The 72,089-nt window shown below is 40.6% G+C and overlaps 2 protein-coding genes across 2 annotated transcripts; both read right to left on the reverse strand.

The window, feature by feature from the left end:
* Positions 1-12,030: 12,030 nt before the first annotated feature.
* kcnj2a (potassium inwardly rectifying channel subfamily J member 2a) lies at positions 12,031-17,884 on the reverse strand. Its single transcript, XM_022206360.2, has 2 exons — positions 17,714-17,884; positions 12,031-15,519 (listed from the first exon to the last, which is right to left on the reverse strand). The coding sequence occupies exon 2, from the start codon at positions 15,289-15,291 to the stop codon at positions 14,008-14,010; it is 1,284 nt and encodes a 427-aa protein (XP_022062052.1). The 5' UTR covers positions 15,292-15,519; positions 17,714-17,884; the 3' UTR covers positions 12,031-14,007.
* Positions 17,885-27,911: 10,027 nt separating this feature from the next.
* Positions 27,912-29,171, reverse strand: kcnj16a (potassium inwardly rectifying channel subfamily J member 16a). Its single transcript, XM_051940000.1, has one exon. It carries the CDS (start codon positions 29,169-29,171, stop codon positions 27,912-27,914), a length of 1,260 nt encoding a protein of 419 aa, XP_051795960.1.
* Positions 29,172-72,089: the final 42,918 nt, after the last annotated feature.

Raw genomic sequence — 72,089 nt, forward strand, 5'->3', positions numbered from 1 at the left:
AATGATACTGGATCAATAAATAAATGCAGCATGGCTGAGAAACGGTGAACAGAGGAACAAGTTGTTGAAGATACAGTCAGCATGGTGAAACATCTTTCTACTGATGAGTTTACAGTGAGTCTTTCATTCTGTATAAAGACATTTCAACGTTCTCTTTCCTTCTATCCACGGTTCTGTTGTTTTCTGAGAAGTGCAGCACTTTATATGTAGTAAAAATGAGGAAAAGATAAGTTTTACCCTCTCAAATGTGAGGATTTTATTCTTTTCTTTGTCAGATATGAGTAAATGGACCCAACTGAACATCTAAAGGGATTATAACAGGCAGTGTTCTATACAGATGGGATGTTTTAGAGGAAATAACGTGAAGACAAAGCTGGCCCTCCAGAAGGTCTACTCCAGTAATGATTAAGTATAATAATTTGTCTTTTGGTTTCTTGATTTTATTGTTCTGTGTGTCATTTTTGTCTTGGTTTTTTTTGTCTGACTTTTGTTGTTTGTCTCATGTTTTTGTCGTTTTGCGTTTCCCTTTTGTCTCGCTTGTGTTTTTTTGTCTTTTTTTTGTCATTTTGTGTTTTGCTTTTTTTGTTGTTTTGAGCATTGTTTTTGTCATTTTGTGTTTTTTTTGTCTTGCCTGTGGTGTTTGTGTATTTTTTTTGTAGTTTCGTGTCATTTGTCTAATTTTTTGTCATTTTGTTTCTCGCTCTTGCCGTTTTGTGTCTCATTTTTGTAATAAATGAGTTTGACACCGCTGGTTTAAGCCGAGCTTCTGAAGGAAGAATCGATGCAGCTGCAGAGGAACTGCCAGTTTTCCTGCCACCATCCTACCAGTGTTGTAAAATGTGAGATTCTCTGGTTTCTGAGCAGATGCAGGAAATGGAGACACGTCTTTTGGGGATATGATTCATAAGTGAGATCTTACTTTACCGTAAACGAGGCAGAAGAGAATCAGGAATGCTCATGAATTATTGAAGATTAACATATTGTTTACTAGCTGTCTGTTTAACCTGTTTGGAATCAGAAATCTGCTTCTCAGCTCCCCGTCTGCTCAGGTTTTATTTTAGAAACCAGGACACAGGAGGAGTGTGGTGTTGTGTTGTTGGTGGAGGGATCCTCAGGGAGCTTCCTTTGACATTGGCTGTGACCTGTTTGTCGACACCGTTGACCAGAGCGGTAACAAAGCACCGACCTGCAACCCCGCTGCTCCGGATTCTGCCAAGTAATGCCACCAATGCAGCCGGACCTCGACAGCACGCCAGTAACCCAGAACCAGGGCGGGGGCCTCCTGACGAAAATTTCAGCAATGAGGAGAAAAATTCAGCGGATGCCGAGCAGGTTACGATTCAGGAGAAAACGATTACGAGTCGGATGACGGCAGACAGGTCTGTCTCTCATGGGGACGGCGTTTGGCATCCATTCACAGACTGCAGCTGGCAGGTCTTCAAAGTGAAGCTCTTGTGAAGGGCAGCGAAGCATTTTCTGGACCGTCAGCTCCTTGGAAAATTCCACTGAGTGTCCTCAGTCTGGGATTTACCGTTATCTGCTGCATTATTGTTAATATCACCCCTCTGAGCCTCTTTTGTTGTTATTGCCACATTTTTCCCCAGTGTGGGCTCATTTTTCACTGGAATAGAAAGTCCTGAATTTCTGTGGAAACAGAACAACCATGAAGAAGCAGAGAGAACTCAGAAAATGACACATTTATACTGGCATAAATCAGAAAAAATACTAAATACGTTGAATTTCTTGAGCTATTTATTTGACAAAACTGTAACAACATGTAGAAAAAAATTCTTCAGTGCCAACTGGTGTTTTCAATTCTGGAAAACTATATATCCACACTGCCTGCAGTTCAACTGAAAACTGTCCCAACTTGTGAGTGGTGCCGAGGAGGTTTTTTCAGGGCTCATACAAATCATAAAGTTATACTTTTTTTTAAATTCAGAAATGTAAGAAATGTTTAAAAAAAAACAGACTGGGAGGGTCCCTACAGCGCGACGTAACAAGATTTTCACCGTAAGTTGGATCTCGCATACTGTGATGTCTGTGGTGTACAACCAGCAAATGTAAACAAAGATGTCTTCCTCGTATAGCGCCGTGTGATGATGTATTTGTCTGCTCTGCTCGCCAATTAGTTTGAAATTTGTTTTAACGTTGCAAACGTCATACATACAGACTTTCTGAAAAAAATGTATGGAAGATGGCAACATAACCAAGTCGAGGACACTGGAAACCAAGGACGCTGTAAACCGAGGACCTCCTTTAATCTGTGATTTTGTTGTTGTTTTTTGTAATTAATACTAGGGCTGCAACAACGAATCGATAAAATCGATAATAATCGATTATTAAAAGCATTGGCAACAAATTGCATTATCGATTTCTTCATGCGTCACTCGTCACGTTGCGGAGCCGTTTACTTCACCTGCAGAGTGAGTTGAACAGAGCGAGGTGGAGGCAGAGCAGAGCAGGTATTTTCAAAGGGAAGTAAATTCAACAAATGAAACATGACCAGCACGGAGAAAACAGTTTGACCGAAGTCCTCAAAAGTATGGGAGCTTTTCACGCTTCACAAAACAAAGACATGCTGCGTGTCCACTACATGCGAATGCACGCATCTGAAAATCGCACTGATGCTGGACGGTCACGAGCGGGCCACTACGTGGTCACATGACCGCGCTTTCAGCTTGACGGTCCGGTAGATGAGTCTGATAAACACAGCGGCTGGGCCGCAAACTTTCTCTATTATTTCGAAAACACTTCAGGGAAAAGTATTTCTAAAAGCATTCGAGGCGAGAAATAATCTGGGCAGCAGCTGAACCTGTCCTGGTTTTAGTTCACCGACGGCTAGTTTAGATGTTGAAGGACAGTCGAAGTCAAGTCTACTTTATAAAAATGAGCTGCTGGTAAACACACCGGATCACAGCTGGAAATGCATCAACCGGCCACATGCGATGTGTCGCATCTCGTGGACATGCACCTTAAGTCACTGCATTATTCTACATTTGTTCCGTTTTAAAGTGAGGAAACGTAATATCAGTCTCTCTGGTAGCTTGTCTGATGCTAGGGTTAGCTTATTAACTGATTAATGACAGAGAATGACACACTATCTCTCACAGTCACCTGTGTGACTGTGAGAGAGTTTTACAGTGCCTTGTGAAAGTATTCAGCCCCCTTGAACTTTTCAACCTTTCGCCACATTTCAGGCTTCAAACATAAAGATATAAAATTTTAATTTTTAGTCAAGAATCAACAACAAGTGGGACACAATTGTGAAGTAGAATGAAATTTATTGGATATTTTATACTTTTTTAACAAATACAAAACTGAAAAGTGGGGTGTGCAATATTATTCGGCCCCTTAACTTTCAGTGCAGCAAACTCACTCCAGAAGTTCAGCGAGGATCTCTGAATGATCCAATGTTGTCCTAAATGACTGATGATGATAAATAGAATCCACCTGTGTGTAATCAAGTCTCCGTATAAATGCACCTGCTCTGTGATAGTCTCAGGGTTCTGTTTAAAGTGCAGAGAGCATCATGAAGACCAAGGAACACACCAGGCAGGTCCGAGATACTGTTGTGGAGAAGTTTAAAGCCGGATTTGGATACAAAAAGATTTCCCAAGCTTTAAACATCTCAAGGAGCACTGTGCAAGCAATCATATTAAAATGGAAGGAGTATCAGACCACTGCAAATCTACCAAGACCCGGCCGTCCCTCTAAACTTTCACCTGGAACAAGGAGAAGACTGATCAGAGATGCAGCCAAGAGGCCCATGATCACTCTGGATGAACTGCAGACATCTACAGCTGAGGTGGGAGAGTCTGTCCATAGGACAACAATCAGTCGTACACTGCACAAATCTGGCCTTTATGGAAGAGTGGCAAGAAGAAAGCCATTTCTCAAAGATATCCATAAAAAGTCTCGTTTAAAGTTTGCCACAAGCCACCTGGGAGACACACCAAACATGTGGAAGAAGGTGCTCTGGTCAGATGAAACAAAAATGGAACTTTTTGGCCACAATGCAAAACGATATGTTTGGCGTAAAAGCAACACAGCTCATCACCCTGAACACACCATCCCCACTGTCAAACATGGTGGTGGCAGCCTCATGGTTTGGGCCTGCTTTTCTTCAGCAGGGACAGGGAAGATGGTTAAAATTGATGGGAAGATGAATGGAGCCAAATACAGGAGCATTCTGGAAGAAAAGCTGTTGGAGTCTGCAAAAGACCTGAGACTGGGACGGAGATTTATCTTCCAACAGGACAATGATCCAAAACATAAAGCCAAATCTACAATGGAATGGTTGACAAATAAACATATCCAGGTGTTAGAATGGCCAAGTCAAAGTCCAGACCTGAATCCAATCGAGAATCTGTGGGCAGAGCTGAAGACTGCTGTTCACAAACGCTCTCCATCCAACCTCACTGAGCTCGAGCTGTTTTGCAAGGAAGAATGGGCAAGAATTTCAGTCTCTCGATGTGCGAAACTGATAGAGATATACCCCAAGCGACTTGCAGCTGTAATTGCAGCAAAAGGTGGCGCTACAAAGCATTAATGCAAGGGGGCCGAACAATATTGCACGCCCCACTTTTCAGGTTTTTATTTGTTAAAAAAGTTTAAAATATCCAATAAATTTCGTTCCACTTCACGATTGTGTCCCACTTGTTGTTGATTCTTGACAAAAAATTAAAATTTTATATCTTTATGTTTGAAGCCTGAAATGTGGCGAAAGGTTGAAAAGTTCAAGGGGGCCAAATACTTTCACAAGGCACTGTATTTCACTTTTTTCAGCTAAAGCATGGTTTGAATATGCATTACAAATGAACGTAACTTGCACACTATAGTAGTAATAATTTGAAGATTAAGCCTCAAGTTTTAATTTTCTGACATCATCTTAGTGAAGACACTGGTCTGTGTTGGAGTGAGGCAGAATGAATTCCATTGATAGGCTTCATGATGAGAAAGACATCATGTCCACCACAGCAAGCAGCTGTCTGACTGAGAGCATCCTCAACATGAACATCACTGACTTGAGGCCTCTGATGGTTGAAGATGAAGGCTTCCCTATAATGATCTTATTTGTTCTGTCATTCCAAATCTTCTATTTCTAAATAAAGAGGCGGACATTAAAAATGTTTTTTATCTGATTCATCGATTAATTGAAAAAAATCTTCATCTTTGGACACTGAGATCTGGAGACTTGGGTTAAGTTTTCCCAAGTTTGTAAATGAAACATGTAGAATGAAGTGATATTGATGATGTATTTAGTCAACTTTTAATGGAACTGCACAACACATCTGAATAGTTTAAGGACTGGTGAAGAATTTTAATTCAGCTACAGAAACATAATCTTTCCCATTTATTCCATCAGTTGTTACTCTGGTGTTTGAACTTGTTCTGCTGCAGATTTCATTTTCAGTTTCCCTTCTGGTGATTAATAAGAATCGAAAGTGCCTCAAACTTTAGCACGCCTCTGCACAAAGTCATCAATAAATGTTAGCAAATTCCACAGTAAACTCTGGAGCGTTTCTTAGAAAGAGGAACATTTTTTTCTCATGCTTTTATCACTTTGACTTTCTTTAACTGCACAGAAAAAAAAGAAAGCAGCAGAACTGGACGTCAGCTCGACTCAGTGGAAAATTCCTGGGTTTGCCGTAAAGGAAGATTGACACTAAAGTCAACTTGTGGAGTCGGCTTTGAACATGATGCTGCTGTGTGTGTGTGTGTGTGTGTGTGTGTGTGTGTGTGTGTGTGTGTGTGTGTGTGTGTGTGTGTGTGTGTGTGTGTGTGTGTGTGTGTGTGTGTGTGTGTGTGTGTGTGTGTGTGTGTGTGTGTGTGTGTGTGTGTGTGTGTGTGTGTTCCATTCATCTGACATAAAGCAGTTACAGTATCTGATTTATCTTGATCACACTGAAAAGAGAGGAAGAGACAGAAAAGGACTCACCGCTCGTTTCTCTCTCTTATTTTAATCAGGGTCTGTGTTTCATTTTTCCTCCCAGACATAATTTTAAATCACATCTCAGCCTACGCTTTGATCCACAACGCCATATAGAAGCTCGGAAAAATACAGGCGAAATCCACCTGATCTGTTGATTTTTCGGTAAACAAAAGCCGTTTTTTTTCTCTGGCGGCGGTCCGTCCCTTCAGGGTGGGAAAGTAAGGAGGGACTTTCCGGTCACACCATTTAATTTAACATTTATTTATTGGATTATTAATTTAAAGTTGTGACCAGGAAAGGCACATTGAGGCTTAGTTCCTGTGCCAGAGGAAGAGTAGCGCTGCTGCAGCTCTTTCTGCCGAAGGTGAACGTCTGTTTCTATTGTGCTGCTCCATCGCTGCCTGTTTATGAAAACAATAACTCTGTATATCAGGGGAGTAAACATCCAAAGGTAAATGTTAGGCCAACTTCCATTATTTCTGTGTAAACGCCTGAGATATCAAGTATCCAAACAGTTTACTTTTTATCACTATTTATTTGTGTTTTATACATCGCGCTGCACAGCTCGTTGAGCTCTCAGAGCGACGGCCGCGATCTGGAAACAACAACAACGCCGGAGTAGAAAGCTTGGACCCGCAACACAAACACAATCCCGGCTCCTGAACTATAACCGGAACCCCTGGCTTTCATCGAGGCTTCTGGGAACCCGGCGTTCAAACGGACCCAGCTCTGGCCCAGACCTGTGATCCTCGCTGTGTTTTGTCTCGAGCCGAGGCAGAGTCTTCCTGCTTCACACGGACCCCCGCCTGGCCGGACCACACCGTCCACGGACCCAAGAAGCTTCACCGCGGCAACCGACGGATCAAGACACCTCGGCTCGGTTGTGACCCATTTGGACCGAGTGGAAATTCTGACTTCCTGTTGCACAACTTACTGCTCATGACGACATGTTCAGTGCCAGCTTGAAAAATCACTTTCCTCCCGCGTACGCAACTCTTTCCATAACAAAAGCAGCAAAACGGTGACGGAGCTCAGATAAGATCAGCTGGAGGCTTGAAACAAACGTCCAGGCTCAGAAACAGATGTTAAACAGTCTGATTCAGGCTTTTTGTGATGAAATGATGTTCAACCAACCAACCAATTAGTCTTTAATTAACCCCCTGACTTCTGAATTTATTTACAGTTAAATAAATAACTTTTTTTATGCGTTTTTGCTTTCCAGCTGATGCTAAAATAAGTGGAGATTAATTGTCCATTACACATAGAACATAGATAGTTAATAATAGTAACAGATATATAATAATTAGGTCCCACTCCGACCGGTTCTAAGAGAAACTAGTATTTGCAAAAGGTTCTGAGGTATGTATTGAATATGCACAAACCAGCACTGGGGGAGTGGATATGCTATCTCAGCTGAAGTCTGAATGAAAGTGTTATGTTGGGAATTCGTGACAATAGGCATAAAGGGGTTAATTAACAACCAAAGGAACGACTGGCCTGAGGAGATAAAACACACTTTTACTGACTCACTTTTTGTGAAGTTTACTTTTAGCTTCAGTTAGTTTAGTTCTCTATTCTGGATTTTATGAACTATTTGCCTGCTGTATTACTTCATTAAGGAACACGGCGGAGTTATGTGACGATCGGCGTTGGTTTGTCCATCTGTCTGACTGTTGGCAACATTACTCAAAAACAAACCAACAGATTTAGATGAAATTTTCAGGGAAGGTCAGAAATTACACAGACCAACTGATAAGATTGTGGCAGTGATGCAGCTTATAGTCCGGATCCACGGATTTGTTTAAGATTTCTGTATCATTGCAAGATAGCAGATTGTTGCAAGAATCAAATACTGAAGGACAAAGTGACCCTTTTTAAAAAAAAAAATACTATGTTTATTAGCATTATTTACAAAAACAACACAAACATAACATGGCTAACAAAACAACAAAACAGCTCAGGTGTGACAAGACAATAACAAGTTATACATCAGACTGGAATTTACTTATTCACAAATTCACCAGTGTCAGTGTTACATTTCCACGACAGAGGGAAGGAGTTAGAGTTTGAACAAAGTTAATTTTTTACCAATCCCATCTTTGAATCAAGCATTGATTTCCAACTAAACACTCATGTCATTTGTATTTAGCTGCATTGTCAACAGCAGCATTCTCAAAAATGTCAACCACCTGGGCTGTAAATCAGTTCAATTTAAATGCCTTAAGTGCTCCAAATGTGGTAAATGATTGGACAGTTAATTGGACTATGTTCATTTTGTCACTTCTTATTGTGGGATAGCGTTACTTTTAAACCGACAATTCAGTAAGAAAATATGGTTTTACCTTGCCGACATGTCTTCTTCTGAAGAAGACGGCAGATGCCGTGTTTAATCCCCTGAAAATAAGACTTTTCATTAGTTTAGAATGAGTTTTTATATCAAAACAGGGTGTGGTACCTGTTTTACTAAGTCAATGGGTCAAGAAAGCCAAACACCGGCCATGGAGGGTTTGTTTTTAGCCTTTTCGATGATAGTGCTAAATCCTAACATCACATTGCTCATTTAGATTTTGGCTGATGCAAGAAAAAATATTAGAAATGACAGTCATAGAATTCACTGAGGTGGCAGTTAGGAAGAGCAGAACTGTGATGCTAAATGTAGACATCAGCATTACTAAAGTGCTCAGAGTGAAAGTTCAGTGGAAAGCAGCTGAACTTCTCTTTAAAAGAAGTCCAGCCGATTTCTGCTGAAGCTCCTGGTAAAATATGTTGATGCAACAAGACAAAGGCACTAATGAACCAGCAATGGATAGTGCAATAATGTAGTAAAATACTGCCGGTCTGGTATTCTTGTAGATGGATATTAACAGATGTAAAAGCAGTGAAATATATTGTAATTTGTGCAAAATAAGACACGGTGATAAAACTGTCCAGTCTGGTTGTTTTCATCCATAAGATAAATAGTAGAACCAGCAGATGTGTTGGCTGTAAAAAGACAAAGTCAATGTCTTACCAAGAAAAACATTCTCCTCTCAGCCAACAAAAACTTCATTCAGACCAGATTACATTAAAAGTGAATGTTTTCTTGTTATCGCCTGATCTGCTCTCTCTGGACGGATTCATACCTGAGAAATGACCAGATGTTATGTAAGAGGAATGATGGAGGACCGCATGAGGGATGAGGACAAGGTGTTAATCCATCCAGCGCAGAATGAGGCGGCTGGTTAACATCAGAGCGCTCTGCTGCTTAGACAACGAACCTCCAACACTGACCGATGGTGGGAAACGACTACGTAGTGTTTAATATACAAGCAACGGAGCTGCACTTCTGGAGGAAAACCGTTTGTTCCATTTGTTTGATGAGTTTATGTCATAAAGCTTGAAGCAAATGTTCAATCTCCTAAAAGTTACCCTTTAAGCTCCTAAACCCAGATTTTGAAAGAGATGTTTGTTTAAAAAAATGTTTACATCAGCAGGAAAAATGAAGCAAATCTAAGTTTGTAATTGCAATATTCATCAGAATTACTTGTGTTTTCACACAAGAGAAACTAAAAAAGTTCCTTCGAAGAACTGATTCTCTGTGGCTCAAAACCATTTACAGATGATACTCCACCAAAAGAAATGTTTTTAAAACTATTTATGTAAGGGTCTGAACCCCAAAACCTGCCGATAAGTTTGAAATGCATGTTTTCATTTTTTAATGCTAAAATTACACCGTTTGTCAGAAGTGTCTAATTTTCAACTTTCAGACAGTTTAACCAATCTAGTCAACCCAAATCTAAATCTAATCTACAAGTCATATTCTTATAAAAAATACCCCCAAATGTAAAGCATTTGCACCAGATCCTGTAGAAAAACTAAAAATTAAGAAAATTCGAGTATTTGGGTTGACCTGCAGCCAGTGTTTCCAGAGAGACTGAGAGGAAAGTGAAATCTACTAGATCAGTGAAATAAATGCAGCATGGCTTGGAAACAGTGAGCAGAGGAGCCAGTTGTTTGAGATACATCCAGCATGGTGGAAAACCTTGATCCATATCTTCAAAACTGGTCAAAAATACTCAAATTTCTCCAAAATAATTGAAAAATTGTCCGAAATCACTCAAAATTTGTCCAAAATGATCATGAGAGGGAAATAAAACCTAATGTGGATCAATAAAATACATGCAGCATGACTCAGAAACCGTGAACAGAAGAGCAAGTTGTTGGACGATACATTCAGCATGGTGAAACATCTTATTAGAGATGATGAACAGAGTAGAGAGGAAAAGTCTGGAGAGGCTGGAAACATGGAAATATTCATTCAAAGTGACTCAAAATTTGATCAATATGACTCAACTTTTCTAAAAGAGTAAAAAAAAAATCCAATATGATGAAAAACTAGAAACTTCTCCAAAATAGAGAAAATTGTCTTCAAAATGTGTTCAAAGTGGCGGAAACTTTTCTGACTCACTAAAAAAAAATCCAAAATGACCCAAAATTCATTCAAAAAATATTCTGTACCATAGAATCGTCTTTTTTTTAATCCTTGTACACATGTTGCTTCCAGGTTTTTTCAAGTAAAATTAATAAACTCCACTGTATTTATATATATATTTTTGTAATCGGTGGCATCAGAACTTTATTTAAAGCAGAAGACATTTTAGAATTTTCTTAAACTGCCAGACGTGGATCAGATTTGTGACTGACAGATTGGCCTTAGTGTTGGAATTCGCTTTTAGAGTCGCTTCAGAAAGTAACAGCAGCATTAGAGGTGTATTTCAATGTATGATGGTTAAACGTCTCCATTAATCCAAGGTTCAAATATTTACCTACCATCAAGTACAGTTCATTAGACCCACATAAAAATACTTTATTACAAGTAAAAGTCCTGATGTTACTCTGGTAGTAGTACAAAATGTACGCAGAGTTCTCCTTACCCTGTTAGAGCCTTAAAATATATGAGTGGGTTGTTATTCTAATGCATTAGCATCAAAACGTAAAGTGCAGATAATGGAGCTATTAATCTGTATTGATGCATCTTTAAAGTTGTCAAATACATCTAATTGAATAAAAGTAATATAAAATGGAAGGGAAAAACTAAGAAAAAAAAAATTGCAGTAAATATACCAAGTTATTGTACATTAACCTTCCATATTAGTGTGACAGTGAAGTATTAAGAGCTCACTTTGTTTCTAATTAAAGATGCTGAAAAAATATATGCAAAACTTTATTAATCTCAGCAGGAGACCGTTGAATCCCCATCATATTTTCTGTTACTTCACTCATATTAGCAATATCACGCTATAAAAATACTCAATTACATGTAAAAATCCAGATTTTACTTTGACAGAAGCATAAAATATACTGAAAGTACGCATTAGGCAGCTCCTGTTACAAGTTTAAAATATACTATTGGATTGTTTTCTACATACAGTCAGCATTTTCAACTATTATTGTTTAAAAATGCATTGAATTATTGATTGTATGTTATACATGTAAAAACTTCATCTTTCAAGTAACTTTCAGGTGTAAAGTTGTGTACAATGGCAGGAAAGTATCTCAAAAATGCACAAAAAGTACTTTTTGTACTTTTTGTGCATTTATTCATTTCTGATTAAATGAATAAATATACCAAGTTATTGTACATATTTGTGAGCTTGTGTTGATTCCAGTGCAAGATACTGTAAGAAATATATGGAAAACTTTATTAATCTCAACAGGTAACACTCTGTTTCCCCCTAATTTTTTGTGTTGCTTCACTCTTGTTACTCAATTAAAGCCTAAAAAATAGCAATACAATGCTATAAAAATACTCTGTTCCATGTAAAGGTTTTATTTTCTCAGGGAACTATAGTTGTCAAATAAATATAGATGAGTCTAGTAGTATAAAATGGAAGTAAAATATCTCAAAGTTGTGCAAAAAGTGCTGTACCTGAGCAAATATAACAAGGTATTATGCTTTTTCCTTTTTTAGCTTGTGTTGTTTCTAGTGCAACATACTTTTTGTACTAATCCCAAAGATAGTCTAAAAACCTTGTGTGTTTCATTCTTGTATTAAAAATTTATAAAGAATGGAATCACGTGTTAAAACTCAATTCATGACAAGTGACTCGTCCTGGTTCCGATTGTCCACTGACATTTTATTGAAAAAGAACAATATAATATCATGTACAATAATAATAATAATAATAATAATAATACAAAAATCTGTACATTCCGTGGTTTTGCAGTACATTTGGAAGACTGATACAAAATTTACTGCAACAGGGAGGCAGGGAGGTATTTACAGGAGTAGGATCTATGGAGCTGAGCGGCTTTACGTCTGCAGGTTTTAAAAACAAAAAGACACAGAAATATATTGATGCAAACCGTTGTGCCTTTGTATGCCGGGGTTACAGTACATTTGGCTTTTTGAAATCTTACATTCTCAGGTAAAAAACAAAAGCAGAGGATGAAAACTCAGAGCAAAGGGAGCATGGCTTTACTTTGATGTAAGTTTAAAACCTTTAAAACCAGCATCAGAAATCACTTTTTGGTTCAGGCTACTCATCAAATGCCACAGAAGTCGTGATTTCTGTTTGCTTTTTTACACTTTGGAGTGTCCAGATTAAGGCTTGATGAATTGGCTCGAGATAAAAATGATTAAAAAAAAACTAAAAGAAGAAGAAAGAGAAACTGTACACACGTTCTTGCAAAACAAACCTTATTAAAACTCCCTAAACGTTCTACTTCTCTGTACCAAATCTAATCAGGTGTTGTTTTTAAGAAACACATAACTATGATAATAATACTCTTTGGCATTTTTTATCAACCGTAAAAAAAAAAAAAGCAAAAGGAAAAGAAGGAGGAGCAACATCATAGCAGCACTTTTAAGAACATTCAGATCGCCTGTTTTTGGATTTCATCAGCGTTATTTTCACAAATCGTTCCATTAGATAGATATATTTAAATCAGCAGGGAGGTTCGAGTCACCTCGTGATGAACCCTTAAAGAGGAACGAAGTCGAGATTTTGTGCAGACTTTCAATTTGAGTCGCATGTCAGACCACAACTATAGTTTCATTTTCTCACTTGAGTCTCATTATGACACTCACATTTTCAGTTGCTGTTTAGTAGGACTCCACATAACCATTATTTTCTCAATTAATTGATTGATTGGTCCAGCTATTGGCCCAAGGAGGCAATTGTCTTGTGCACAACCCAAAGATATTCAGTTTACAGTCACTGAGTTGGACCAAAACCAGAAAATATTCACATTTAACAAGCTGGAACCAAAGATAAAACCACCCAAACCAACTATCCATGATCAAAATAGTTGCTGATTTAATTAATAGTTGAAGATGTAGAACGTCCCATATGTAAAGGAACGATGTGTGACAATAACATCCGAATCAGGCGCTCAGATTCTCATCTCACCCCGGTCTCGGTTTAAATGAGTGATTTCTGTCAGTTTGATGTCGTTAATACTACCCTGCTCTGACCTCTCGACCTAAGCAGGCATGTTTCCATCAGTCTGACCAGCCTCGACTAGAGGAGAAAGCTCAGGGAATCAGTGCTGTCAAGGCAAAGTAAAGTTTCTCTATCGGTTATTGCATGATGTCGGCGATGAGACCAGCTCATGAACAAATACTCTACTTGTACCTTCTTTGTTCCAGACACCTGCATTCTTTACTCTTTGGTTCTATATGAAAAACTAAAGCGTCTTTATTTAAAGGCTTTTTCCACTATCTACTAGCAGCACTATAAAAGCATCTTCTTCTGGCTGGACAGAGCAACTGAGACATGCCGGCAGTTTTCAAGTCAACAACAACCTCCTTCCTCTTTGCAGTCGTCAGACACTGAGCACACATTCATGGGGACTTCATGGAGAATTCAATCTGCAAATATGCACGTGGTTCATAGCGCTGTGTTTTGTCATACTGTATGTAGTCAAAGTTCAAGCAGACTTTTACATACAAAGTCTTAAACCTCGTCGCTTCCCACAGCAGTACCGTTCGGCTTGTCCTCTGCCCGAGGCCCAGCTCGGCTCGCTGAGCCTCTCAGAGCAGAGAGGCGATTCTTAAGAAATCTCTCACGTGAGGTCTGAGGTCTCAACAGTCATATTTCTGACTCTCGTCTCAGCGGCCGAGGCTCCAGCGGCACCGTGGCCTGGCTGTGTTCGGTCTCTGAGATGTTGTCCGTCTGGGTGCCGTCGGGCCCAACGCTGCCCCCGTTCCCCTCGTCCGTGTCCTCCTTGTTCTCCAGTGCCATCTCGTTTTCATAGCAGAAGGAGTTGGAGTTGGAGAGGATGTATTTTTTCTCTGCGAGGTCTCTGGCGCTGCACAGAGGAGTGCTGGGAACCTCGTATGTCTTATGGAAACGGGAGTAGTCCACCTTGTAGAAGTTCTTCTCCTCGAAGAGCACCGGCTCGAACCGGTGGCCCCAGAGGATCTCACTTGCAACGTAGGAGCTGCGGCACTGCGTGGTCATGGCTGTCGCCTCCACCATGCCCTCCAGGATCACCACGATTTCAAACTCTGAGCTCTCCAGGTCCTGCTTACTCATGTTGTAGAAAGGACTGCTATCGTCGATCTCATGGACGATGGTGATCGGAGAGACGAGGAAGATGCGGTCGACTCCGCTGTCGAAGCCGACATTGATGTCCATCTGGTCGAGGGGGATGTACTCCCCCTCCGGCGTTGTTCTGGATTTCAGCAGCTGAGCTCGTACATGAGCCTCCACCAGGTGGCTCTTCCTTAAGTTACCAACTCGCCACATCAGGCACAGCTTGTTGTCCCTCATGGCCACTGTGGCGTTGTGGCTGAAAAGCAGAGTTTCATTCCTCTTCTTGGGCTTCGCCATTTTCGCCATGACGGCACCAATGATGAAGGCATCAATGATGCAACCGACGATGCTTTGGAAAACCACCATGAAGACGGCGACGGGGCACTCGTCTGTCACGTATCTGTAGCCGTAACCGATAGTAGTTTGAGTCTCAATGGAGAAGAGGAAGGCAGCGGTGAAGCTGCTGACGTTGGAGACACACTTCTGGGCGTTGTTCTCTAAATCCCCGTGAAAGATGGCGACCAGCCAGAAGACGCAGCCGAAGAACAGCCACGACAGCAGGAAGGCGAGGCAGAAGATGATGAACATCCACCTCCAGCGGATGTCCACGCAGGTGGTAAAGATGTCAGCCAGGTACCGCTGACCTCTCTCGCTCACGTTGATGAACTGCACATTGCAGTGACCGTCCTTCTTTACGAATCTGCTCGGCGGCTGGTGCCTCGTGTGCACTTTGCCCTTGCCGTTGCCGTAGCCGTTGGGTACTGCCATAGTGGCAAGCTTCATGCCGTCCTCCTCTGATGACACAATGCTGTAGCGGCTGGCTCGCACGCTTCCCATCACCTCAGTCTGGGAGGGCTGTGCTGCTTCTGCTGCGGAAAACAGTCCAAGTTTCTGGAAGAAGCGTTGGAGAAACAGTTTTGAAACGCTTTCAGGGACCAACTCAGAGAGGAATCGGTGACAAAGTGAGGCGGGCCGAGTGGACGCCTCTTCAGACGAGTGCAACGAGAGGAGGTGAAGCTTTCACTCCTCTTTCATCAGGCGGCTGGACCTCATCAACGTCATCTGCTGCAGGAAAACAGAAACAGAACAAGTCTGTTAGAGAAAGCAGCTTCCACATAAATCACACAATAACTGAGCTCAATCAAAAACTTCCCCACTGTTCGGTCAGCTGTGCGTGCAGCCTGAGAAAAACCATCCCAACTTTCTACCAGAATCAGAGCAGCTTGTCTCCCTCTGCCAACTATATTTCATCCAGTTATGACAAACAACAACAGTGATATTTAACCCCCATCTAACATTTTAGCTCTCACTGAGAGAGGCCACACAGTAATTGCTCTCAGGTCCCGTTATTGGACGTTTTCAAAGTCGGCTTGTTTTCTTTGGCTGCACTGCAGTGACCCGATCGTTTCTAGCTGGATTGTGGGTTACAGCGTTTCTATGGGATCTCATGGGCCGCTGGTTTTGCACCACTGATGGATTATGTAAACAGTTGACACTGAGAAAGCTTAGAGTAGACATGCAGGTCAGTTTCCTTGCTGTCAAATCCACAGAAAGCTACGGTTTGAACTGGAGCTGCAGCGATTCATTTAATTAGTAAAATCAGCTGTGAAGTTAACCTTTGATAATCAGATTAAGCAACTTCTTCAGGAAAAAAGTCTAAATTCTGTGATTACCGCTTCTTAAATGTGAAAATGTTCTGGTTTCTTTCCTCTTCTGTGACGGTAAACTGAACATCTTTGAATAAACATTTGTTATTTTGGAGTACTATGAAATGCAACATTTGACCAATCATATAATCCAGAAAACAATGACACTGAAAATAACCTCAAGCTGCAGCACTGATTTAAACATGAAGTCAGGATTTGTTCTTATTCCTCAGTAGTGTGTCATTAATGCACAGCTTCATGTTTTGTTTTTCTAAATCAAGAAATGCAAAAGATGTTTAACGTACATGACTACTGGTACATTATCTACCCGATCACAAGGACTTTTAGGACTTTTGTCAGCTATCTGCGGCCACAACTGCAGTTTTCCTGTGAACTTTCCTCCTTGCAGAGCTGCAGCAGGTAAACATGACATCATGTCAGCTCAGCATTTGTGTACCGGCTCTGCTATCCTACAGGATCTTTAGGGGAAAGTGTGAGCATCGTGCTCAGATCTGCAGACGAGATGCACAGCTTGTTGACTCTCACAGAGCCCTGCGGGACTCGTGCTCGCTGCTGCAACAACGACCACCCCGCGAGGATTCACAGCTCCAACACCTCTCATTAGGCTCGGCTGTCCTGGCAACAAAATGTACAGCGACCTGCCGCAGCGTTGTTATTTTCTCTTTGGATGGATTTCTATTTGTGGCACGAGAGTTCAAGATGAGGAGGAGGCCGAGAGGGAAAAGGAGAAAGCTGTCCAGGTCTGGGACGGCCACCCAGTGTCACCTTAGATCGAGCAGATGCAGCCACAGCTGACTCATAATCTAGTTTCACACCTACACAGAGTAAAAGTGGCTGATGCAACTCGTCTGCAGGGTTTTATCTACTTAGAGGGGAAAAGTTCAGCCAGTATCACATGCACTGCTGGTCCTGAGTACAAAGGAAGCTGCACTGTTAATTAATCTTTATTCAGATGATGGCTGGAATGTAAATATATATAAATATGATCTAGAAACACTGCAGCAGCTTTTTCCCCCTATTTTAAGTTTCATTTTAAGCTACCAAATGTGAGCCTTTTTCTTTCAAAATGAGCAGAAAATAGGTGGAACAACCTCGAAAATAGCCACATAACACATTAATAATGATAGAAAACGGTCTCTGTGTGATTAGTATCACCGTTCCTGCGCTTGTACAGTGTTTCAAAGAATGTAACTGAAGCCTGTCTGACCGTACAGAGGCGCACAGAGCTGCCCGAAGAATGCACCAAATGCCAGCGACAAATGTTAACAGGTGCGGGGTGGAAAAACGGCTTCTGATGCAATCATACACACGCATACACACCCGCACAGCGACACACGCACGCTCAGCTCACAGCTCACACTCATCGGGAGTCAGAACTTGTGAAATGCAGAAAAATCTGAAGCGAGACCGGACTGAGTGGAACTTTTTTGGCGGTTCGTGGGACACAAATCGTGCGTAATAGTCAGGAAGTCGGCGCGTCATGGAGCATAAAAACCCGGCCAGGAGAGTTTAATAAGAGCAGCTGTTTGACTTTAAACACTTCATATGAGAGCTGAGTTCAGCAAAAGAGCAGAAAAGTGGTGTTTCTCTACCTGTTGCTCATCTGTGCGCCGGTCTGGAGTCAGCTCTCTGAAATATAATCCAGGCGTCTCTCGGTGTTTCGGCCTCCGTTTATCCTTCAGGCTCGCTGCCGTGCGCTGCGTGTTTATTTTGGCTTTAATAAGATGAAGTGAGAAACTTCCCTCATGTCTCTGGAGGACCGGTCCCGGTAATGTGCTTGCTGTGAGTCCCCCTGCAGTGTTTTAAACAGCATGCACCGGCGCGGCCCCTCCTCCGCTCCCCGCCCGGCCAATGGGACAGAGGCGGTCGGCGCGCACACACTGCGGAACAGGCGCAATTAGGCGGCGTTATTTTTTTTGTCTAATTTTGCATGTTTGAGACATGAGCATGAAAATAATGGAGAGAAATGTGACACTAATTGTTTAGGACACATTTAGTCTCAATGAGGGGTTATAAAACCAGAGAGAAAAGACGATAAAAACTGAAATATGAGACAGAATTAATGTTAAAAAAGCAACATTACAACCTTATAATATATTTATAGCAAACACACAGCCAAAACAAATACATGAAAGTCAGTCTAGCTCTGACAAAAAGTAGTTTGTGACAAACAACTTATAAAACATATTAAATCTCAATTAGAAGTTTATAAAAATGACGAGATGAGTTAAAATCTGAAATACGAACCAAACAAATACCAGAAAATCATCAATTAAAGTTAATACTCAAATCTAGATAATATTACTACCATGTAATATCTTTATAAGAAGCACACGGATGAAAGAAATCCACCTAAACTTGGTCCAGCTCTGCAAAAAAGTTCAATACCAGAAAGTTTTTGCCACAAAGCGACAAATAAGATGCAAATTTTAACTCTGGTGACACAATAAGTCTCAATGATTTTTTTCATAAAAATGGCAGAAAAAGAGTTCAAACTTGAAATATGAGCCAAAATATTATCAAAGAAGTATACATTTAGGCTTTTATCTAATTTCACTGCTTCCTCTAGACAATATTATTGCTGTGTAGAAGCATATGCTTGAAAAAAATGTGTGAAATTAGGTCTAGCTCTGCAAGACAAATTAGCTCTACAGTTCAAATTACCAGAATTTTTAACAATCAGAGGTTAATAAAATGATAGGAGAGGAGTTCTAAATGAAATATGAACCCAAGTTAACGTTAATACTTAAATCTAAACACCTTTACTACCATGTAGTGTACCTAAAATAAACAGACCAGAGAAATAAATGCAAGAAAGGTGCAAAAAAATGTAATAAACCACAAAGGTTTTCTTTAGATCTCAATCAGAGGTCAATAAAATGAGAGGAGAGGAGGTAAAACTGGGATATGAACCACAAATAATATAATTATCGCAAACAGCAAACATGCGGTTGAAAGGAATGTAAAAAAATGTACAAAAAAAGTTAAATTAACCACAAAATAGGAGACAATCTGCAACTTTAAACAAAGTTGACACCTTCAATCTCCACCAGAGATCAATAAAATAAGAGTAGAGCAGTTTAAAACTGGAATGGGGACCAAAATAACCACCAGAAAGGAGGAGTTAGAACTTAAATCTAGACATCTTTGCTACCACATAATATAGTTATTGCAAACCTATGATTGAAAGGAAGCAAAAAATGTTCCAAAAATGTTCAGTTAACTACAAAGTAGGAGACGTTAAACACTGTTGACACCTTCAATCTCCATCAAACGTTAAAAAATAATGAGAACAGAGCAGTTTAAATCTGGGGTAAAACTTAAATCTAGGCATCTTTGCAACGGTATAATATACTTATTGCATACATATGGTTGAAAGGAATGCAAAAAATTAAATTAACCACAGAGTATGAGACAAATTACAACTTTAAATACCATTGACACCTTCAGTCTCAATCGGGTCAATAAAATGAGAGGAGAACAGTTTAAAACTGAAATAAAACCAACAGAGAAGCATCAATATGGATTGAAACTTAAACCTCGACATCTTTTCGACCACATAATATACTAATTTCATGCATCCGGTTGAAATGACTGCAAAAAAAGTTAACCACAAATTTAGAGACAAACTCCAACTTTAAACACTGTTGACACCTTCAGTCTCAATCAGAGGTCAATATGAACCAAAATAATCACCAGAGAAGCATCAGTTTGGCTTAAAATTTAAATCTACGCATCTTTACGGCCACATAATATACTCATTGCATACATACGGTTGCAAAAAAGTTAAATTTACCACAAATTTCGAAACAAACTCCAACTTTAAACACCACTGACACCTTCAATCTCAATCAGAGGTCATTTAGATGAGAGTAGAGCAGTTTCAAACTGAAATATAACCACCAGACATCTAATTGGGTTAAAGTTTGAATCTAGATGTCCTTGCTAACAGATTATATATCTATGGCATACATATGATTGAAAGGAATACAGAAAATGTGCAAAAAAAGTTCAATTAATTACAAAGTAGGAGAGAAACTCCAACTTTGAACACCGCTGACACCTTCAGTCTCAATCAGAGGTCAATAAAATGAGAGGAGATGAGTTAAAACTGAAATATGAACCGAAAATAACCACCAGAGAAGCATCTAATTGGGTTGAAGCTTAAATCTAGATGTCTTTAAGTTCAATTAACCACAAAGTAGGAGACTAACTCCAACTTAAACACCGCTGACACCTTCAATGTCTCAGTCAAAGATCAATAAAATGAGATTAGAGCAGTTTAAAACTGAAATATGAACCAAAATACCACCAGAGAAGAGAAAGAGTTTGGCCTAAAACTTAAATCGAGACGTCTTAAATACCATATAATCTACTTATTGCAAGCATACGGTTGAAAGGAATGCAAAATATGTGCAAACAAAGTTAAATTTACCACAAATTTGGAGACAACTAGAACTTTAAACTCTGTTGACACCTTCAGTCTCCCAGTCAGAGGTTAATATGAATCAAAATAACCACCAGAGAAGCATCCGTTTTGGTTAAAACTTAAATCTAGACATCTTTATGACCACATAATATACTTATTTCATGCATACGGTTGAAAGGAATGCAATGTAATATTCAAAAAAAGTTAAATTAGCAACAAATTGGGGGACAAAATACAGCTTTAAACCTTTAATCTCTCAATCAGACATCAATATGAAGCAAAATAACCACCAGAGAACCATCAGTTCTGCTTAATATTTTTATTTTGACAACATCACTGCTGTGTAACATACTTTTAAGAAATGTACAAATGAGAAAAAATGCATGAAAGGTGCAGTTTTTTGCCCAAAGATAACAAATAATCAGCCGCTTTGGACCCAGATTAGAGGAGAATCCAGTGGAAGCATTAAAGTGCTGCAGAATTTGTCCTGGATCTTCCCACCTGCTCCCTCATCCTGGTCTCGGTGATATTCGTTGTTCTCATAGATCTTATTTTTTAATGTGGGTATGGAAAATGTGTTCTGTCGGAAAGAATGACTCACTCAATAAAGGCCTACATGCCTGTATTATGATATGACTGTCTTTCTCCACTCAGCTATCGAGTTGCTTGGGATGTTTAGACTATGCATCTGTTGCTCTATAATTTTAGGTCAGACTGCAGCCGTGCTGTCCTGCAGCCATCGACTAAATCACTCTTCCTGCTCGCTAATTCAACGTGAACCCGCTGCCGCATGTTTTTCCCTTTGAACCGCTGCTTTTTCCTCCCGTGAGGCTTATTTTTAGCGTGGGTTATTTATAGCTTCTCGTATATTTAGCCCGGACCACCTGTGGCAGTGAACTGTTGCATGTTGTGTGTGTCTGTTTGCTTTCCATGCCCAATTTCCATCAATAACGAGAGCGACGCATGCAGCGGCTCAGTGCTGCCGCCGGACCACAAGGTGGAGGGCTGGAGGCTGGAAATAACTGGAGACTCGCACACAGACACACAACAACAACAACTACACACAGCAGAGCAGAGCAGGAACTCAGTCTGACCTGCAGCAGCATCTAGAGGACTCAGAGGAAACATGGAAACACAACAACAAGCTGGATTTTACACGTTTAGAGCAGCAGCGGCTCCGTTATGAAGCTGATAGATGAAAGAAGGAAGCAGGGGGAGCTGGGATTTGTAGTTTCTTCTGTTTCAGACCACAGGCTTTGTTTGTGTTGGCATCACAGCAGCTTTGTTCTACATTAAATCAGGTGTTTATTGCATCATTTAACTTCAGTGGTGTGCAGGTTGTTGTAATAAGGAGCTATGAAGAATGTAAACATTTATTAGGGTATAAAGTGCTGCTACTGAAAACGATACAACAGACTAATGCAGGGAGAAAACTGTTAAAGCTGTGAGTTAATATGCTTATTTTCCCGCTCTGTGAGGCTTATTTCTGACACATTAGAGCTCTGACACTTCAAACTTTACTCTAGAGTTGCATCGATTATTTTAGTAATCAAGTAGTCTATAGATTATTCTGTCGATTAATCGATTAACCAGATTACAGCATCAAAAGAGGAAGTGGGAGTGCTGTGCAACAGAAATAACTATATCCTATAGAAATACTATAGTATATAGTATAGTACAGAGGTATTATATCAACCTGGGGTCTAGTATGTAGTTAATTAAACAAAGTCTCCATTCAGAGAATTCGAATTACTGGAATAACTTAAATGTTTTCAGCCCTGCTTTACTCATTTAAACACAATTCTCAACGTTTAGGTCTACCACTGTGTTATAATGAAGGACATTACTTTGGTGTTTGGACAAATCAAGGTGAAATTATTGTTATTTATTTAATATTCTCTGTAATTAAATCAAATAGACAGCCAGTTTTCTATTCTCTCTTCTATTAGCTGCAGCACCAGCAGTCAAAAATAGACTTAACACTAAATCAGGACATATAAAAATCAAGGCTGGGACTTTAACATCCATCCATCCATCCATCCATCCTCTATACACCGCTTTATCCTCATTAGGGTCGCGGGGGGTGCTGGAGCCTATCCCAGCTGACTCGGGCAAAGGCAGGGGACACCCAGGACAGGTCGCCAGTCTGTCACAGGGACTTTAACATGTTAATTTCAATTAATTAATTACAGAAAAAAATAATGTATAAAAAAAATAACTCATTTAATCGCATCTTTCTCAGTTCTCTAATTTCTGGCAGACTGGTAACACTGATGAACACTCCAGCCCAGTAGGTGGCGCTAATGAACCTGAAGTCTGTTTACCAGTGAGTGATGTCAGCGCATAAGTACGTTTGGTGAACAGTGAAAGAAGACGAGATGCATCGAGCTTATCAGGCGGAAAGTTTTCTTTTAAAAAATCATGCAGATGGCAGCTTGGATAAAAGCGTGGTCGTGTGCAAATTGTGCAAGAAAGAGTTTTCTATTATTGCTATTTGAAAAAAAACATGATTTATTAATTACAAAGCCTGTAAATAATTAGATTTTTTAACCGCATCCCATCACTAATAAAAATATCTTTCTCTGTTTTCTGTGTCATTAAGTGAATACATGTAGGTTCCCATGGCAACGCAGTGTAAGATTCTGTAACTGCACAGCTTCATTCAGATCAACAGATAAAACCTCAGCGGAGATAGTGTTGCTCTGAGAGAAGAATTGGGTAAAAGTGAACACTTCATAAACTTGATTTGAATCCCAGACTCTGAACAGGAAGTCCTCCAGAGCAGGCCAGCTGACCGGCATCAGTTACCATGGTGATCTCGTAGGTTAGGAGAACTTATTGACTCTGAAAACTCTGACTTTAGGCTCATCAGATCTCTTGATGCATTAATTTTGGCACTGCAGCCCTTTGTTGTCCAGTTAGGCTTCTTATTGGCCTTTTTAAAAACACTCACAGAAGATCCATAGATGGTTGCAAAATACCTGCTTACTGGACACTTAAACCAAAGTTTGCAAAAATGCGATTAGAAAATCCTACTTTCAGATATACAGTGCTTAAAATTCTTTAGACCACCTGTCGTAAAATGGATAAAACACAAATCTGTGGTGCTCTAGTAAAGGTGCTGAGCTCTGTGTGTGTCGTGGCTGTTAAATAAAGACACTATTGGTATCATTCCATTTCAGTGCTTGTCTGTGCTGCTCATTGATCAACATATACTGTGTGGATCATCAACAAAGACTCATTATTTAACTCTTTTAGTGGAGCAGATTGGGCAAACTATCGTGCAAATTGTGATATAAACATGAAATTTAGCAGAGGAGTTCCTAGTAGGTCACTTTTTTAGATAAAAGAGCTAGCGGTGAAAAGAATTGCAATATAACAACCATTTTTTCAAGATAGCAGTGATAGATCTGATCATGTGTGACGTGTCGTTTGCTCTGAAAACCTAGCCACATCTAAGCGTAAAATTGTGATATTTCTGAAAAAAGAGTTTAAAAATTGCCCCCAAATTAAACAATTTGCCCCAGATTATGTAAAAATACCCCCAAATTCTAAACTCTTCAACTGAGAAGTCATGAGTGACTCAGCTGTGACCAACGGTCATGTGACCAATATTCAGGGAGTTTTTGGATTAGTTTACACAGAACACTTAGAAGAAAAACATGAAAACAGATCACAAATGTGGTAAAACATTTGTAGTACATAGCAGCATCTTTTTTCTTGTATTGGTAACACTTGTTTTAATTCTTTTTCCTGCACAGAGGACATTTGAGTTATTTCTCCTCCTAGCCATGGTTGTGTTGCTGCTAATGCTCCGAGTATAAATCCATGTTAGAGGTAAACACTGACAGATCTGCTGCCCTGATAGTGTTTCTGTGAAGGTATTTGTTGACATTTGTTCTGTTACCAGCAGCTGGATGAACTTCAGTGAACAAGTCGCTCCATGATGGAGATCCGTTTCGAGGCCTGAAGTCTGTTCTGGTGACTAAAGAGGAAGCTGTGGTTGTAAAAATCCTGCTGCAGCTTCTGTGGTTTGGAGCTCAGTTTGTGCTCGTACTTCCAGGTATCGCTGTTGTTTTCTTTCCTGCAGCTACTGTACAGGACAAACACCTGTTATTACATCTGTATAACACCTTTAAACCATCATAGATTGAACACACACAGTACATGTGCAATTCATTCACCAAATCAAAGGTGTTGTGATGTAAATGTTGTGATTTTTAGAGCCATGATGTCTACTTTCTTTAATGTCTTTGCATTGTTTAGACTTTCTCCAATATCATTTCAATTTATTGTTACATCTTGTTTGAAAATTAACCAACAACAGAAAAGTTTGCACCAGATTATGTAAAAATAAGTCACCAGTGACTCAGCTGTGAGCAACAGTCATGTGACAGATATTCAGGGAATTTTTGGGTTTGTTTACACAGAACAGAGAGGAGACAAGTATAATAAGTGTGGGTTTATAAACCACAGCGTGAAGCCTGAACTGCTTAGTACACAGATATCAATGGGCTGCATAAACAACTACTGGAAATTTAATAATGCCAGTCATGTCAATTTTAAACAGCCATAAACACGCTATTTTGCTTTTGACTTAAAATGAGCCATGTGACTTGTCATTGGTGTCTCAATGAAATATAAAAAATGTTCTGAACATTCAGTGTGCATCAAGAAATGTTAACCAATACATTAAATAAAATGAGCAAAGCTTATTTGTGCAATATGAAAAATATCAAAGAAACAAATGTATTGTCCCAAAAAAGTAGCATGAATTAAAAAATCTCCCCTTTCGATTGATTCTAAATGACCCAAAAACATGAATTACCTTTGACAAATTATAAAATAGAAACTTTCAGATGCGATCATACTGTAAAATCAGAATATAATATTAAATTAATAAATATACAGATTAGCTAGAAGAAGCCTAAGTTTTGCAAACACATCAAGATTATTGCATCTAATTTGCCATAAAGTACATAACATAATTAAAGCTGCAAGCATCACATCCTTGCTGATCAGTGAATCCAAGCATGTCCACCAGGTGGCGCTGCGACTGAGAGTGTATTTCGGCCTATGGATCTGATAAAAGCCAGACTCTGATCACACATGTAACGTTTCAGGCTGATTGAAGCATGGACAGGCTAGTTACATGACACCTCCTGTTCCATGGTGAGTTTTTGAAATTAGTTCGGCCGCCATTTCCACGCCCTCAGACTTTTGCGAGCGTTTTGATAACTTTTGATCACCCATGCCTGGAGTACGTCCTGGTTTGAACTCTGTCAGTGTTACCTTGTTTGAGTTTATACCTTTTGAAAATGTGCAAAAATTGGTCCAAAATAGTCCAAAATATGACATAATTCAAAATGGCCGACTTCCTGTTGTGTTTTGGGTATTAGTTGCCATGGACTTTTTTGTGCGTCTTGAGGGGTCAGATATGTGTACCAAATTTCATAGCTGTAGGTCACATGTACTGGCCGTAGTTCCTGTCTGAAATCTAATTTCTGGGTGGTGCTATTGAACCATTTTGGCTCACTCCTATGCAGTTCCCCTAAAATATTAAATTCTTCACCGGTCCTGATGTGTGTGCAAAGCTTCATGCGTTTCCAGTATTTTTAGGCGTTCAATGTTGCGATTTTAAATGCGGCAGAAAAATTAGGAAAAATAACAAACACAAGAGGATTAATACGGTTTTTACAGTAGAGTGTTGATTATTGAGTAGTTTCTATTGTTTCCTCTCTTTGTACTGTTGAACATCATGCAGTTAGGATTGCTCTTGATTTGGTTTTTTATTTAAAAATCTTGAAAACATTGAACATCGTAAAGGTCGAAGATGGTTAAAACATTTTGTTTTTTGCTGCTGCAGCATTTATCTTCTGTCAAACAGGTTTTACACAGTTAAATACAGATTTATTAGTGTTGTTTGTTGAGAAGATCAGTTGAATTAAATAAAGATTAGATCATCATTGTTGTGATATCGTGCCTGAGTAACGTCATGATCTGTGGATTGCTCTATTTTGGATAGATGACAGAAAGAATACGTGTTTTAATAGAATTAAACAGTAAATCAAAGCAGCATCTGGTTGCTTTAGTCTGTCTGGATACTGGACATCAAAGGTCAGAGCTTCTGTTCTTGGACAGAAAACATGATCCTCTCAGACGTGAAGATAAAAACCACACATTTAGACATCACTTTATTCAAATCCTTGACACTGATAGTCACTTAAAAACAGTACTTTTTTTCATATTTTAGAAAAAAACAATTAGTCTCTATGTGCCACCAGGTCCTAAAAATGTAAAATCATTCACAAAGAAATCAAACACACCTCCTCCAGAATCAGTCATTTCTGTGTGAGATGTTTTGTTAAACCGGTTTTTGAAAAAAGGCAGTCCACCACCACAAACATAAAGAAAAAAAAACGTGTTTCATATAAACTATGACGACTTGACTCATAATATGGGACGTTTGTTTACTATCAGCATTGGCTAGACGTTAAACTTTACGTAAAAATCTGACCCCTGGAGTGAAAGTCATGTAACAGAAAAGATAAAATATTTAAAATGAGTCCACCAGTTGTTTTTAAGTGTGTCACATATTGCAGATACACTTGTTAAAGGAACTCCAGGTGTTTAAATCTCCCTTTTTAAGGACTTTTCATCTTTGTTGACTTAAAACTTGAAATGAAAACGCCATTATTTTTGACATAAGCAATCTCACCTCTTCTTTCAGAGAGACAAAGACACAAAAATAGGATTGCAAATTGAAAAACTTCGCACAGAGCTGCTGTAACTTCTCCTAGAGTGACATCTACCAAACCCAAATCAGTTGACGGTAAGTACTGATCAGGTACATGTTGTGTTTATTGCACAAACCTACACCTCACTGCTGTTTCGTGATCGAATATCGGTGGACAGACAAGGCGTTGTTGGTTTTAATTTATGTTTCGCAGGTGACGGTTCTGACTGAACAAAATAAACACTCTGGTTCTGCTGTAAAATAACTAATTTTGTCTGCATCAGGTTCATATTCATCTCCTATACCGTTTAGCTCAGCAGACTGTAATGGTTTTTAGGTGTAAATTAAAAACCTTCATACCAAAAACCCTCCAAAATTTTGTAATGTTCTGTTTTGAAACCCACAACTTCAGTAACTTTAACAGGAAGGACTGAGTTCTTCTTTAAAGGCTGCAAAGGTTGAGTCTGAAGAGCTCAAACAGACGTTTTGGTTGAGTAACAAATCACAATAACAATCTCAAAACTTTCATCACTCTTACAGTAAATGACATTCAGTCCTTGATGTTTCTCTTTAACAAAGATCTCTGAAGGATCTCTGAAGAACTTCAAATCTCACAGCTCTGCTTTTACATTTCTGCCCTTGTGAAGTCATTCGGTAAAGTCAAAGCGTCTTGACTGTCTGCTTGAGATGTTGAAACAGTTGGTCTGGGCTGGCTATCACTCACATGTTCCACCATCACCGTTGGAGGCTTCAGGAGGTTTTCCTCATGGTGTTGCTGCTGTGAGTGTGGAGAAGGCCGCGTGGAACATCTGGGCGAAGGTCGAGGTGAGTGTCGAGGCGAAGGTCGGGGCGATGGCCGAAGCTGCTTCTTGAGTTCATACTCCTCAGCGCTGACCTCAGGAACCAGAACCTTGGCAGTGTGATGAAACATGGCGTAATCCACCCGGTAGCTCCTCCTGGTGACCCGGATCATATCCTGGAACAGCTGACCCCACAGGATCTCAGCTGGAGTGTACGAGGTTCTGGTCTGGTGCAGCATCCCAGTTTGGTCGTCCGTGTAGGTGAATGACACCACCAGCTCAAAGTCGGCTTTCCTCAGATCCATCAGACTCATCTTGTACAGTGGGCTGCTGGGCTCCATCCGGTGGAAGATGGTGGTCGGCGTGACCAGGACCAGGTCCCTCTGCTGGATGACCAGGTCCTCGTAGGTCACGTCGACCTTTCCTGTGGCGTGCATTGTGGAGCGGACTATCTGAGCGCGAGCCGTCCCCTCCACCAGATGGTTTCTGCGGAAATCCCCGACCCTCCAGGAGAGGCAAAGGTACCCGTTGTGAAGGTTGATGACGGCACAGTTGCTGAAGCCCACCGTCTGCGCCCTCTTTCTGGCCGAGGCCATTTTAGCAACAACAATTCCAATGACGAAGGTGTCAATGAAGCAGCTGATGACGTCCTGTATGGTGACGATGATGATGGCGATCATGCAGTTCTCCGACATTCCTCTGAAACCGTAGCCGATTGTGGTTTGAGTTTCGAGGGAGAAGAGGAAAGCCGCTGTGAAGCTGCGTACCTCATAGACACAAGGATCGTTGGTGTGATCTCTGATGTCTCCGTGAGCGAGAGCGATGACCCAGAAGAGGACACCGAAGAAGAGCCAGGACAGGATGTAGGACAAGGCAAAGATCAGGAACATCACCCTCCACCGGATCTCCACCAGGGTGGTGAAGATGTCGGTCACAAACAGCAACCATTCCTCGGGGACATGGCGGAAGACGACGTTACAGTTGCCTTCTTTACGGACGTAGCGGTGCTTCTTTGGCTGAGGCCCGTTTTCAGTCTTCACACTGAGTTCATCAGTGGGGCTCACCGACGTATACTGTTTATGCATCTTCCAGAGTCTGCGGGGAACATAGGAAAAGATGTTTTAGTCACTTGAGTGACATGAGAAATATCAAATAGTTCACATTTTTAGTCTTCATTTGTAAGCTACTGTTTAAAATATCTTTGGGGTATCTTTGGATTTTAGAAATCATTCTTAACTTGTTGATTAAACCCCTAAAAATGCATCTGTGTGAATCAAAGTTACATATTTAGGAGTGAAAATAATCACTTTATGCCTTAAAATGGCTTAATTGGTATTAAGTATTTTGTTTTTCTCCCGATCTGGTGATATCATTTAATTTTTACTATTTGCCAATATCCAAACCATGTTCCTAGATAATACACACCTGAAGTATTGTAGATTAGCTGCAGTACCCGGTTGTGCCACCAGATACATAGATCTCACTGTTTAATAGAGAGAGCAGAGGAGATGGGCAAGCAGAGAGCATTGTGCGGGTTTTTGCTAGTAAAGGGACACCAAGACAAAGGCTGTGTCCGAAATGGCATACTAACGTACTACATACTCAATGAGTATATACTGTATACTACGTACTATAAGTATGATTAGAATGCTGACCGTTCACACTGTAGTATACTACTACGTTTCCCATAATGCATTTCAAACCTCCGACCACAAAAACCGGAAGTACGGCTATCAAATATCTCGGCTGAATGCCAGCTTCAGGTCGATTTTACGCTAACAAGTAGTCGCATAATTAATGTGGCAATTTCAAGCCGGCACTCCTTATGCAGTTATTAGCCAGATTATGCGAATCGTTTCAATTGTAGCTGCAGGCTACTGGAGGTAGCTGCTACTTGTTCTGTATGCAAAGCGAGCTGCTGCAACTAGCTGCTAGCATTCAGTAGCACGTTGTGAGGCGTCTGACAAATTTAAAACGTTGGTCAGAAAACGCCTATTTCTCAAATCTGTGGGGTGATTAGGATGACTACTTAACCACATAAAATAAAATAAAAATTGCCCCGGTCCAGCCACAGATCCCGCTGAGGCTTCCATTTCGGTGGGTAGCTCGCAAAGCATTATGGGGCGGTTGAGTATGACTAGTGTGGTCACCGCGCATACTTAAAAATTTTCCAGAAATAGTATACATCCGGGTATTTCTCGCGTACTCAATCTTTTCATACTATCTAATGTGAACGCACTACATACTTATTTTGACGTCACACTTAGTATGAGTCGTACGTTAGTATGCCATTTCGGACACAGCCAAAGAGTTTTGTGGGGGCTAATGACCTGAAGTCAGTGCACATGTTTAAATCTAGCTGGGATCAAACGCAGTAACATTCCTACATGTTAAAGCAACAATATTACCATTGGACAAAAGTCTAAGGGCTCAGTTTTTATTATAAATTATTTGATTATTGACTGATAATTCCATACTTTTTAATAGTTACTTTAGATCAAAAGGTTGCCTTTGAAGAGAATGTCTTAATGGGGAATTAAATTACTTACAAGAAGCCCAAGAGTGTACAGATCTTTTCCTGACTTGTAGCTATGTTTTTTGTTTTGCAACTTAAACTTTTTTGGTTGGACGTCTGCATATTCGAGATTATACCTGGACATATTTCACGAAAAGACATGGAAAGAACAGTGGGGGGCTTTAATTAAACACTTGTAACTTTAACAGGGCAAAAGGGAGTAGAGCAAAATCAGGTTTGTACTAAAATATGACCAAATATACACATTAAACGATGCAACCTAAAAATAAAAGCAAGTCTTTTTCAAATAAAGGTCTGTTACTTTTTTTACTTGAGGTGAATAAACCCTTCAATCCCTATTTGAGGAAACTGGATACTTTTCAACTTCAGCTTCCAGATATTGAGTTTCTTTTTCCTCTGTAATTAACTGTGGTTAATCTCCCAACTTGTCGCCTCTTCAGCGTTTGTCCGTTTGAACTGAGCGCTTGTTGTTTTTCATCCAACTGACCCCAAACTCTGCCTGAGCTCAGATCATTAGAGTTAATGCAGGTCATCACAGTAGACCAGACAGCCACTAAACCTGTCTGATCTCTGACCCAGATCAGGAGGTCAGTGGTCCACGAATGTGACACAGAAATCCAGATTTTTGTCCCTAGTTTAACTCTGCACCTGAAACACAAATTTTACCAGTTATTTGTGAAATGTTGAAGCTAAATGAGGCCGAAGATCGCTGTAGTGTTACAGCATTATAGTACATTACAGTACATCTATTGACTACAGTTACTGTTTTATTGATTCTACAACTGATTGAGTCATTCTGTTTCTCCAGTTGCTAACTCTCTGAACCCTAAAACCAACCAGCAGCACTTAAAGGCATACTCATTTTTTTTTTTAAATTGCCAAAATCAAAGATAGAAACTGTAAAAACAGAACAAATTCACAGTCTGTGAACTGTGATGTTCTGTTCCTTCTGGAAAATTTGACCAAATATAAGGTTAAAATGAAGATTTCCATCACTTATTCCAACACTTTTTTCTCTTTGTCTTGTTTTAAAACTTATTAAAAAAACAAAACAAAACAAAACTCTGCCTTCCTCAGCAGGACTAAGAGACAGAATAGACTCAGCTGTGACCAACAATCATATGACAAAAAATAGACAAATATGGAAGCAAGTTCGAAAGATTGAGAAGAAAATAAAACTAGTAAATGCCGTGTATAGAGGAGCCATTTCTGGAAGATTTCTACAGCTGATTAAGTTTGTAGAAGCTGCAAAAATGTAAATATAAAAATTAGTGGTGGGATGCAATTTAAAAAATGAATGTAATTAATAAGAGAGCGATTATATTCAACAATTGAAGACTTTTTGTAAACTCTAGCCCTTTCAGTGTCTTCTAAAGTGGTCTATTATGGGATAGCTACACCGTTAGCTGGTACGAGGACTGTTGTAGCTAACGTTAGCTCTGGTGCTAACAGCAACATGTTTTACACTGAGGTGATCAGAAAACTTTTTGGTGCACAATTTACACATGACCACGTCTTTTATCCAAGCTGCCATCAGGAAGATTTTTAAAAGAAAACTTTCTGCCCAACAAGCTCAATGCATCTCGTCTTCGTACACTGTTCACCAAACTTTCTTGTGTGCTGATGTCAACCCTGTGCATCTTCTTCACGGCAACAGACTTTAGGTTCATTACCGCCACCTGCTGGGCTGGAGTGTTCATCAGTGTTACTGGTGTGCCAGAAATAAGGGAACTGAGAAAGGTGCGATTAAATGTGTTATTTTTTCTGTAATTAATTATTGGAAATTAACGTGTTAAAATCGCAGCCCTAATTTAAAATAATAATATGTTGAACTGCCATTTTTCCCAGTCTTGGTAGCACCTTTGGACAATTAGAAAAATGTCGTACATGTTGATTCCAGATTTTTTCAATATTTGTAAAATAAACTAAATTGATCATTCATTGCATTATTATTGTGTTAAACTGAACAAAAGACATTTCTAAGTTCTTTCTCCTTCTAGTCATTGTTGTTCTGTTTCCATAGTGGTTCAGAACTTTGTTATGCAGTGAAAAATGAACCAACAGTGAGGAAAAATGTAACTGGAGACAAAAAAAACACCCAGAAACGGCGAAAAGTTCAGACAGTTCAAGGAAATTTGTGACTAAACAAGCAGCAAAATTTGTACAAACAACAAACAGTTGAAATATGTTATGACGCTGCACCTTCTGCATTCACAAAATCCTTCAAGGGCTTTTCCTGTTGCTCCGACGCAGAAAAACATCCATTTACCTAAACCAGCTGTGCCCATTTTCCAACTTTCTTCTGTCCAGCTGCTGTTATTGGAGGAAACAATTAAAGGACAGAGTCTTCCATGTTTCAGAAACTGGAAATCTCTGACCTCTTACTCCTGTAACGTCTAATATAAATAGACGTAACAGCATTCTGATAAAAACAAGAACAACCTCTTTGTTCTTTCTAATGCTGCTCACATGTTTTCTTTCATATTTTGTGACCCCTTTTCATCAGATTGTTCTGGAGGTCTATTCTTAAGGTCTGGGAATGTTTACCATGTATGATTCTCTTTTTCCTGCCTCCTTTGTCCTGTGTCAATACCTTTAATCTTAATGGGGCAGTTGCCTGGAGATGCAAACCCAACCCAACAGTCCTCGCTGGGGCAGTTGTGTTTCTTTCCTCCTCCAATAAATCACTGATACTTAGGTTGATGCATTTTCTGCATTTTTAGATTCAGTTTAGGCTGCAACTGGAGAGAAATAAACTTATTAAACTTTCATTTTCTAAATTTTTTATTCAGTATAATTTGAGTAAAACAAAATCTCTCTTAAGTAGCACCAGAATGCCATAATATCTCGTTAGACCATTCCTAAAAACACAAAACTTTGAACACATTTTTCCTCAAAAACTACAGAAAGTGGGTTAGGCCACTCTGCTTCCAAACTCTTATTGTACAAGATCCTTCAAAAATGATCTACAATCATTCAAAATGTGTCCAAAATGACTTGAATATGATCCAGAATTAGGGCTGGGTATCAATCTAAAAGTTTCAATACCGGTACCAATACCGATACCTTCACTTCAATACCGGTTCCTAAACGATACTTTTTTCGATACCAGTTTTACAATATATACTCTAACAGAATGAAAATTGCATTACACATTACTTTTCATATCTTGAGTTTAATTTTCCAGTGCATAAGAACATTTGCAACCAGTGTACAGTTCAGTACATACCGAGCCACCTTCGTCCCCGGACCCTTCCTGGCTGACCCGGAGCCGGTCGCGATGCACCGCCGCGGAGGAAATGCGCCCGGCGGGGGACGGGCCCCTGGCTCGCCGAGTTGAATCCCCCGGGCGGACTGCGCGGACCCCACCCGTTTACCTCTTAACGGTTTCACGCCCTCTTGAACTCTCTCTTCAAAGTTCTTTTCAACTTTCCCTTAAGGTACTTGTCGACTATCGGTCTCGTGCCGGTATTTAGCCTTAGATGGAGTTTACCACACGCTTTGGCATATACAGTGCCTTGTGAAAGTATTCGGCCCCCTTGAACTTTTCAACCTTTCGCCACATTTCAGGCTTCAAACATAAAGATATAAAATTTTAATTTTTTTTCAAGAATCAACAACAAGTGGGACACAATCGTGAAGTGGAACGAAATTTATTGGATATTTTAAACTTTTTTAACAAATAAAAACCTGAAAAGTGGGGCGTGCAATATTATTCGGTCCCCTTTCATTAATACTTTGTAGCGCCACCTTTTGCTGCAGTTACAGCTGCAAGTCGCTTGGGGTATGTCTCTATCAGTTTCGCACATCGAGAGACTGAAATTCTTGCCCATTCTTCCTTGCAAAACAGCTCGAACTCAGTGAGGTTGGATGGAGAGCGTTTGTGAACAGCAGTCTTCAGCTCTGCCCACAGATTCTCGATTGGATTCAGGTCTGGACTTTGACTTGGATACGTTTATTTGTGAACCATTCCATTGTAGATTTGGCTTTATGTTTTGGATCATTGTCCTGTTGGAAGATAAATCTCCGTCCCAGTCTCAGGTCTTTTGCAGACTCCAACAGGTTTTCTTCCAGAATGCTCCTGTATTTGGCTCCATTCATCTTCCCATCAATTTTAACCATTTTCCCCGTCCCTGCTGAAGAAAAGCAGGCCCAAACCATGAGGCTGCCACCACCATGTTTGACAGTGGGGATGGTGTGTTCAGGGTGATGAGCTGTGTTGCTTTTACACCAAACATATCGTTTTGCATTGTGGCCAAAAAGTTCCATTTTTGTTTCATCTGACCAGAGCACCTTCTTCCACATGTTTGCTGTGTCTCTCAGGTGGCTTGTGGCAAACTTCAAACCAGACTTTTTATGGATATCTTTGAGAAGTGGCTTTCTTCTTGCCACTCTTCCATAAAGGCCAGATTTGTGCAGTGTACGACTGATTGTTGTCCTATGGACAGACTCTCCCACCTCAGCTGTAGATCTCTGCAGTTCATCTAGAGTGATCATGGGCCTCTTGGCTGCATCTCTGATCAGTCTTCTCCTTGTTGGAGGTGAAAGTTTAGAGGGACGGCCGGGTCTTGGTAGATTTGCAGTGGTCTGATACTCCTTCCATTGCAATATGATTGCTTGCACAGTGCTCCTTGAGATGTTTAAAGCTTGGGAAATCTTTTTGTATCCAAATCCGGCTTTAAACTTCTCCACAACAGTATCTCGGACCTGCCTGGTGTGTTCCTTGGTCTTCATGATGCTCTCTGCACTTTAAACAGAACCCTGAGACTATCACAGAACATGTAAACAATTTAATGAACAAGTTAATGACGCAAGTTAATGAGGCTCTGTAATTCAACAATTTCCCCAGGAACTGAGAGCATCTTTTAATCCGTGGGCAATTATTTCACCGGTGTGGTAATCGGGGAAATATGCTGTCTGGAGGCAGATGCTGTGCATGGTCCAGCTGTCGTTGCGCTGTGAGACTCATGTACGGCTGCATTGTCCGGCCACCTCCTCCAGCTCGTTGCGGATCTTTTGCCGAGTGGTATTGTACAGGTGAGGCAGCACCACATCGGCGAAATACTTGCGACTGGGTACAACGTACCTTGCATCTAACACTTTCAGCAGCTGCAGTCAATTCCAGCCATTTTCAGTACAAAAAATCGCTAATATTCTATTTGTAAATAAAAAAATATGACAAGAAATACAGGGAATATTCGACGCGCATCGCGAGGTGCATTTCCTTGAAAACGACCGATTCGGGGATTATATACCGACTTCAGGACATGTTTTGGTCAAAATATGTTACTGGCTTGTGTCGTCTGGATGTGAAAGGTTGGATTATGGCCGTTTTTTGTGGAATATTTTCATCTGTGTGTAATAATGAACCCGGAAATGTGAGTCGCGCTGTGTGCGTTGAAGCCGTGTATAGAGAACAGATGGATGGATATTCGTTGTTTGTCGGACAAATGTGTTTTTCTCACCCGCTGTTGTAATCACATCTGAAAGTGGTTTATACCGGCGGATTCATGAGAATCTAAGCTTTCCATCGGCGTATAGTGTTTGTATAATCGCATTTGGAGCCTTCGGACATTCTTTAAATTCCTATGCAAATTAGTAAGTGTACCGCCGGCAGTACACTTAAGTTTTAAACATACTTTGCAGCGAGGCTTTGTCTGCTGTTCGTCTGAAGTATCAAAACCGAACCAGTTCCAAGTGATTGAGTTAGCTGTGCCTTTCTTTTGAATGAATTCTCTGTTACATGCTGCCGCTGCCACGGGGAAGGGGGCTGTGTGACACCGCGCTACGGAAGCCCACGAGGAATGGGCGGACGGAAAGCGAAAGATGCCGGAAAACTGCGGGGGAAAAACTCGAGTTTGCAAAATAAAAATCTTTTTTAGCAACAAATTCGATAAATCGATTAAATCGATTTTTGCCCAGCCCTAGTGCATTTATACGGAGACTTGATTACACACAGGTGGATTCTATTTATCATCATCAGTCATTTAGGACAACATTGGATCATTCAGAGATCCTCACTGAACTTCTGGAGTGAGTTTGCTGCACTGAAAGTAAAGGGGCCAAATAATATTGCACGCCCCACTTTTCAGGGTTTTTTTTGTTAAAAAAGTATAAAATATCCAATAAATTTGATTCCACTTCACGATTGTGTCCCAATTGTTGTTGATTCTTGACAAAAAATTAAAATTTTATATCTTTGTGTTTGAAGCCTGAAATGTGGCGAAAGGTTGAAAAGTTCAAGGGGGCCAAATACTTTCACAAGGCACTGTACTGCACCGCGCACTATTGGCATCCATTTTACAAAAGTAGAGCCACGTTTTAGACCTCAGAGGCATCTTTTCACACTTCGACGACACGCTACACAACTGCAGTAAAGTCAGTGTACCTAACGTGAAACCTGTCTGAATGGGGGGGGCACAGCATGTTTTTTTTCCGGCTTGCCGCAATCACGTGTAATGTTACAGCCAGTTACAGGTTTGCTTTATCATAATCACGTGATAAGTACCGGAACAGGGAATCGAAAGATGAGGCTTATTTCGATACTCATTAGTACCGAAACATTTCGGTCGGTGCCATTAAAGAACCGAAGTTCGGTACTCAGCCCTATGTCCAGAATTACAGAAAATGTGTCCAAAATTACTCAAAAGTTCCTACAAATTCTTCCCACATTGATAAAAATGATTTCAAAATGTACAAAATGACTAGAAAATTGTCCAAAATTAATTAAATCTGTTCAAAATGAACTGAAAATTAATTAAAAAAAAAGAGTGACAACTTACAGAATGACATGAAGGGGATTAGAAGTAGAGTGGTCTAATCCACCAAAAATCCTAAATTTTATTTTGATTTCTGTAATATTTTATGGTCTAGATTTAAAGTGGTCTAATCCACAACCCAAACATAGCATTAGAGTGGCCCTTCAACATTAGACCATTCTTGAAAACACAAAACTCTGAACCCATTTTTCTCTAAAACTAATAAAATGTGTAGACCACTCTGCTTCTAAACCCTTCATTTCAAGCTGCAACTCACATTTTCATTATTAATAATTCTGATAATTTTCTGGATTAACTGATTAATGTAAGTTGAGTAAAAACAGCAGTAACAGTGCAGGTAAACTTGAGTTCTGTTTTAAAAGTTTTAAAAGCATGTTGTGCCACAGTGCGACGTCTTTTGCCCCAGAAACATCGAACTCTCCATAAACACACAACAATATTTCCATGCAGAAGCTCGACGTTGTCCAACAGCGATGGACCAAGACCTTTTTTTCTGGGTAGAGGTCAGAAAACTGTCAGAGATCCAGTAAAGGAAGCGCCACGGGACCGAGCTGGTCTAAGTCAGCAGGGGAAAAATGAATGTGGAAACTGGAATGGTGTCATGGTGCGATCACGGGCAGAGGAAGGATCAATCACAGCCAAACCACTGAGAGCATCCTCTACGCCCAAAACAAATGGGGTTTGAATCACCGCTATCTGACTGAGGGAATTGGGCTCCAGTCACAGACTCCACTTTCTCCTGGCCACAGCCAGCTCCACCACTGCCAGAGCATGGAGCTCACTCCATGAGGTCATAGGAATAGCGTCCTATTAGCTTCCCATAATCCCCTCCTAAGTACCCTGATGTGTAGGAAGACCGGAAAATGCAGCGTCCTGCTTTAAAACCTGCAGCTGTCGTTTTGAATGCAGTAAGACGTGCACATCCTCAGTGATTCTGTACATGTATGCTAACAAGGTGCAGTCATTTAGCTTATTTCTGCTTTCTATATTAAAAAACTGCAATGATTGAGAGAGGAAAGATAAAATAAGGTGCTGCTGGTACATTCATTGAAGTTCGGCTACAACTGGATGAAGTAGAGTTGGATTAATAACCCACTGGATGGTTTCAGTGGTTCTGTTTTATAAGAAACTGGTGAACTTTCCATTATTATTCAAGACGGGATCCAGACTGAAAAGTCGACTTAATTTACAATTTAAAGTTCAATTGCTGCCTTTAAAACGCCAGTTAAGGTAACATGAAAAGGCAATTGGTAGTTAAGCTAATAATTTACTATTTTTGTGTACAATGATAATAAAGCTATTCTATTCTGTGTTCTGCTGATGCTCTGCTTCTCTCTGCATTAAAATAAAGCTTTAATTTAACAAAAAAACTTGCAGTGATTATTCGATTTACAGTAAAAGCACTGGCAGCAACTTCCATTATCGATCACTTGTTTTGGTCATTTTTAGCCCATCTAGTTGGACCAGCACTGACAGATTTTAGCGACTATTGGATTAACTACAGTAAAGTTTTTAGAGGCATTACAGTCCATCTGTTGTTGACTACAGTTACAGCTCTGTTTTATTGATTCTACAACTGATTGAGCGGTTGTGTTTCCGTAGTTGTTCACTCTCTGAACCCTAAAAAATCTCCAAAATGACACCATTTTTAACATAAGCAGAGAAGTGAATTTTGGATGTCTGCATCTCGTTTTGTTTGTCTGTTTTTCAGAGTGATTCTGACCCAAACAGCATTTTAAATCTAAAACTGAGCAGCCGTTTCCATCACAGTTGCTCCACTTCTTATAGCGTTCTCTTCTGTAACATATCAGGAACCTTCTGTTAAATATAAGATTCCCGTGTTCCTGGAAACGCTGGACAATCATCAATCTGAGCACAGTGCTAATGCAGTCATTTACATCTGAGTGCAGCGAAGCCTCCTGGTTCCCGGTGAGCTGCTGACCCACCAGGTCGAGCTGTTTTCCCCACATCCACTCTGGACCTGAAGCGAGCCGCTCTGTGTACAAAACAAGACATCACTCAGAGCGAGGAACCAGAACACACCCCGACCTCTGGCACCAAGTTCCAGCTGCACTCAGAGCTCCGACACTCTATATTTCTGAGGTTTTTATTGATGTTTTCCACAGCAACGCTTCCTCACCGCGTCCTTTTGTCTTGTGGAGTCGGACAATAGAAGTCGAGGGATGAACTCTGGAAACAACTTAGGCAATTGGCTGGTTTCCTCCGCTGCTCGGGGCACTTACAACTCCATTACATGCTCACTTACTGCAAATGACAGAGTGCCACCCATCTGTGGTTCATTGGAACAGAACCGTGGACACGAGTGGCTGGTCTCAGCTTGGCCCGGGGCTTTCTGCCGCCTCTAATGACCTTCAAAACCTCCACGCTGCACAATGTTTCCGTCTCAGCCAGTCGCTTCAGCGAACCGCTTCAGATCACGTTTTATACTAAATCTGGTGACATTGATCTGTACTGGAGGTTTCCCATAAAAATTTGTAGACGGAACATCGCTGGCGACACCTTTCACCCTCAGAACTCCAAGCAGTTTCTGGGCGTTTTTAGCTCTTGTGACATTTTTCCTCAGTGTGGGCTCATTTTTCAGTCTAAAGTCCTGCACCTCTATGGAAACGGACAAATTTTGCTGCTAGTTTAGTCACAAATTCCCTTGAACCCTCTGAACCCTACCTGGTTTGTGAGTGTTTTTTTTTTCTCCAGTTACATTTTTACTCACTGTAGGTTCATTTTTCATTGCAATATAAAGGCCTGCACCTCTGTGGAAACACAAGAAAAAGGAAAAAGAAGTGCAGCTTTGCTATAAATCATAAAAAAGACTAAATGCTTGACTTATTTGATTATTTATTGTACAAAAATTGAAAAAAAACAAAACTGGTGCAACATTTTTCCAAGTGCCCACAGATAGATAAAATGTGACTTCCAATACTGTACATATTATGCTACTTACATTTTTTGTTAGTTGTCCGTACTCGTTTCCCCATCACTTGTGTAAACACTGCCTGCAGTTCAGTCGAAAACTTTTTTGTCACGAAACTGTTGGTCACAGCTGAGTCACTAATGGCTAAAGTTTTTAATTTTCTATACAATCTACAGGGTGTCCCTAAAGATTGGAAATCTCATTAACTATATATTTTTTTGCCTCCACAGATTAAATATTGCTGTTATATTAAGTATACACTGTTGTTCAAAGGTTTGGGGTCACTTAGAAATGTCCTTATTTTTGAAAGAAAAGCATTTTTTTTTCAGTGAAGATACCATTAAATTAATCATAAATCCAGTGTAGACATTGTTAATGTGGTAAATGACTATTGTAGCTGGAAACAACTGATTTTTAATGGAATATCTCCATAGGGGTACAGAGGAACATTTCCAGCAACCATCACTCCTGTGTTCTAATGCTACATTGTGTTAGCTAATGGTGTTGAAATGCTAACTGATGATTAGAAAACCCTTGTGCAGTTATGTTAGCAGATGGATAAAAGTGTGAGTTTTCATGGAAAACATGGAATTGGCTGTGTGACTCCAAACATTTGAACGATAGCGTGTTCTTGTTTCCTCTCTGCTCTGTATAAACACTGCCTGCAGTTCACTAAAAAACTTTTTCTTCACCTACAACACACTAACTGTTTTTTTTTTAACCATGCTACATAAATATGCTAGATTTGATTTAATTTGTTTCTCCATAATTCAGCCACTTTATTTTACAGGAAGTCCCTACAGCTCCTGTAAGGTTTGGCCTAGAGGTATTTAATTTAATAAAGGATGTACTGACAAGATGTAGAAGGTTTGTTGTGATTTTCACAGTTTTGACATCAATAATCTCCTAATTATTGTTATTAAAATACATCTTACCATAGGGAAGAGCACAAAAAACGCTATTTTAATTTAAGTTTTGTCAGAGAGACTGATGTAGTTTAAGTCGTGTTTCAGCCACTTTTTAAAAACAAACATTTTCACAAACTAGAGGAAATTACCTTTAAATTAAAGCCTCAAACATGCATATTGGTCTCACAGTTCTTCTGTTATCAGCTTTTCTGTTGGTGAAACAGATGATGGATGCTCAAATGTAGTTTAAAGGCTGGGAGGCTTCATAATGTGTTGTGTTTTCGCTGCTCCACACGGTTAATGTTTTATCTAAACTTTAAACTAGCAGCTGAACCAGAGCACGTGATGAGATTTGTTTTGCATCATCAGAAAGAGATTAACTTTGCTTTTATAGATGCAGGATTTCACCTCTTAGCTACAGATTTTCATCAAGTTTCTAAAAACATCTTTGTCTGGTTTTGAGTTTAGAGTCTGGTCACACACTTTATGAATATTCTAAATATTATTACCTTATTTAATTGTTTATTGCTGGTTTTGATTCCCTTTCGTGACTCCAACTGCAGGATCTTCCTCAGAGCCATCATGACCTTTACAATCTCGCATGATTCACTGTTTAAAAGATCAATAGACGTTTATTTATGAAACACAGATGGTTCTGTTGTGTCAGCAGTGAAGTTGCCTCACACCCACGTCTTCTGCACTTCTTATAAATCAAACATAATTAGTTGTACTTAAAGAAAAAACCCTCAAATTCTATTTTAAATACATGCAACCTGAAGTAAAACTAACACTTTCTCAGACCTGGTCAGGTTTCATTGTGAAACTTGATCTTCACTTATCCCCCTGAGATCTTGTGTTGTGTTTTGTTTTTAGTGGTTCAGGCGTTCATTGTGTTTCTGCTGTTAATACTGGAGTTCAGATTACAGATTGTTCAACTGCAGATTGTCTTCACCTCCTTCTGAGGATTATATATAAATATGCACTTGGTTAAGCAGCCCGAAAGCTTTAGAATTATTTTCTTTTATCACATTTTGAAACCTTAATTAACATATTCCATATCTTTTATTCCGTTTAGTGTCTAAATACAGACGCTCCTCTGTACATTCAGATTTCATATCCTGTCTCAGGTCATTCCCAGGTTTGACATTGAACTCTGACATTGCATGAAACTGATCAGTAACAGTGGAATTAAGCAGCAGATTTCTGAGCTCTTACCTTGTTTCTGTCCAGGTGAAGCGGCTGCAGGTTGGACTCTCTGATCGGTCACCTGCTGGAGTGAACCAGCCCACTCCTCCCTGCTAAAACTAAACATTAACACCTCCCTTCAGCATCACATGGTGTCGCACGAACAGGTGAGCGTTTGGAAATCTGAACGTGCATCTTCAGTGTGGAAAATATGAGCGTACATGCAGGAAACCCATGCAGGCGTTTCTTGGGTTGGAATACTTTGTGACACCTTTGTCATAATAATTTTTTTGCTAATATTTACCTAAATGTTGAGTAATTATGTGTCTGACATTGAAATGAGAAGTAAAGCCTCATAAATAAACCTCCCAAATACAGATTCAAAACCATGAATCCCAAAATAGCTGCTAAGTTAAGTTCTGCTGCTGCATTTTGAATGACATCGACCTGAACTGAGGGAGTTAGAACCAGAGTGGTCCAACCCACAAAACATTCAAACTGAGTTTTATTAATCCGCCAAGTAGCGGTGGAGTTATGCGACGATCGGTGTTGGTTTGTCTGTCTGTCTGTCTGCTAGCAACGTTACTCAAAAACGGACCAACAAATTTGTATGAAATTTTGCTAATGATTACATGATTGTGTTCCTTCTCCAAATCCACCTTGGAGGACTTATCAGAATTTATCCATCAGAAATGATACAAGGAACAACTGATTAAATTGTGGGGGTGTTTCTGAGTCCCATCAATTCCCGCCGCCTGCTACATATTTAGGTCACGTGATTCGGTATCTGTACATAACATACACATGCGGAACACACACCTGTGCTTAGTGCAAGGTCATTTTGTTTGTGGGTACATCTGTATTAAATGGACACATTCTATGTTGCCGTGATTTCTGATCATCAATAACTAACAAAAAAATGCTGCATTTCTGACAATGCCATATGGGGGAATGAACAGCCTTGGAGGAGTACTGGTCTCTCTGAGTGCTTTTCTTGTTCCATGTGTGTTCATTTATGGCTTTGATGCCTTCAGTGAGAATCTACAATGTAAATAATCATGAAAATAAAGAAAAAACATTAAATGAGAAGGTATGTCCAGACCTTTGAGTGTTAGTGTACATTGCACCTCCATAAAGCCACATTTTTACACAGTGAGGTTTCAGTGTTTTGATTTCATAAAGGTAAAAAGAAACAGAGCAGTGTAGTCGCTAACCAACTGGTGTCAGGTACTTGTACAAGACAAAAAAGATAAACATTTGGCTGTCAATAAAAATTTGATCTCCTCTTCACACCTTGATCTGTGTTCACAACAGCAGATTACAAATTGTTGAACACTGTCGCTCCTTTGTGCCTGTTTTTGCATAATAAGTCCCTCATTCCCAGCCTGAGACTCCTTAGAGAGCTCAACTCGTACTTGATACCCCCTCTGCAACCAAAACTCTCCTCTTTGTCTGCGCAGAAACTCAAGTTTCAAACATGAAATCTATTGACCGTCAGCCTGTGAGGAGCTGCAGAAAAGCCTTAATGGGTCTCACATATTGTGATAACATGTCTGTCTTTCGTCTGCAGCTACAAGCAATCTGGGACGATGGAAACAAGACGCTGCTGCCGGGTCAGTGTCACGTTTCCGTCCCAGTGGTGTTAATGTTTACGACCTGAATAATGAGTAGAACTTAGAGGAAACGGCAGCTGAGTTATGTAAGAGAGTTATGTGTCTGTAAATACAACAAACGTGCCGTTAGAGCAGATCCTGATTGTCAGTAAAAGCTGCAGAAGAGTTAGTGAGGCTGAAAACACAGAATAACTATTTATAGATTGTTAAACTGCTAATGTAAAGCCATAAATCTTTATCTAGTGAGGGATGTATAAAAGGCCGTGTTATATAAATCAGAAGGTTTTGTCTAGAACACCAGATTTCATTAGCTTCAGCTGTATTTCATCCCACTATGACCGAGTCCCTCTGTGTTTTTCTTTATTATTGCAAATTGTAGGGCTGTATTCAACCAAAGAAAATCTTGGTGGACTGAAGTCCTAACTCTGCATGAACTAAATGTTCCAAAGTGCACTGAGTTCATTCCATCTGCAGCCTTCTGATCCTGAACGAATTCTAAATCAGCATAAAAATCAGCATTTACATCATATTTATTCACTTTAACCTGCTGTTAGAATGAATTTTAGACCATATGTACTGAGTTATGCTTGTTTTGATGTGTCCACACAAGCTTCTTAACCGTTAATCGGCATCAATCAAGCTAATCTATAATTGATAACACAAGATGGCATCATTCTGTGTCACTTTAAATGCAGTCACATGACATAAGCTACTCTGGTGGTGTAGATCAGCGGTCTCCAGCCGCCGGGCAGCACAGAAAAAATGAAAATTTTCTTTAGGCACATATAGGGACACAACAGCTAGGGCCCCGAGGGCAGGTGGGGATGGGAACGATGGGCACTGTGGTGGGGCGGGTGGCAAGGCTATACGGCCCTGTCTCCCCCTCATCCCCCTCTTGCCTGCCTCCCCTGCTCTCTAATCTTTTTTTTTTTTTTTTTAATGCACCACACACACTCACCTTGGGGGTAGGTCTGGGTTGGCTGACGCCCCCCAGCCTCCCCACTTTTAATGCACCACATGACACACAGGGTTACACTATCACGGTGCTGGGATAATGTTTCCCATTAGGGATCGGGAAACGTATTAATAGGGGAGTAATGGGTGGGTTTCACAGTTATGGCCTCGCTGGTGGGATCTGGCCCCCCTTACGGCTATGGGGCGGCAGGGTATCGCTGTGGCTGCGGTCCCCGGGGCCGGGGGGTCGTGGCCTGTGGGGGTTCTCCTGCGTGCCCGACAGGTCCCGGCTGGTGCTGTGGTGCGGGCTGGTGGTGTGTGGTGGCTGTGTCCTGGTGGGGGGGTCGGTTCGCGTCGCAGGATGTGGGGGCCTTGGGTGTGCTGTGCTCGCCCGGGGGCTGGTGCAGGGGGGTATGCGGGGTGCCTCCCCGTTGGCGTCACCGGGCCCCACCGCTCTGTCAATATTTGCCCTCTGGACTCGTATTGGGACCCGGCTCCGGTTCCCTCTGGCCGGCCTCCGGTGGCGGCCTGCCCACTGATGGGCTGGTTGCCGTCCCTTCGGTGGGACGCTCTGCCCCTGTGTCTGGCTTCCTGGCTGCTTGGGGCCGTCGGCCTCCTTGGGGGTGGGGTGCGGGGTTCTGGTGGGGGCTGGGGCGGGCGGGGTTGGGGCTTGGGTGGGGGGGTGTCCGCTTGCCCCGGGCTGCCTGGGTCGGTAGCTGCTCCCTCTGGTCTTTGGGGTCCGTGTAGTACACGGTGGCCCCAGTTGCCCTCTGGGGCACCGCCCCGTGGCTCCTGCGCCCTTGGGGGAGGGGGGCGCCCTGTCGGCTTGGCCCTGCTTTGCTGTGATGGCTGTTCTGGGCTTCGGGGTCTTTCACACTTGCGTGTGCATGTTTGCTCAGGTCCCACCAGCTCCTGTCGAGGTCCGCTGTTGAGCAGTGATGGGACCCGCCAGAATGTGCTGAGACTCTCTCCAGAGTCTAATCTCACACTAAACCCACTCTCCTTTTCTCTAGTATCTTCTTCTGGCCTATTCCACTCTATACTAACATGACACCCACAACTACAGTGTTCAGTACTGTCTGGCTATTTATTAATTAATTTATTAATTTATTTTTTTGTTTGTTTGGTTTTCTGTTTTTTGTGTACGTGTTTGTTTGTTTGTCTTATTGATGGGTAATTATTAGTCGGGAATAACACAGCACCTGATATTGTTCAGATGTAATAGCACCGCTTGCTAGTCCCTGTCCCTGTCCGTCCTGTCTCGTCCTGTCCACCCTTTGTTTCCCCTCACGTCACCACTGAGGTGTAGCACTGCCCTCCCTGGCTCTTAACAGACAATTGTAATAAAGAGTGTCAACTTAGCTTTCAGGGAGGGCTGGTGATGGTAACACGCATGCACTAAATAAGAAGATATTTGGCTGCAAGACTAAAATATGCATTAATCTCATAAAGTGTTGACACCCCTTCCATGGAGTTAAACAATGAGAATAAATGCAGACAAAAAAAAAAGAATGAAAACATTCTTAAAATCATCTTTCCTTTACTTCCGTCTATGCTTGTTTCCCGCACTTCACTCTGTCAGTTTTCATTTAGCGGCCGTTAAATGAAGCCGTCAGTCTAATATCTGCCAAAATTAATAAAGACAAAAGAACAAACGTCTCTGTAGAGCTTCTTTGAAAAGAGGGAGAGGCTCAGTGCTACAACAGGCGACAAAGTAAATACATATTCAGCAGTAATAAATTATTTTATTCATTCAGGTCGCATTTTTTATACTATAAAAGCACTCAGAGAGATCAGTACTCCTCCAAGGCTGTTCATTCCCCATGTGGGAATATCAGAAATGCAGCTTTTGTTTATTACTTATTAATGATTATAAATCACAGCAACACAGAATGTGTCCATTTAATATAGATGTACCCACAAACAAAATGACCTTGCACTAAGCACAGGCGTGTGTTCTGCATGTGTATGTTATGTACAGATACCGAATCACGTGACCTAAATATGTAGCAGGCGGCGGGAATTGATGGGACTCAGAAACACACCCACAGTTTAATCAGTTGTTCCTTGTATCATTTCTGATGGATAAGTCCTGATAAGTCCTCACTGGTGGATTTGTAGTAGGATCACAATCAGCTGATGTAGTGTTCACTTGTCATGGTTACAGTGACGCCGTGCTGCTATCTTGCAATGATACAGAACTCTTTAACAAATCCATGGATCCAGACTATAAGCCGCATCACTGCCAAAATCTAATCACTTGGTCCTTGTGTCCTGGCCTTTCCTGAAAATGTGGAGACCTTAGATTACCAACTATTATGCCACAAAAACAAAAGCTCTGGTCAATGGATATTAATTGTCACAGAAGACGTTGTCATGGTGGCCCTTCACTAGCTAAGCCCCCACAATGCTCTCTGCTTGTCAACATGAGCTGACTGTAGTCCTCCTCTAGTCTCTACAGTATGAAACAGTAAGAGTACCGCCTGGTGGAACAGCCAGGTACTACAGATAATCTACAAGACATTTTCTGACAAGCACATCCTTTGTCTTCTGCCTTGTCTGTTTGTGTATTTTTCATTGATGTTGTGGAAGTTCAGTGAGGTTGAGAGAGTTTGAGGAGGCAGACACACAGAGACACACTGGAGACTTAGATGACTTAGGCTGAGAGTAAGGTTTACTGATTTATCAGGAGAAATGACACCAACAGGGCAGCAGTTCATGCAAGCATCAGTTCTGAGGATTCTCTGATCTTTGGGTTTATATTGTAGTTGGGAGAAGGTCAGATTTAGATTACAGACCAAAATGAAGACAACTAGTCTGATTAGTCACATCAGAATAGACAACATCTAACCTTGATCATAGCAGAGAGTCCTGGCATATCTTCCTTTTACAGCATCTGTTTGTCGGAAGATATAAGATAAGATTTGGGATGACGTCAGCTAACAGCTGCAAGGAAGTACCTTAAATAAAAAAATAAATAAACTTTATTATTACAGACACAGTGGTCCAGATAATACTACCTTAATACCTTAGAAAGAGGAAAGAATATTTTTTCCTTCACAACTGACAAATAAGCCTGTTACATAGGCCATTTGATTATATAAGGCTATTCTATTAAACTTTTGGTGGCTTTCAATAAATGAGCTCTGGCAGGAAGACTTAAACTACCACAGAAGTCTTTGTCATGGTGCCTTTTTACTATCTAAACCCCTACAATGCTCTCTGTTTGCCAATGGACCTGTAAACTACATCTCAAGTAAATTCAACTGCAGCAAAATACATTTCTGTACGATTTACAGGCTCTTATTTACAGGATCAGACCGGTACTGCAACCTTTAAGCTAACGTTTAGCATGTGACTGTGAATTTCAGTGTTAAACCTCTGGGGACAATCGATCTCAACTTTGTGGTTTTAGCTGCTGCAGAGTTTTTCTTGAGCTAATGTAACTAAAAACAGTCAAATATTCAAACAGTCTGAATGCCTGATGAGATTTTGTGGTTCGTTAAGTCGTGAACTAAATGTTCGTTGGCTCCTGCTGCAGGAAAACAAAGTCATGCAAGCGATTTGACACCTTCACAAAATCTGCGGAGTAAGAGGGCAAAGCACACGCAATGACTCAATGGTTTTATTTTTCTAGTCGGAGCACAGTGTGGGGGTCCTCACAGTAAATTCCTCTGGGTGTCTCGGAGTATGTCTGTGAAACAACGCCAGCTTTTATGTTTATGAACCTGACTGCATTTTTTAAAAGTGAACGCATTTCAGAGTGTGTGTGTGCATGTAAATGTTAACAGGGGTCTCAGAAAAAAGTAGACCCATAACAAATCACCTCATTTCCAGGAAAAAGAAATAATTTGTTCCCAATAAAAAGGATCCACAAAAATACACGAGCACAGAGTGCGCACAGCTCTGATCAAACGTCCGCTCGCCAAGCCAAAGCACAAAATTAAAGAGGCCAGAAAGATTTCAGGGTGTGAAATGCAGACACTGGCTGCTTTCTAGCCACAGATTTGTCCAGAAATTTCAATAAATAGGAAGATATTTAAAAAAACAACGGATCAGCCAGGGTCTGCAGACAAGCTGCATCACAGCAAAGGTGAACTGAGGTAGGGATCATTTTCAGTGGAAGTAAATCTGTGCAGCCAGAAAAATGTTACATGTGCTTACAATTTAACTTTAACCTTCACTTTCACTTATCTTAGAATTGTACAGATTCATGTTATGACTCAGATATCTGCTCCTGAAACCGTCTGCACATTGTTAGGAACTAAAATGTCTCCGTCCGGGAGGATTTCAGGTCACATTCGTGTTGGAAAGAGCTAAAGCTGCAGGTTCACATCAGATACCGTCCTTGGTTTATTCTCTCACAGACAATTATCAACATGCATCAGAACAAATCTCTTGTTCTCAGGTATGAACATGTATGAAATTCTCAATATTCAGCCATAATATTGTACACATGGTACTTAGGTGTTGTTCCCAACTAACAAAGCTGTCTAAAACGAAACCGATTCAATCAAGTTGTTAAATTTTTTGGAAGATTTAGGTTTACTTTCATTCTAAAATGGACTCCATGGAGAGCAGGTGTTGCCTAAAGAGCAGCTAACATCAAGTTTTTAAACGTTTTGCTTGATATGCATCTAAAATGTGTATTAAGAAGCCAATCTTTGCAGCTGAATTGTCTGTTTTACTCTCTCTTGTTGGAGCCACGCCTCCGCCTCACCTATTTTTAGACCTCTGTGTTTGTGGTGGGGTTTGCCGGGACCTTCTGCCATGCGGGGCCCTTGGGTGTCCACTCAGGAAGTCCTGGTTGGTAAATCCGGCCCAGTCCGAATCCCACATTTGTTTCCTGTGTGTGTGTGTGTGTGTGTGTGTGTGTGTGTGTGTGTGTGTGTGTGTGTGTGTGTCTGGACCATCTGTGCAGCGTGTGTGAGTGTGTGTGTGTGTGTGTGTGTGAGCGATTGCATGCATGTAGCGTGTATATCTGCATTAGTGAGACTGTGTGGTTGGCATGAAAGCATCCAGTGTATCTTCTCCTAAAAGGCAGAACAAGCAAACAAACAGCTTTGCAGTAGGAAGCAGGTCGGCTGTTTAACAGCTGCTGAGCTTCGGTTCACTGCAGTTCAGCCACCTGGTAGTGAGTCTTAGAGCAGAGAGCGCCGCTGTACATCCTGGTTCTGGTTTCACCTGGATCTCACCGGACCCACTTTCATGTTCTCACACAGCTGACAGTCTCCTGCTACAGCTGAAACATTTCTGAAGGAATTTCTCAATTTGTTCCGAACCGTGGACTCTATTTTAAGTTTTTGGACTCCTTACAGCGAGAACCTTTGCTTTTAAATCAGCATGTAGTTATATAACTTATCTGAAACAATCAAAATAACCAAAGCTGAAGGAGATGACAGACTGTTGCGCCGCCAAAATCAACTCCTATGAAAGTCTGAACATCTTTGAAGGTTGGATGCCGGAAATATTTTTGCCGCTCCGTCTCAGATATTGTTTAGTCTTCGTAAATTTGTTCATTATGGCAAAAAACTAAGTTCTGTAAAATGTTTTGGCTGGACTTTTGAGAAATTCGTGTTTTCGTCTTCAAAGAAACATCCAAAACCCATCTCACCAGCCATTTTAAGGGTTCGATATCTCCAGAAATATAACTTCCACAGCCGTGAAATTTGGTGAGGACACAAACAAAATAGGTTCCAGAAGATTCAAGTGATTGACGAGAAATTATTGACCATTGAAAATAGAAAGATTTGCTCCAGATATTGTCTATAAATGCACTTATGTGGCTGGATCCAGATTTCCTACTACAAATAGTCTTCGGTTGACATTTCGCCAACTTTTGAGCCTCTAACATCAGTAGAATTTAATGTCTGGCAAGTATGGCAAGACAAGGTTCCAATTTTTTGGCCTTTTTATTAAAATAAAATGGTGATGTGGACTCTTTCATATGTCCACAAAAACTGGTGTGCACGGGGCTCTATATATTATTAATATATGAGCAAATTTGTGAGTTCCTTCCATGTTGTCATCATGTTGAAACTGGACAATTTATTAGTCTAAAAAATAAGTTTCTCAACTAGTTCAGAAACATAGACAGTTTTTGTACTTCTTAGAATGAGTGCTATGTATTTTAAATCAAAATTAAGATATGTAACCCAAAGCTTAAGCAGATGTGAGGCTTTTGCAATGCCAAATTCAACTGAACACATTCAAAAGAACACTTGGCGAAGTTGCAGTAAAACTAAACTTTAGGTTTTTTTTCTAATAACTACACTACGGTTCAAAAGTTTGGGGTCACGTAGAAATGTCCTTATTTTTCAAAGAAAAAGCAGTTTTTTCAGTGAAGATAACATTAAATGAATCAGAAATCCAGTCTAGGCATTGTTAATGTAGTAAATGACTATTCTGGCTGGAAATCCTTCCATTCTCTATACACCGCTTTATCCTCACTGGGGGTGCTGGAGCCTATCACAGCTGACTCGGGCAAAGGCAGTGGACACCCTGGACAGGTCACCAGTCTGTCACAGGGCTACATATACAGACAAACCATCACTCTCACATTCACACCTACGGGCAATTTAGAGTAACCAATTAACCTCAGCATATTTTTGGACTGTGGGAGGAAACCAAAGTACCCGGAGAAAATCCACGCATGCACAGGGAGAACATGCAAACTCCATGCAGAAAGATCCCAGGGATCTTCTTGCTGCAAGGCGAAAGTGCTAACCACTATACCACTGTGCATATTCTGGCTGGAAATGTTTAATGGAATATCTCCATAGGGGTACAGAGGAACATTTCCAGCAACCATCACTCCTGTGTTCTAATGCTACATTGTGTTAGCTAATGGTGTTGAAAGGCTCATTGATGATTAGAAAACCCTTGTGCAGTTATGTCAGCATGTGAATAAAAGTGTGGGTTTTTATAGAAAACATGAAATTGTGTAGGTGACCCCAAGCTCTTGAACGTACGTTTATATATTTCTGAACATTTTACTTGTTTTGAAACAAGCTTCTGAGATGCTGCCAAAATAAATCCAAAGAAAATGCATATTAGGCTTGTTTCCATTAACTGATTTGGAGTAAATAAACTAGGCTGCATGGTGTATTCAAAAGGTGGCAATATTGAATTTTAAAACCAGTTGTTTGCCAACTGCCAAAAATTAAAATCTTCAATAATTGTTCTTTATTAAGAAAGATGTTAGTTTTTTTCATTTCAGTGGGTATTGGCCCAAACAGCTGATTAGTCATCTGATTTAAATGTTTGCTAAATCACAACTGATTTAGAAATTTCCAGTGAAGCACATTAACTCTTTCTCGAAAAGTGAAAAACTACCTTAAGTGAGCGCAGCCATTAACCACCACAGAAGTCTTTGTCATGGTGTCCGTTGCAAGCCCATAGCCCGAGTGAGCGCTTCCTCTTGTCGATAAAGTATTAAGCGCAAACAAACTGCAGTTTTCCATCTCGTTGAATAGTAATAAGTGGTACCACAAGGTACTACAGCCACCATCCATCCATCCATCGTTCCATCCATCCATCGTTCCATCCATCCATCCATCCATCCATCCATCCATCCATCCATCCATCCATCCATCCATCCATTTTCTTCCGCTTATCCGGAGCCGGGTCCCAGAGGCAGCAGACGAAATGGGTCATTCCAGATGTCCCTCCCCCCAGCAACGCCTTCCAGTTCTTCCTGTGAGATCCCACTGTGTTCCCAGGCCGGATAAGATACATAATCATTTCAGCAGATTCTGGGTCTACCCCGGGGTCTCCTCCCAGGCAGATGTGTTTGGAAAACCTGAAAAAGAAGTCTCTCCGGAGGCATCTGAATCAGATGTCCAAAACACCTTAACTGGCTCCTTTAGAGGTAAAGGAGCAGAGGCTCTACCCTGAGCTCCCTCCAGATATCTGAGCTTCTCACCCTATCTGTAAGGCTGTGCCCAGCCACCCTGCAGAGGAAGGTCAATCTTTCGGTCACTACCCAGAGCTCATGACCATAGGTGAGGGCTAGAATGTAGATGGACTGATAAATTGACGATGGTTCGGTACAACGCCCACATTACTGCTGCCACTGCACAACTCCACCTGTCCATGTCACACTCCATTTTCCCCACACTTGTGAACAAGATCCCAAGATACTTGAACTCCCTCTCTTGGGGAAGCAGCTCCGACATCCATGTTCTTGTTTCTCTGTCTTATTGATTCATACATTTTTAACTGGCGAAATTTGTACTGGAAATGAATTGAATATGTGAATGCTGACACATTTTAAGCATCACAATGAAAGGCTCTGAGCAGCTCTTCACCAAAGTGTATCATCCCACATTGCAGCCAGAAGTCTTATTGACGCCCCGTTCTGTCTTTGATCTCTTCATTTCAATCATCAGTTTCTCAAACATCCCTGAATTAGTTCATCTGTGTCTGTCCAGGCCTTCTCTGGATTACAGAAGATTTAGGTTAGCCCTTGTTCCTCGACTGTATAGGAAACAGCTGAAAATTCAAAACGCCGTAGATAAACACACACTCTCATGCAGACCAAGAAAAGCGCTAAATCGGTCAGGAGGGAATTTCAGGCTCAGAGCTCTGGCTGCGGCTCTGTGAGGTTCCAGTAATTTCGCTGTGTCTCCTGTTTCATTCAGAAGCAACTGCTATGTGCTGCATGTGTGAGTTTCATAAGCATTCTTATGTCATGGCTCATGAGGCTGTGATGTGACGCTAATCTAGCCCAGCACACCAGGGGAAACAGCTACTTTATACTGGCTCTCTACCACCACGGACCATTTGGCGAACACTGCGGGTTTCCATCTTCACTTTTTCTTCTTCTCTCATTGTTTTGCTGCTCCTTCTTGTCTCTCTAATTTCTGTAAACCAAAGGAGGAATCATAACTGTGACCTCCTTTAGGACTATACTGAAACCTGCTTGACCCCAGCTGCAAGCGGTACTCCATTGGTGCTACGTTTCATCACATGTATGTACATTATTTTTTAAATTTGCTCAACCATAAGCACAATTTGTTGACTTTTTTCTGGTAATCATGGAATCCAAAAAGGTGTTTGTACACTCAGCCAAGAAGGAAACTAAGAAATGTTGTAGTGTTGATTAGTTATAGTGAGGGTTGTAGGATTCAGAAAACTCAACCACATGAAGAGACTAGCTTTTGAATTATCTGACATCCAGGTAAATTACAGTACACAACAGAAGTGAGTACACCCTAGTGCAATAAATGACTCTTAACTGAATGTCACCTCACAATCCTTGCATTACTTTTAGCTTGAACAGTAGGGTATTAGTTCTTTTGTAAAGTTAAAAACCAACCATTTACAACCAATATATTAAAAAATACAGGCCCAAAAAAAGAACTAAATGCAACAAAAGTCATTATACCTTACATTTACTTACATTCTAATCTTTAATGATGTCAATACTTCCTTTTTTTGGTGGACAGACTCCTTAAAATAAAAGATATAACATTTCTAGATCTTCTGTTGTTCTTCAGAGGCTACATTTTTAACTTGAAAGGTTGTTTTGCTCTACTTTTTACTTTAAAATACTACAAAGGTGTTCTTTTGGATTCAAATCAGGTGACTCATATGACCCGATCATATGATATCACCTCTACAACACCTTTTGTACTAATGCAGCTTCATAACATCACACTCCCACCTCTGTTCTTCACTGTCAGGACTATGCATTCACTGTGGTCGTCCTCATCAGGTTCACACCAAACATGCTGGATTCCATCTGAGTCCAACAAAATTACCTTCATCTGATCAAAGAATGTGCTCCCAGTATTCTTTTCATGTTCTTTGCTGAAGTGTCATCTGGAAGGTTTGTTCCAAAAAAGCAAGCTAGAGTATTTTTTCTTGTCCTCTGTTCACAGAAATTGACATTATGTTGACATTATAGTTCAGAAACTCTGATTTCCATTAATAACTCCCGTGCCAAGTCTGAATCACCTCGCATCTGTTCACAGCTGGATTGTAAAAGTAGTTCAGTGTCTGTAGAGTTGCTTTAGGAGGACGAACGCTGCAGCTCTGATTAGTGGTACTATGAGTTCTTTCCTTCCTACAGTTAAATCAGGAACTGAGCTGAACAGTTAAACAGTATGGTTTATGCCTCCCTTGGTTTAAATACGGTATAATGACTTTGACTCCCTCCCAGACGACCCTGTAATCACCATTTTTCTTAGAATATGCAGCCCGAGCCTCATGATACACTTCTTTGATCAAGCAGGCTTGTAAAAGATTCAAATCTCCATTAGCCTGTTTGGTTTTAATCACAGATTAAATGGTTTATAAAATGCTGTTTTACTGTGCCATGTTTAGAGTTTGGATCTATAAAATAAAGGTGTCTGAAACCGACAAAAGGCAATTTCCTTCATCTATTTGTGCTGTTTACTGGCTGTTATACAGGCAGTGTAAACAGCCTCAATAAAAACAGGCCTGTGTTCACTCAGCTCATACCGTACTGTGGAGAAACGCTGCTTTGGGATCGACCGCCACACCGTCCCGTCCTCACCGCTGTTTCTTTTACAACCTATCTCTTCCCTCTCTTGCACAATTATGTCACTTCTTTTTAAGTTCAAGAAACACGATCGGTGATTTAACATCCAGTCTTTGATCTGCCAAACTCAGAGTCTCGGTCTGTGCCGGACCAAATGATTCAACCTCTCAGGATCTCTTGGAAATACTTTTGTTGAAACTTTCTCATTCCAGCTGCACTAAAAATATCATCGACTTCAAGCGTTGTCTTGCGGTCTCGGGCTACACGAGTTCGGTTTGAACATCAACTCCAAAGTTTCCAATCAGATTGACAGTGTTCTGCAGGGCGAGTGTTCAGATCTTAGCATGAGGTCGAAATTCAATGATATGACTGCAGCTTGCTTATTTTGCCCCGAATTCAACCACAATCTGCATCAAGAAAGCCTTGGCTGGTCTCACTTCAAACTCTGCGCTGAGGTAAAAATAGTCTTTTAACACAGCCAAAGAATTTAGAGTCAGTTCAGGAAGCTTAATGAGACCTGCAGCTCATTCACAAACTGATGCTCGGAGAGGAAAAACAGCAAACCACTAATGGATTTCTTTATGTTTTAGAGTCAGCATCGCATAGTCATGAGTCTCTTACTTTCGCTGACGTGTTCAACTCTGAGATCTGCAAAAATGGGCACTGACATGAAGCATTCTGGACAATCACGATAAGTACCAGACATTGAAAAAACTTCATTAATAGCAACAAGAAAACTGTTTGATGATCTCATTTAAATGCATAAAAGCCAATTTAGGACAAATACTCTGGTACAATTGGTAGACATTGGTTTTCTGCACACAGCTACATTGTCCTTCAGTGGACGGACGTAGCAGGAGCTTTCTGGAGATTTAAGAACTTCCCACTGTGTTTGGGTTCCACTGGTGGAAAGAATGTACAAGTCAAAGCATCTCCAGGGTCCGGCAGTAACTACTTAATATGATGAATTATAAAGGTTTTAATGATATCAAATCTCCTCGTATAGTCTAAGTCAATTTGTTTTAAGAGCTTTGTTTTCTTGCCTTACCACAAATTTTGGGCTGCATGCTGTCATTTGCACAGGGTCCATGCATACCTTCAAGAATTTAGGTAGATAATGAATTTATGACAAATGCAGACTTTAATAGCAGACAGTTCTTTATACTACAATTGGTAGACACTGGTCTGCTGCACACTGTTGCATTGTCCTTTAGTGGATGGGCATAGCGTGGGCTTTTTGGAGATTTTAGAACTCCTCACTGTGTTTGGGCTCTATTGGTAGGAAGCATGTACAAATCAAAGTGTATCCAAGATCCGGCAGTACTACTTAAATTCTAACTCTTTAAATGATGAATTTTAAAGTTTTAGATGATAGAAAATCTCCTCGTGCAGTCTGAGTCAGTTTGCTTTCTTGCAGTGTGACAAATTTTGGGCTACATGCTGTCATTCACAGAGGGTTCATGCAAACCTTTGAGAACTTCGGTACATGATGAATTTATGACAAATGCAGACTCTGATAGCAGACAGTTCTGTTCATGCTACAATTGGTACATTTTAGGATGATGCAGATGGACATAGCACAGGTTTTCTGGAGATTTTAGATCTTCCTATTGTGTTGGGGCTCCGTCGATGGGAAACATCTACAAATCAAACCACCTCCAAAGTCCTGCAATGATGACATCAATTACAACTCTTTCAATGATAAATTATAAACGTGTGCATGACGGTGAATCTTGTCATACAGTCTCAGTCAGTATGTTTAAAGCACTTTGTTTGCCTCACATATGTTCAGTCAAGATGTCTTCAGTGCAGTCAGTCAGTGTGGCCACAAACTGGGGGCTTCGTGCTGTCATTCACAGAGGGGTCCATGCAGACCTTTGTGGACTTGGGTGGGTGGATGATGAATTCATGCCAAATGTGGACTTTGATTGCAGACAGTTCTACGCATATTGCAAAAGATACATTTTGGTCTACTGTCAATGGTTGCACATCTTCAGTGGTTGGAAAGAGCACAGGCTTTCTAGAGATTTTAGAACTTCCTACTGTGTTTGATTTCATCGATGGGAAGCATCTACAAATCAAAGTACCTCCAAAGTCCTGTGATGATGACTTCAATTAGAACTGTTTAAATTATAAACGGTGAATCTCATCTGACAGTCTCAATCCTTGGTTGGATGACAAAATATTTGTCAAGCGTATCCTTGAAAACCTCTTTCTGGAATGCAAAGCATAAATTGGCCTTTAGAAGCAAACTGCTGTGAAAGAACGTAATGAAAACACAGAGTTCAGCAGCCTGAAGGGCTTGGTGTGGCGGTCCGGTCCAGGTCGACCATGAGGAGCTTTAATCTTAGCATTGGGTGGCTTCACCATGGTCCCTCTATGCACTTCTGGGAACTCAAACTTTAAGAAATTTTTGAATATTTGCTCATCTTTGCATTGTTGCAGTCACTTTACCACAAAGCTTTATTTAGTGTTTATTTAATCCATAATTATTGTAATTTATTTGTGTAAATTTGTTCTTCATTGTTGTGTCAGTATTAAAAAATATATTACCTGGGATCCTTAATGCAGTGTTTGAATTTAAAACAAACCTTATATATAGTCCTGTTTTATTAAAAATAGGTAATTAAAAATAATTAATATATATCAACATTGACTGAAATTAAACCTTTTCTTGTAATGGATTATTTTAACTGTATCGTCTAACTTTACAATTAAATCAGAATGATCTTTCTTCTGCTTGACTTAGAGTTCATCAGTGGTTGTTTGTGAACTTGGACTCTCTCATTGTACATTAATCACATGTTCAGGAATCACTGACCTGATGGCATATTGAGGAGCAAAGTCCCACCGACCACATAGCGCTCAGTGTTTATGTAATCTGTAAACTGGTTCAACTTTGTACCAGAAACTGGAGCTAAATGACAGCAGCTAAACATGAAAAGTTAAATAAAACAGTTGCATTTTAAAATTTACTGCAAAGTTCCAAAGTTGGTGAAAGTAGAGGTCTCTCTAGGGGCACTTGTTTCTGTTTTGAGTTCAGCTTTTGTTTGGTTGAGCTGTTGAGGATCCTGTGTTCTTCCCTACTGCAGCTGATTGTTAATTGATAAAATTAACCCATAGTTCAGTGTTTGTGTCCACTGTCTGTTAGGATCAGGTTTAATTATCCTTAGGTAGAAGCATAGGTTTTTAGCAGCATTAAAAAACTGCGACTAGCTACCTGCTTTTTGGTAACTTTTACCTTTATGTAGTCTACTGTACCTTATAGATATTAACTTCCCCACATTACACAGGGATGAGAATTTTCCGCAGAGCCGCGGAATTCCGCGGATTTTATTATTGCCAGGGTTATTCTTATGAATCGTCTAAATTCGAGGAGAAAATTTTTTTGGGGGGGTGAGGTATGTTTATGGTCGGTGAGTCGTAATATCGAACGGCTGCTAATATCCACCGCGCTGAATGCTAGCTGCCACTCAGTGAGAGCAGTCATGTACAGTACTGTAATCGAATCACCATGAAGTGTAGAGTCCAGGGATGGGAATTTTCCGCGGATCCGCCGATTTCATTTCAAGTTTGAACACTTTATTGTCACTGATACTCCCGCGAGATGGTAACGACGTTAACGATAGCTTGTTAACGACGATTGCAAACGGCCCAGCGATGGAAGTCGCTGCGCCGCCGCCACACGCATCCCCCCCCACCCCCCACCCCCCGCTCAACAACTTTCCGCTGGAATCAGAACTTGCTGATCTCATCCCTGATTACATAAAATCTGATATATATGTTAACAGTCCACCCATTCTTGTATTCATACTTTTTACTTGCGTTGTTAAAATGTGAAGATAGATACACTACCATAACCCTACTCAACTTTATGTTTTCCATGAAAACTCACACTTTCATCCATGTGCTAACATAACTGTAACAAGGGTTTTCTAATCATCAGTGAGCCTTTCAACACCATTAGCTAACACAATGTAGCATTAGAACACAGGAGTGATGGTTGCTGGAAATGTTCCTCTGTACCTCTATGGAGATATTCCATTAAACATCAGCCGTTTCCAGCTAGAATAGTCATTTACCACATTAACAATGTCTAGACTGGATTTATCATTCATTTAATGTTATCTTCATTGATTATTTTCTTTCAAAATTAAGGACATTTCTACGTGACCCCAACCTTTTGAACGGTTGTGTATCCCAGTTTGGTGACTCTCTCGCACTGGACATCAATGACTAATAGTGTATTTTATTGTTTTGCTAGTTTAAAATAAAATCTAATGAGCTGTAACTGATGGAATCAACGTTTGCCAAGTTTATCACTTGAATTGTGTCTCTTTGCAGTTTAAAAATTCAGCTTTTTTTCAACAAGAAAAGGCTGATTTTGATGTAAATTGGCTTTCTTAGTTTGGCACTCCCAGCACTCGTGAGCTGAATCCTCACATAAACTCATCACTGGGCAGCAAACACTTCTCTGCGAGTCAACTTTTCCTAATGGACGTTTTTCTGTCCCGGTGGTGTTTGTTCACAGATCCAGTCCTGCATCTCTGCAGCGATCAGACGGTCGGAAGCTGCACATACTGAGAACATAAATGCACATAGCATGAGAAGGACAAATTAAAGGTCAGTTTTTCTTTCCCCTCATCTCGTTCTCTTTTCTCTCTTCGCTTTGGAAAATTCTCTGGAGTTTATTTGTAGATTGAAACAGTGGAGGAGAATGGCTTGTAAGTGTTTCCAGCCACTTGGGTTTTTCCACGGTTTCCACTGGCTTTTTGGTCGAGTCAGCACCTTAAGGACATATACCTTCTTTTAGTCGTCAACTGCAGATCGGCTCAGTGCTCGGTCCTCTTCTTTCACTAGGAGAGTGTTAAGTCCGGGAAAATGTGTGTTTTAAGTGGCTGTGGGATGTCATGAGTGAGCAGAAAAAGAAGGATCAGAAACAGATAATGGTTATTTGTTCAAATGCCGGATTAAGAGCTGCAGTAAGATGAGAGGCATCGTGGGACCGAAGGCAGCTGGATAACAGGCAAGAGAAACTCTGTGAACTCAGACACTTCAGAGGCTCAGTCAAGTTAAAACAGAAATAAAGGGAATATATCTTCCCCTGCTGGAAGCTCTGAAGTGGGTGTTGAGTCGTTTGAGTGAAGAGAGGATGAGGAAACATCGAGGAGCTGTGTGGGGAAGAGAAATAAAGGCTTTGCTGAAAGGCCTCCAGATTTATGGGCTCTGGACACAGAGATGTTCAGCTGGAGGGAAGCGAGGGATGAGAAGTGGAAAGTGTCCCAGAGGATAAAACCACTGCAGTCCTGTCGCCGGGTCCAGAGTTTGGTGGTCTGGAAAGAGTCAGCGGGTCTCGACCTGGATCAAGAAACCCAAAGAGGACGGTCACTTCCCCTCATGTCAGAGCTGAACTCTCGTCTTGGCAGTTCCTTCCTGTTTCAAAGCTGCAGCCAGAGGTAACGCCATGTGTGGTTTGTAACTGGACTTACTTTAGGACCGCAGTTCTTTGACCTACATGGCTCCTGGAGGCGATGAAAGGTCGCAGCGGAGATCGTTATGACGTTCAAACAAGTCTGTTTTCATTCCAAAACCTGAGCTGCAGTTAATTATTATTCAATCATAACAGAGCTGACAACTTTCTGCTCACAGATGGAGAGAGAATCTGTAGAAAAGACTGATTATTTAGGATTTACTAAACCAGGGGTGTCAAACTCATGTTAGTTCAGGGGCCACATTCGGCCCAATTTGATTTCAAGTGACCAGTAAAATCACAGCATAATAACCCATAAATAACCACAACTTCACATTTTCCCTTTATATTTAATGCAAAAAAAAGGTTCATATTTAGGGAATTATCTTTTTACAAAACATTATGAACAACCTGAAATTTCTTATAAAGAATAAATTCAATTATAATTATTATTGCATTATTCCTCAGTTTATCATTTACACATTACAACTGATAGATCACAGCTTATCTACAAAGGAACAAAACATTTAGTCACAGGTATCTGGAACTGAACGATGTAGTGTTTTACTTTATGATCGAAGTGATGAAAGTCAGACAAAAAAACAACAAAAACAAGACAAAATATTACAGAAATGAGACACAAAACAATAAAAGTGAGAAAAAAGACCAAAAAATGAGACAAACGACATGAAACAAAACAAAAAAAGACACAAAAATCAGACAAAAAAGTGACCAAGCGACAAAATAATGGACAAACAACAAAAATGAGAAAAAATGACAAAAGCGAAACACAAAACGACAAAAATAAGAAAAAACACAAGTGAGACAAAAAGGAAACAAATTGACCAAAACATGAGACAAATGACAAAAGTCAGACAAAAAAACAACAAAAACAAGATAAAATATTACAAAAATGAGATATAAAGCGACAAAAGTGAGAAAAAAGTTAGACGAATGAAACAAAACAAAAAAGAAACAAAAATTAGACAAAAAAACTTACAAAGCGACAAAAAAAATGGACAAAAATAAAAAATGAAACAAACAATGGGAAAATTGAGAAACAAAATGACAAAAATGGGCAAAAGACACAAGCAAGACAAAAAAAAACCAAAACGACATAAACGATGCACAAAACCACGAATAAAGTAAAACACAAATGACAAAAACGAGACAAAGAACAAGCGAGACAGAAAGGGAAACAAAATGACAGAAACGTGAGACAAACTACAAAAACAACAAAAACAAGACAAAATTTTACAAAACTGAGACACAAAACGACAAAAGAATAATGAACAATATAAAATTTTACTTTATGATGAAAACAACTTGTCACGGTCTAGAAATGATTTAACAAATTAACAATCTGCAGTTAATGTCTTCTCTGTAATTTTTATTCTTTATAAAATCAGGCCAGATTGGACTCTCTACATCAGTGGTCGGCAACTGGCGGCCCGTGGGCCAAAACTGGCCCGTCAGGAATAATATCTGGCCCACCGGATGATTTTGAAAATTTGATTTGGCACGGAGCCAAGCCAGTCCGTCACCGCAACATGAAACTCGCGTGGTTGGCTGCTGCCGGGCATTTCCGCGTTCGCGCTACTGTTCAGACGGTTGTACCAGCCAGATTTCACTGAGCAACAGTGTGTGCAAAACATGTGTGTGTCTCGGGAGTCATTTTTAATACATCTGTGATCAGAATTGAGACGTGTGTCCCAAGCAGCAGCGATCAGCTGTAGAAGCTCCGCTTCTCGCGGTATCGCCCCGCCCCCCCGCTCGCGGAATCGGAGTGCACCCCCCCGCAGGTTGGCCCGCTGTTCGATTGTTTACAAACATTTTGGCCTGAAGCCACATCTACTTGCCGACCCCTGGTCTAGAGGGCCGGTTTTGGCCCGCGGGCCGCATGTTTGACACCCCTGCACTAAACACTGAAAGTTGTGTCTATGTTTGGTGTGGATTTATCAGCAACTATTGGTATCAAAAACTAGTTTCTGCATTCATTTGGTTGTTAGTTTAACCCTCTGAGCTCCCAGCTGTTTTTCTTATTTGCTCCCGTCACATTTTTACTCACTATGGTTTATTCTTCACTGCACCATGAAGTCCTGCACCTCTATAAAAACAGAACAAACATGGAGACAGAACTCAGAAATGTCTTCTATGCAGTAAGACACAGTTGCAATATCATTTATCTTTGAAAAGTTGTATATTTTGCATTATTTATGTAGTTTTATGGTTGTTATCTAGGTTGTTTTCTCCTGACTAGATCCTTCCTTGTGTTGTATCTACTCTCAGGTGTACTTCATTTGGTACCAGGTATACACAACATGTATCTACAGGTGTTACCAACACTGGGAAAACTGATAACTGCACATGCTATGTATACTTTGCTTTTTAAATTTTTCTAGCCTCTGAAAACTTGTCGTTTGTACTCTGCTTATCATCTGTAGAAAGATGTTTCACCATGCTGAAGGTATCTTCCAACGTCTTGCTCCTTTGTTCACTGTTTCTGAGCCATGCTGCATTTATTGTATTGATCCAATAGGTTTGATTTTCCTCTCAGTCTCTCCCAATGTAGCATAAAATTGCCCAGATTGACTCAAAATTGGTCCAAAGTAACAAAAAATATCAAAAAATTACTGAAAAGCTGTTGAAAATTACATGAATCGTGTTCAAAATTGGTTCAAAATGACAATTTTTGAGTCCTAATGGACAATTTGAGTCATTCTGGACAATTTTGAGTGGATTTTTAACTTTGCTTATCATCTGTAGAAAGATGTTTCACCATACTGAATGTATCTCCAACAACTTGCTGCTCTGTTCACTGTTTCTGAGCCGTGCTGCATTTATTTTATTTATCCAGTAGGTTTGATTTTCATTTCAATTTTTGCTAAATTGTTTCTTTTCTTACTAAAGCACAGAATTTGTGACGTGGTCACAGCTGAGTCAGTCGTGGCTTCTCAGTTATACAGAGTTTCTGTTTTATTTTGTGTCATTAGAAAAAGTCCAGTAAACTCCTAAAAAAAGAAGAAACATCAGAATTCATCATGCTGAGTTTATCTTATTGGTCCAGTTTGATTGATGCTTCACCTCTGTCCAGGTGTTCTGAACTATTTGGGTTTTTATATTGACGAGGGAGGAGCAGACCTGCCAACCTGTACGCATTTTGCGTAGCAGGTACGCAATTTGACATCAAAATACGCTGGTACGCTCCGCCTCATTAAACTACTCAAAAAGCTGCAGACATCTGTGAGTGCTGTTAGAAATGTGGACGTGCAATACTCATGCCTGACAACATGATGCAGCAGTGTAGTGGTGCAATTTCAACCAATCATCATAGAGTAGCGGAGAATAACGAGTCTGCCGAACCCTTGTTGGCCCGCTCTCTCCTGTCCTCTGCCTCCCTCCGCCTCTCTCCCCGTTCCCTGTGCCCCCACCCGCAGCAGCTGGTGGTTAAAACGGTAAAATGGTGTGTGTGTGTGTGTGTGTGTGTGTGTGTGTGTGTGTGTGTGTGTGTGTGTGTGTGTGTGTGTGTGTGTGTGTGTGTGTGTGTGTGTGTGTGCGCACACGTGTGAGTGTACGTGTGTGTCTTTTGGCAAATATATATTGTTAATAACGTTACTTTCACGTTGAAAATACGATGTCATATCGGGGAAATAAGCACCGAGAGTTTTTTTTCCTATCGACATGAGCGCGAGCTGTGTGTGTGCGTGTGCGTGTGCGTGTGCGTGCGTGTTTGCGCGTGCGTGTGTGAGATTAAGTGGTACGCAAAATATTTCGCCAAGGTTGGCAGGTCTGGAGGAGTTAGAGGAGTTTAATCGTTTGTGAAAGTGCAGCCGTTACCGTTAAACTGTTCATTGGAGTCCAGGCTGCAGTCACATGTCGGGTCGGTCATGTAGAAGCCCCGAGGCCTGGTCCGGATGGGGCTTCATTCTCAACACTGCTGGTTCCTCCAGCTGGGCCTACAACCTCTGCAGCACCTCTCTCTCTACCCCACCTGTGACAATAAACAGCTTCATTACCTCCTCCCGTCCGCTGACGCCATTTAATGCTCAGTCAGGGATCATCCTGGGGACACGTCGACCGGAGATGTGCTGCTCTCCCATGCATTTACTGCGACCTCCTGCAGCTGACCTCGGACAGACGCTATACGTTCTTACACAAACATGAAACACTTTCAGCAAAGCTTTGTCTGTTTAATGTAGGTCACCTGACCTTAGTAGGTCACTGAGCGAGAGAGTAAATTCATTGTTTGCTGAGTCAAATGTGAACTCTCAAGTCACCGTAGAATTTCTAGTATTTAACCAAAGCACCATCTTTTTCTCACCTTGAACAAGAGCTGTGAGTCATTTTTAATAAAATTCAGGTTGGATATTTTCGCAGAAGAACGTCTTATCAGAGTGTTTGCTTGCTAATCACATGAATGATTTACTTTCAGAGGCGACATTTTTTAATGAATGAACTGTGTGACATTGGACTGGAAAGGTCCACAAAACACCAGACTTTTTTTTTACCAGAGACCAGAATTCAACTCCAGATTCTTGTCTGTGGTTGGATTTAGACTCCAAACAACTTTAAGGTTCAGGAAAGGCAATAAATATTAAATGTAAACTCTCAAGTCACCATGGACTAATATTAAACCAAACCGCCATCTTTTTTAACGTTAAGCAAGAGCTATGAGTCACTACGAGTAAATTTTGTTCTGTCAGGTTGGATATTTTGGCAGAAGAAACTCTTATCAAAGTGTTTGTTTCTCATCACATGAATGATTTATCTTCAGAGGCAACATGTTTTTAATGAGTAAACTGCATAACATTGGGCTGGAGGATGTTGGGGTGGAGGCTGGGTTCACAAAACACTGGAGCCTTTCACCAAAGACAGATTCCAGATTCTTGTTTGTGGTTGGATTTAGACTCTATGACAGCTGTGTTCAGGTTCAGGAAAGAAAAAACAAGGATTAAATGTAAGCTTTCAAGTCACCATTGACTTTTTAAAAAAAAAATGTAACCAAGCCACCGTCTTTTTCTTACCTTAAACAACTGTGAGTTGCTACAAGTAAATTTTGTACTGTCAGGTTGGATATTTTGGCAGAAGAACCTCTTATCAAAGTCTAATCTGATCGGTTTCAACATGTTTGCTGTTGTCATTGACGTAGTTGAGCTATTTCACTGATAGAAACTGCGTCTAGTGGAGATGCTTTGACTCAACTTTTTAATTCTGATAATGCAGCCCTGACAACCTGCTGATGCCAACATTTATGTTTATGGTTGATAAGTAGTTTCATCTCCAGAATCCTTAAAAGTCCAGGGTGACGAATGTTTTGTTGTCCCTGTTTTGTGAAATCACAGGTAACTGGTAAAAGCACAGAAAAAAATAGCAGTGCGTGTGTGTCAACCAAAAAGATCAGGACAAAACTGTGCATAATGTCTACATCACAAATCTTTGCAATTAGTTATTTTACAGTTACTGAGATTGCACAGTTTTACTGCATTTAATTCAGATGAAAATATAATTATTTTACAGATACTTGCCTTTATTTTGACCATTCCAAATATCAGTTTTCTACATGTTTCTGCTTTGTAAAGAGGTGGTTTGATAAATTACTCCTATCCCAGAGTGTACATAAAGATGCTCATAGCAAACAAAGAAGTCACTGCTAACACCTACAGCATGCTATGTGAGCTAACGGGTGTGGTACACATTATATCTAGCACTAAAACTGCATTAAATTAGCATTGAATGAGAAAGCACTAAGTTATAGACATTTCTTTACTGACATAAACTGGATATCCACATCCTTCAAGTCTCTGTTAGAGGAATTACCAAAGAACAGGCTGCAGTTACAGTGAAACCTGACTAAAACAAACTAGTGGATGTCAATGCTATCTGTGGAGAACATATCACCTCCTCCACCTGTAAATTACAATAAATTCACAGCTAATTGAATCAAAGCTGGCCTCATATCTACTTATTGATAGTCATTTCCAATAGAACCACCTGGACACTGATCAGATGAGCACAAATCACATCATAGTGACTTTGGGATATATGTTCCACTTTTCTGAGAGAATCTGATGCTTTCTGCGCTTTGGTTTCAAGTTGTGGATGTTTCTGCTTGACTCTTACTTGGATTTCTACTCTGATTTGTTGCTTGTAGCTTCATCTGGATTTAGTAAACATTACAGCATTAGCTTTTTAACCAGTTTATTTGTATATGGTTGTTAATTTTATCCAGGTACAGATGAAGTTCCTCTAAATGAGTTAAAGTTGACCTAGCCTTCAAAAGTTTGGGGTCCCACAGACAATTTCATGTTTTTCATGAAAACTCACACTTTTATTCATGTGCTAGCATAACTGCACAAGGGTTTTCTAATCATCAATGAGCCTTTCTACACCATTAGCTAACACAATGTAGCATTAGAACACAGCAGTGATGGTTGCTGGAAATGTTCCTCTGTACCCCTATGGAGATATTCCATTAAAAATCAGTCTTTTCCAGCTAGAATAGTCATTTACCACACTGAACCCAAATTTTTGAACGTTATCTGTTGGAAGGTTATTGGGAACCAATGTCTTAAGTCTTCATTCTGACTCTAGAAGCTCCAGGTTCATGGTCCGATCTCTCCTCACCTCGCCGTCCATTGAGGAGCAACTGACTGGTCAGACGGATTAATTGATCTCAGATGTGTGAATGGTTCCATTCCTGGTGAGAGACTTAATTCTCTCTCTCTCTCTTTTACGACCTCTGGCTTCTCCACACATTTTCTATATTTGTGTTTTTATTTATTTATTTCTTTATTTATTTTGTGGGGGCCGCGTTCTGCCCAGTCCTCATGACTCCTCGAAGTCCTCCAGACTCATTAAAATGATTGATTGGCTGCTTTTTCCATCAGTTTATTTACCTGCTTTGGGGCCTGGTGTGCACTCGTACGGTACCATGACCTCAGCGTTTCTTTCCCTCGCCGCTCCGTCAAAACGTACACGATGTACGTCACCGCGTTGTGTAGCTGGGAGTTGGAGGCTGCGATTGGTCGGCGGCTCTTTTCCGAGGCGGCGTTCGAGTTTTCTCTGTAGGTTAAGGAGTGTTAAAGAGCCACACACATGGTTTTCCTAAGCTGTAAATTTTATGGATAATTTCTGATGTGGTTACAGATTTATACCTCCCAACTAAGCACAGCAGCTGCAGGTAATTTACTCCCTCTGCCGCCTCGCTCAGCTTTACCTCTCTGGTCCACTCTGACAAACATTTATCTACTGACGTGGAGACACTTAAAAACAGCCGAAAACACAACAGCAGGGTTAAAGTTTAGCTCAGACGCAGCATTTAAGGACAGCCAGCAACCTTTGACTCGTAGCTGGAGTAATGTGCAATTACTGAAGCAGTTCAAGTGCATAAATCTACAAATATAATTGAGTAAGAATCACGTATCCTCAAATGCCTTTTCAGGAGTTTAAACCAGAACAGTTGTGTTGATTTGATAGTGTACGGCGGTTTTCAGAGTGACACGGTAAAATTGAGGCTGTTTTATGTGTCTAATGTTTGATATCTTTATGAATTCGTACGTAAAAGGTGATGTCAGCTCACTTGCGTCCAGACAGAAGCTTAAGAGAAACTAAAAATTTCAGCATTGCTTCATTATCTTCCATCTTGTAGCAGCAAACTGTTGCCCTCGACATGGACCTTACCCAACAGCAAAGCTTAAAATAGTCTTTTCAGCTTTGGTGACTCAGGTGCATGTTGCTCTAGTACTTGTTTACTTATAAACAATTTGAATGATGATACTTAGAATTTGATTAATTAATAGTAACCAGCCAGTGTGATAGTCGGTTGGGTCCTAGTTTTGCGTCTTTTTGTCCCGTTGCGTCTCCTTGTGGTGGTTTTGCGTTTCTTCATGAGGATTTTCTGTCTCCTTGTTATGGTGTTGCCTGTCTTTGTGGTAGTTTTGCCTCTTTTAGGGGTTGCTTTGTCTCTTCTCTATGGTGGTTTTGCATCACTTTGTGATAATGTTGCATCTCTTTGTGGTAGATGTGTCTTTTTGTGGTGGTTTTGTGTCGTTGTGGTTGCTATGTTTTTTATGGTTGTCTCTGTGATTTTTTTGTCTTTATGGTGGTGTTGCATTTCTTTGTGGTAGTTTTGTGTCTCCTTGTGGTAGTTTTGCATCTGTTTGTGGTAGTTTTTGACATTTTGTGTGTCTTTGTGGTTGTTTTCTATCTCCTTGTAGTGGTTTTGCATCTTTTTGTGATAGTTTTGCATCTTTCTGTGATAATTTTATGTCTCTTTGTGCTAGTTTTGTGTCTCTTTATGATGGTGTTTCATCTCTTTGTGCTAGTTTTGTGACTCTTTATGATGGTGTTGCATCTCTTTGTGCTAGTTTTGGGTCTTTTTGTTTTGGTTTTGCATCTTTGTGGTTGTTTTGCATCTCTTTGTGCTAGTTTTGTGTCTCTTTATGATGGTGTTTCATCTCTTTGTGCTAGTTTTGTGTCTCTTTATGATGGTGTTGCATCTCTTTGTGCTAGTTTTGGGTCTTTTTGTTTTGGTTTTGCATCTTTGTGGTTGTTTTGCATCTCTTTGTGCTAGTTTTGTGTCTCTTTATCGTGGGTTGAGTGGGTTCTCCTAAATAAATGTTGTAAACACTTTGACCCGTTGGTGACTGGAGAAAAGTCTGCTTCTACCAGTGTCTGCAGGATGTAGAATATGAGGGTTTTACAGCTGCAGCAGCTCTAGTCATAGGAAACGTCCACTCAGGAGCTTGTTTATGGTTTTTTTGTTTGTTTTTACTGTAGTATCTTTACAGTTCAGCAGCAGAGGAGGTGAGCAGACGTCTGACTTTAGTGAAGGACGTTTTCTGCGTTCACGTCGTGTCACTTTGGCCTCATCAGCTGCCGGCTGATAAATCAGCTGAACAGGACCTTGGCAGCGGCCGGCGTTAGGTGCACTCAGTACACTCTCCCTCTGCACTGGGGTGAGGTCCCACCATGCACTCATGCCCATAACTTAGCTGCAGCCAAACCAGCTCATTAGTGAAACAATCCTCACCACGCACTGGTGTGTGTGTGTGTGTGTGAGAGTGAGGGTGAGATTTCATGTTGTTCTGGAAGATTTGTCATCACAAGCTCAGAATGCATTATATTGTTACAATATCTCTTGTATTCCAACTACCTGTAACATTTTCCGATTTGCTAATATTTTCCATGATATTTTCCCACATTCGCTCGATCACTCCCAACACATTATCCACACATTATCCAGTCTCCACTTGCACAATATTTATTCATGTTACACAATATTCCAAATGAGTGCCCCCATTTAATGTGCTTATTAACCTTTATAAAAACAGACACATTACGAATGTGTGTGTACAAGCAACACCTTTAGGGCTTTAATGAGCAGCGTTAGCGCTGCAGCGGGGCTCTGGCAGCACAGTAATCCATTTATCCACACCTCGCCTCTCCGTCAGATGCAGCGCTTAAATCATTAAAACACGTGGATGCTGCAGCTGCGACAAAGAGCTCGTTAGAGACAGACTGACAGAATTTAAAATCTTCTCTATATCAGACCGACAGAGTTTACAGTCAGGAAACTGTCCTCAGTTTGAACAAGATGCAGCTTCAGAGATGATTTCTGATCTGGAGTCAGTCAGATTGGAGTCGATTGTTTCTGTGTCCCTCTATTTGTTTTTCCTTTATTTGTCTCTGAATTGAGTATTTTTCTGTCTTTGTGGTGGTTTTGCATCATTCTGTGGTGGCTTAGTGTTATTTTGTAGGAGTTTTGCATTCTTTGTGGTAGTTTTGTGTCTCTCTGTGGTGCTTTTGTCTCTTTGCGGTTGTTTTGTGTGTTATTGTTGTAGTTTGGTGTCTCTGTGGTGGTTTTGAGACATATCGTGGTGGTTTTGTGTCTGTTTCTTGTCGGATTGTTTGCCTTTGTGGTAGTTTTGTGTCTCTGTGTTCTTTGTGGTTACTTTAAAATGTCTTTGTGGTCGTTTTTCTGTCTCTGTGGTGGTTTTGTGTGCCTTTGTGGTTGTTTTGTGTCATTGTGTGGTTGTTTTGTATCTATAGGGTGGTGTAGTGTCTTTGTGGTTTTGAGACATATCGTGGTGGTTTTATGTCTCTTTGTAGTGGTTTAGTGTAATTTTGTGGTGGCTTTGTGTTTATTTGGGGTGACTTTGTGTCTCTCTGTTGTGGTTTTGTGGCTCTTTGTGGTGGTTTTGCTTCATTCTGTGGTGGCTTAGTGTCATTTTGTGTTTTCCATTCTTTGTGGTAGTTTTGTGTCTCTCTGTGGTGCTTTTGTCTCTTTGTGGTGATTTTGTGTCATTTTGAGGTTGTTTTGTGTGTCTTTGTTGTAGTTTGGTGTCTCTGTGGTGGTTTTGAGACATATCGTGGTGGGTTTATGTCTCTTTGTAGTGGTTTAGTGTAATTTGTGGTTGTTTTGTGGTTATTTGTGGTGACTTTGTGTCTCTCTGTTGTGCTTTTGTGGCTCTTTGAGGTGGTTTTGTCTTGTCTTTTTCTGATGGTTTTGTGTCTTTGTGGTGGTTTTATGTTTCCATGTTGTGGTTTATTGTCTCTTTTTGGCGGTGTAGCATCTCTTTGTGGTGGTTTAGTGTCATTTTGTTGCATTTTTGTGATAGTTTTATGTCTGTGGTTACTTTAAAGTATCGTAGTAATTTTTTTTTCTTTGTGGTAGTTTTGTGTCTCCGTGCATTCTTTGTGGTTACTTCAAAATATCTTTGTCGTCATTTTGTTTTTCTTTTGATAGTTTTTGTGTCTCTTTTTGGTTGTTTTGTATCTCTGTTGTTGGATTGTGTCTATTTGTGGTTGTTTAAAGTATCTTTGTGGTGATTTAGTGCCATTTTGTGGTGATTTTGTATCTCTTTGTGCTCTGTGTTTACTTTAGCGTATCCATCCATCCATTTTCCTCCGCTTATCCGGGGCCGGGTCGCGGGGGCAGCAGGCGAAGCAGGTCGTTCCAGACGTCCCTCCCCCCGGCGACGCTTTCCAGCTCTTCCTGGGGGATCCCGAGGCGTTCCCAGGCCAGACGAGATATATAATCTCTCCAGCGAGTTCTGGGTCTGCCCCGGGGTCTCCTCCCAGACGGACGTGCTCGGAAAACCTCCAGAGGAAGTCTCCC

This window comes from Acanthochromis polyacanthus, chromosome 19, assembly GCF_021347895.1.
Source record: "Acanthochromis polyacanthus isolate Apoly-LR-REF ecotype Palm Island chromosome 19, KAUST_Apoly_ChrSc, whole genome shotgun sequence".
In the NCBI taxonomy this organism is placed as follows: Eukaryota; Metazoa; Chordata; class Actinopteri; family Pomacentridae; genus Acanthochromis; species Acanthochromis polyacanthus.

Excerpts from the sequence above, each read along its gene's own strand:
- kcnj16a (XM_051940000.1), bottom strand. The coding sequence starts at position 29,171 with ATGCATAAACAGTATACGTCGGTGAGCCCCACTGATGAACTCAGTGTG.
- kcnj2a (XM_022206360.2), bottom strand. The coding sequence starts at position 15,291 with ATGGGAAGCGTGCGAGCCAGCCGCTACAGCATTGTGTCATCAGAGGAG.